Source organism: Rana temporaria, chromosome 5, assembly GCF_905171775.1.
Source record: "Rana temporaria chromosome 5, aRanTem1.1, whole genome shotgun sequence".
NCBI lineage: Eukaryota > Metazoa > Chordata > Amphibia > Anura > Ranidae > Rana > Rana temporaria.
In genome coordinates this window covers 11992305-12064393 of record NC_053493.1, presented here as the reverse complement: position 1 = coordinate 12064393, position 72089 = coordinate 11992305, and positions in this window count along the sequence as shown.

Sequence of the window (72089 nt, the reverse complement as noted above, 5' to 3'; positions counted from 1 at the left end):
ACTGGAAGTTCGTGGAAGGATTGCTAGCAACAAAACCAAGCGGGTCATCATAGCAGAATCAATGGAGATAGACCAGGAGGACGGGATTGCAGCAACGCCAGCAGTACAAGAGATGGAGACACCAGTGATTCAGGAGGAGGAATCGCCAGCCAACAAGCTAATGAGAGAGAAGCTAGCGTGGTTCGGCCCGAACCCAACGGCAGATGTGGTGCTGAGAGTGATGGACCTGTTAGCGAAGGAGGCTAAACAAATAAGGGAGGCAGAACTACAGTTAAAACTGGCAGCAGTCCAACAAGCAGCCGCACATCCTCCGAACAGTGAGTACAGCACAGCAGACACAAGGAAGATCCCGTTTAGCGCTTTTAAAGCTTTTGATGAAAAGGACTGTGAAATTGATAACTACCTGGCGGATTTTGAGCGACAATGTAACCTGCACCGAATAGCTAGAAGAGAGTGGGTTGCAATATTGTCAGGCAAACTGTCAGGCAAAGCTTCTGATGCTTTCCGGACCGTGCCAGATCAGGATATCCATAGCTACGCCAGGGTTAAAGAAGTGCTCCTGGCTCGTTATGCAGTAACCCCAGAGTCCCACCGACAGAAGTTCAGGGACTCACGCAAAACCACGAAAGACTCTTACGCGGAATGGGCATGCCAGTTGTTCCTGTCGGCCTCTAACTGGGTTAACAGCAGCCAGGCCACCACCGCAGAGGACATTTTGCAACTAATGCTCCTGGAGCAATTTTACAATCACATCCAGACGGACGTCAAGGATTGGGTGAAAGATCGCAGGCCCATGACTCTACCAGAGGCCGCGAAGTTGGCGGATGAATATGCGGATACTCGCAAGACAAACCAGGTCACACCACGGGTACAACCTCCACAACCAACGGCGCCCTCACACCCACCAGCCGCTAGATACCAACCGCCTAACAGACCGATGACATCTAGCCCTCGCTACCCACGCCAGGAGGACAACGAACAACGCTGCTTCCGGTGCAAACAGTTGGGTCACTTCAAGCAGAATTGCCCCATGAAGGACAACACCAGGTCAAATTGGTCTCAACCTGGGTACCGCCCACCAGCAGCAGCCCATTGTGTAGACTCGGCTTGGGATCCCCAGGAGCTGGGTCAGGAAGAACCATTGGGCACCCCTTACGAAGCCCTCATGGTACAATCTGTTATTACGGACAACAGGGAACACCATTGTCAGCTGGTCATGGGCGACAGCCATGAGCCGGAGGGGCCTTGGAGGGAGCTGGGCAGAAAGAGGCACCGCCAGCTACCCTCCAAGAAGAAGAGGTCCTGGAAGTCATATAACCAGCGGACCTGGGAGGAGAAGAAGCGACTGGAGGAGATGGAATCGCAGCGGGCGCCCCAGATGCGGGCCGAGATGTTCGCCAAGGGCCCACCGGTGGCCCCTTACACCACCACCCAGTTCCTGATGATGAAGGACCACGTGGAAAGCCTGCAGGACATGAGCAAGCAGGATCTGATCCGTGAGTACATAGAGCTGGAGGAGTGCATAAGCCGCATGGAGGAGAACAACCACCTGAGGTCACAGCAGGCTGACCCCCCCAGGCTCCATGAACTGGAGATGGAGCTGGAGAAGCTCAAAGAGGAGAACTGGCGGCTGCGGAGGGAGCAGAGGGTGGCTGACCCTATGGGGCCCTGATAGCCCCCCCCCAACTCTGAGCACCGGTGCTACAGCATTTCAACAAATATAACTTTTTCTTTTTATGAATCTCCTGTGACTGTCACTTCAGAGCCATAACCTGCCCCCTCCCATAGCGGGACACCTAGACGGCGGCGAACAGACCCATTCGCCGTCTTCACACTGACTTCTGGTGACTCTGCAGATCACACAAAGACTTGGGGACTGAACGGCGTGTGATCTGACGACCCGGTGGCATACCTGAGTCTGAAGCAGTTGCCAAGGGAGGTCAGTCATGCCAAACGGAGGTAACCTCGGACTAAAAGCTCTAAACCCGTCAACCCTACTGGACCAGGGAAGGTCCAACCGGGTTTTCTGGAGCAGGGAGAAAAAGGGGGGCCATTGTGATACATTTGCCTATATGTCTCAGTTTAATTCTCCCTGCTTGTTTAAGGCTGTTTAATGGTATTTACCCTTCTGCAGCCAGTCCTGTTTCAAATGTTAATTGTTCTAGCCCTGTGTTTACTGGTTACTGTGATTAGATAAGTGGCTCATGTTAATTATTCTGATTGCTTCATTGTGGTAATTATCTCTCTATATGAGGGGTCGAGTTGTCTAGTTAATGTATTCAGTACTCAGCGTCATTGATGTCATTGTCTAAAGAAAATGTGTTTTCAGACTCGGCTCCGTCGTGTCTGCCTATAATCTGTATGGAAGCCCCAGTGTGAGGGGGGCGGAGATTTGTCATTGTAACAGTTTTGGAAATTACATATAAGCTGTGTGTTATAACATTAAACTCTGTCTTGTTCTAGCAGTAAGCCTGGACTAATGTGTGGCTTAATGGGCGATCTCAGGAATATCCCTCCTAGTGGAATATTGGGGTGATGTTCTTATGGAAGAAGGGAATCTTTGACGGGGATATCATACCGATACCGTCACAAGATGTATATAATTTTTTTTTTACACAATAACCGCTTTCTTTTGGTGGTATCTGATCACCACTGGGTTTTAATTTTTTTTTTTGTAACAGATTGTAGTCCGGGAAGTGGTTCTGTTATTCTGACTGGGCATCATATGAAGTCCAGCAAGATAAAATGCCGGCGCACGCCTGCTGGGGCGCGCAGCGCCGCAATCGCGAGTGCGGCGTGTCAGTCTGACACGCCACATCTGACAGAGGCTTCTTACCATGTGATCAACTGTAACCAATCACAGCTGATCATCACGTGAACCAGGAAGTGCCGGTAAACGGTATTCCTCGTTTCGTGCTGACAGGAGGAGCCGATCGGCAGCTCTCCCTGTCAGAGGGAGGGGGGGTCTGTGCTGATAATCAGCAGACTGATTATCAGCACAGCCCCCTCAGGTGTGCCCATCAGCAGCTAAAAAGTGCCCATAAGCGGTGAGGCAGTGCCCCATAAGAAAAAGTCTGTTAGTGCCCATGAAAGTGCCAATCAGTGACCATATCAGTGCTAATGAGTGCCCACCACAGTGCCAGTCAGTGCCCATCACAGTGTAAATCAGTTCCCAGCAGTCAAACCTTTCAGTAACTCATCATCATTGCTGCCCATCAGTGCCACCTGTCAGTGCCAATCAGTACCACCTATCGGTGCCATCTGAAGTGGCCATCACAGCCACCTGTCAGCACCCATCGCAGCTGCCAGTCAGTGCCCATCAGTGCCACCTACCAGTGCCGCCCATCTGTGCTGCATATCAGTGCCGCCTATCAGTGCTCATCAATCAGAGTTGTACATAGAGAAGAAGAGGAGACCAATCAGAGTTATAGATAGAGAAGAAGAGGAGACCAATCAGAGTTATAGATAGAGAAGAAGAGGAGACCAATCAGAGTTATAGATAGAGAAGAAGAGGAGACCAATCAGAGTTATACATAGAGAAGAATAGGAGACCAATCAGAGTTATAGATAGAGAAGAAGAGGAGACCAATCCGAGTTGTCCATAGAGAAGAAGAGGAGACCAATCAGAGTTGTCCATAGAGAAGAAGAGGAGACCAATCAGAGTTATAGATAGAGAAGAAGAGGAGACCAATCAGAGTTATACATAGAGAAGAAGAGGAGACCAATCAGAGTTATAGATAGAGAAGAAGAGGAGACCAATCAGAGTTATAGATAGAGAAGAATAGGAGACCAATCAGAGTTGTCCATAGAGAAGAAGAGGAGACCAATCAGAGTTATAGATAGAGAAGAAGAGGAGACCAATCAGAGTTGTCCATAGAGAAGAAGAGGAGACCAATCAGAGTTATAGATAGAGAAGAAGAGGAGACCAATCAGAGTTGTCCATAGAGAAGAAGAGGAGACCAATCAGAGTTGTCCATAGAGAAGAAGAGGAGACCAATCAGAGTTGTCCATAGAGAAGAAGAGGAGACCAATCAGAGTTGTCCATAGAGAAGAAGAGGAGACCAATCAGAGTTGTCCATAGAGAAGAATAGGAGACCAATCAGAGTTGTCCATAGAGAAGAAGAGGAGACCAATCAGAGTTGTCCATAGAGAAGAAGAGGAGACCAATCAGAGTTGTACATAGAGAAGAATAGGAGACCAATCAGAGTCATAGATAGAGAAGAAGAGGAGACCAATCAGAGTCATAGATAGAGAAGAAGAGGAGACCAATCAGAGTTGTCCATAGAGAAGAAGAGAAGACCAATCAGAGTTATAGATAGAGGAGAAGAGGAGACCAATCAGAGTTGTCCATAGAGAAGAAGAGGAGACCACTCAGAGTTGTCCATACAGAAAAAGAGGAAATCAATCAGAGTTATAGATAGAGGAGAAGAGGAGACCAATCAGAGTTGTCCATAGAGAAGAAGAGGAGACCAATCAGAGTTGTCCATAGAGAAGAAGAGGAGACCAATCAGAGTTGTCCATAGAGAAGAAGAGGAGACCAATCAGAGTTGTCCATAGAGAAGAAGAGGAGACCAATCAGAGTTGTCCATAGAGAAGAATAGGAGACCAATCAGAGTTGTCCATAGAGAAGAATAGGAGACCAATCAGAGTTGTCCATAGAGAAGAAGAGGAGACCAATCAGAGTTGTCCATAGAGAAGAAGAAGAGACCAATCAGAGTTGTCCATAGAGAAGAAGAGGAGACCAATCAGAGTTGTCCATAGAGAAGAAGAAGAGACCAATCAGAGTTGTACATAGAGAAGAAGAGGAGACCAATCAGAGTTTGTCCATAGAGAAGAAGAGGAGACCAATCAGAGTTGTACATAGAGAAGAAGAGGAGACCAATCAGAGTTGTACATAGAGAAGAGGTTGTCCCTGGTTTGTCCATGCTATCAAGTTAGGCATCCCATAATTTCTATTCCAATCCAAATCATTACGCCTGAATAAAACACAAAAAAACAACAAGCTCACAGACTGTTCCTTGTGTCTGGAGAAAGTGTGGGAAGTGCTTGTTGCCTGGCTGTACGGGAGTGGGGAACCCGGCGGCCCCTCCGGGGGTAGCGTTCCACTATTGTTGGTATTTCCTCTCTCTGGGTGAGTTTGGCGCAGCTCCTCGCCCTCCAGATATCGGGATAGGAGAAGCGCCGGTGGTTGGGAGGAAAGTCTGACGCGGCCTCTCAATGTGGCGTGAAATGACTGATGTATTGACTGTTTCTGAAGCTCCTTCTACCAAATCGTAAATCTCAAGAAACACGCAGGATCCTTCATCGCACCCATCGGGGCCACCGCCACCGTCATCCCACACCGAGATTTCTTTTCCAAGGTTTCTTCTCTTTTTATTTTCCATGAATTCATTGGAATCCGGCGTGCAGGTGTTTCCAGCGGTCTCATCTGGCCGTCTCTTCCTCGGAGCGGCGGACACACACTGGGCAGCCCTGTGGAGGGATGGAGGGGGACGCTGAGCAGACCTCTAGGTGGTCCTGGGGGGGGGGGGGGGGGGGGACTGTTTACTTCACTTTAATATCTCTTGTATGGGACAGTTTTTCAGCAGACCGTGTGAGCGAGCGTGGCTACTCCTCACGAGCGACGACGACGGGTCTGAGCGACGCCGCGCAAAATTACTGAGCCATCTTCACACATTACTGAACAATAAAATCCCTCACCCCCCTCCATAGGTTACACGGCGCAATTGCTTACTTGCCCCGGCGTTACGAATGCTCCTGATTCAGGAACATCGTAACGCCGACTGCAGCCTAAAATCTGCGTGGCATAAGGCTCTTATGCCACGCAGATTTTAGGCTGCATTCTTGCGTTGACCGCCAGGGGGCGCTCCCATTGTGATCAGCGTATAGTATGCAAATTGCATACTAACACCGATTCACAATGTTGCGCGGGCCCTGCGTACGCAATTTACGTCGTTTCCGTACGGCGTGTTTAGCGTAAGGCTGCCCCTTCTAATAGCAGGGGCAGCCAATGCTAAAGTATACCCCTCGTTCCCGCGTCGCGACGTTCGAATTTTACGTAATTCGCGTAAGTGATTCGTGAATGGCGCTGGACGCCATTCACGTTCACTTTGAAGCAAATGACGTCCTTGCGACGTCATTTGGCGCAATGCACGGCGGGAAAGTTTCCCGACGGAGCATGCGCTCTACGCTCGGCGCGGGAGCGCGCCTAATTTAAATGATTCCCGCCCCCTACGGGATCATTTACATTAGGCGCCCTTACGCAGGGCAAGTTTACACAGCGCACACGCAATTTACGGAGCTACTGCTCCGTGAATCGCGGGTAGCGCAGTAAATTTGCGGGGGCGCAGGGCAAAAACGCTGCCCTGCGCCTCCGCAAATAAGGGGCAAATCTACCTGAATCCGGGCCCTTGCACAAATACACCCCCCTCCAATTATGCCTACTGACACAAATCCCTCCTCCCCCCTCAAAAGAAATCCCACCCCAGCACACATCCTCTACCCTTCAAACCCCCCCCCCCCAATCCCGCCTCCCAGCACAAATCCTCTACCCTTCAAATCAATCCCTCAAATCTCCTCTCCGAGTACACATCCTCATCCTCTCCTCCCAGCACAAACCCTCCCCCATCCCCCCTCCTAGCACAACCCCCCCTCCATAAATGTTTCCTTCTAGCACAAATACCCCCCCCCAATCATGACTACTAACACAAATCTCCCCCCCCCCAAAACAAAATCCCACCCCAGCACACATTCTCTACCCTTCAAATCCCTCTCATATCCTCTCCGATACACATCCTCATTCCCCCCTCCCAGCACAAAGCCCCCCCCCCAATCCATCCCCCTAGCTCAAATAGTCTCCTTGCACAAATACACCCCCCTCCAATTATGCCTACTGACACAAATCCCTCCTTCTCCCCCCAAAAAAACCCACCCAGCACAAATCCTCTACCCTTCAAATCCCTCATCCCCCCTCCAAGCACAACCCCCCCAAGATCCCCCCTCCTAGCACAAATAATTTCATTGAACAAACACCCCCCCCAATCATGTCCACTGACACAACGCCCCCCCCTCCAAAAAAAATCCCACCCCAGCACAAATCCTCTACCCTTTAAATCCCTCACCCCCCTCCCAGCACAACCCCCCCCCCCCAAGATCCCCCCTCCTAGCACAAATTATTTCATTGAACAAATACCCCCCCAAATCATGTCCACTGACACAACGCCCCCCCCCCCAAAAAAAAATCCCACCCCAGCACAAATCCTCTACCCTTCAAATCCCTCATCCCCCCTCTCAGCACAACCCCCCCCCCAAGATCCCTCCTCCTATCACAAATAATTTCATTGAACAAATACCCCCCCCCAATCATGTCTACTAACATAACGGCCCGCCCCCCCAAATAAAAAATCCCACCCCAGCACAAATCCTCTTCCTTTCAAATCCCTCATCCCCCCTTCCCAGCACCAATCCCCCTCCTAACACAAATAATCTCCTTGCATATAATCCTCCCCCTCAATCATGCCTACTAACACAAATTCCTCACCCCCCCCAAAAAAATCCTACCCCAGCACAAATCCTCTACCCTCCAAATCCCTTGAATTTTCTCTCCGAGTACACATCCTCATCCCCTCCTCCCAGCACAAATCCCCCCCTTCCCCCCTCCTAGCACAACCCCCCATACATTTTTTCCTTCTAGCACCCCCTCAATCATGACTACTAACACAAATCCATCCCCCCCCCAAGAAAAATCCCACCCCAGCAAAAATCCTCTAATCTTAAAATCCTTCAAATTTCCTGTCAGAGTACACATCCTCTTCCCCTCCTCCCAACACAAACCCCCCCCCCCCATCCCCCCTCCTAGCACAAATACCCCACCCCTATTATCCCTTCTAGCACAAATCCCCCCCCCCCCTATAATCATGCCTACTAACACAAATCCCTCCTCCCTCCAAAAAAATCCCACCCCAGCACAAATCCTCTACCCTTCAAATCCCTCTCCGAGTACACATCATCATCCCCTCCTCCCAGTATAAATCTACTTCCCCTTCTGAAATCCTGCAGCATAAATGTACCCCTCCCCAAAAGTATGTTTTTTTTTACACACACCCTAGAGAATAAAATGGCGGTCGTTGTAATACTATATGTCACACCGTATTTGCGCGGCCGTCTTACAAACGCATTTTATTGGGAAAAAATACATACAAGGTTAGCCCCAATCCCCCTCCTAGCACAAATAATCTCATTGCACAAATACACCCCCCTACAATTATGCCTACTGACACAAATCCCTCCTTCTCCCCTCAAAAAATCCTACCCCAGCACAAATCCTCTATCCTTCATCCCCCCCTCCCTGCTCAAATCCTTCCAATTGACATTGGCCCGGATTCACATACATCGGCGCATATATATGCCGCCGTAGCGTATCTCTTTTACACTACGCCGATGCAACGCAGAGAGGCAAGCATGAAATTCACAAAGCAAATGCTCCCAACCTTGCGCCGGCGTAACGTAAATTTGTAGGCGTAAGCCGGCGTAGGTGGAAGTGGGTGTGACCCCATGCAAATGATGGTCCGAGCGCGGAGCAGTGTTTTACGCCCGGCGTATCATGAACGGAGCATGCGCAGTGACGCGGACGTATGACCGCACCCCTGTGCGCATGCTCACAACTACGCCGGCGCAACTTCCTGGGATACCCCGGCCCACCGGCTTACGCCCAGCGCATAAATACGCCCAGCCATACGCCCGACCGGCGCAAAAGTACATCCTGCTTGTTTCCCCCCCCCTGAAGCAAGGTACTTTTGCTGAGCGATGGCTGCTGCAAATGTTGGCAAGGAGAGGAGGAAGAGGAATTTTTCGAAGGAGGAGAGGGATGTCCTGATTTCGGCAATAGCGAAATTTGATAAGTACCTCCCTGGTGCCCACAGTGCCAGGACCAGCAGGGCACGTAAGAGGGAGATCCTGGAGGAGATCACCCTGGAGGTCAATGCCATCGGTAATGAGACCAGGACCCCCGACAACGTCAACAAAAAAATCAATGACATGAGACGTCGGGTCCGGGACAAGCTGGCCCTTATGAGGAGGCACGCCAGGGGCACGGGAGGAGGACCAGCCTCTGCTCTGCGGTTGACGGATGAGGAGGAGGTCATCGCCCAATGTCTGGAGCCGGAGCAGGTGGAGGGCATGGAGGGCTTTGACTCTGGTGACCAGGCCTTGAGGACAGGTAAGTGTGTTTTATCCCCTATCCGGTGTGTAGCATGTGAGGGGGTGGAAGGGAACATGTGACAAGTGTGTGGGTCCACCAACATGTGAATGCTTTGTGTCATCCACAGATGTGCTGGACGGAGCGGGGCCATCGTCAGCTGCTGGACGACCCATGCCATCCCCGGAGGAGTTTGCCCACACCTCTCCTCTAGAGGAAGTTGAGGAGGAGCATGGGGACCTTCAGGAAGGTGTCTACCTAGAGGAGGATACCACCATCCCTGGACCCTCCCAAACCTCCTCCCCATCAGGGGAAGCCCCTCACCCCCCCATCAGGGGAAGCCCCTCACCCTCCCCCCCCATCAGGGGAAGCCCCTCACCCTCCTCCCCCATCAGGAAAAGCCCCTCAAGGGCCTCCCCGTACAGACGGCCCCAAGCCTCTCCTGCCCCCAGGAAGGCTACGCGGAAGACAAGGGGTGTTCCTGAATCCCTCGTGGAAAATCTTGCGAGGGAACAGGGCCGTCAGACCCGCCATATGGGTGCTATAGCCGGGGACCTGCGCCGTGTGGCAGACAGCCTGGCCTCCTCGGCCCAGATAACTGACAGCCTGCAGGATGTGAGTGGTAACTGCGCTGCTCTGGTCACCTGCGTTGGGGAGCTGCAGGCCACAACAGCAGGCCTCGTGGCAGAGGTAAAGAGCCTGGCAGTGGCTGTACAGGCCAATACTGCTGCCATCGAGGCGGAGGTGAGGCAGACGAGGCGCCACCAGCGGCACACCACCACCCTGCCAGCTGCGGATGCAGGCGCAGACTAACGCGGTCCTCACCCGCATTGCCCTGGCGTTGGAGGGCAGGCAGCCAGCACCTGCCAGGAGTGGCAGACCTGGGGATGATCCTCCTCCTGATGCCCCACCCCCCCCCCACCCGAGGCTCCCCCCAGCAACTGGCCCCCGACAGGGCAAATGAGTGCCTTTTTTTTTTTTTGCTCAGGTTATGAGCTTTTTTATTTTGGAGTGTCATGCACAGAAGGATGTGCCGGCCTCCAGTAAGGGCATGCCATGTCGGCCAATGGCATGAACCCCTTTTTTTTTTGTGACTACACACGGTCAGTAGTGCAGGCTACAGTGTGACTGGTGTGTGAATGTGTGGGTGACATACCTGCCAGCAAGGTGTGTCACCCTGGGTCGTCGGGGAGAGGTTATCCCCACGACCGTGTGAATGTAGTATGAATGCACAGTAACACCATCGGGGCCTTGGCGTGGCGTGGCCTTGGCATGGTGGACTTGGGCTAATCCAATGTGAGGTGGATGTGGTGTGTGTGAGCACAGGACCCCAGATGGCAAGCCCCCTTTATTTAAAAAAATGTGAAAAAAAAAAATTGGATATTTTTTAATTTTAATTTTTAATCTTTTTAGTTCCTTTTTTTCTATATATTTTTCTGTAGTTCGTCTTTCTCAATACGCGGCAGCACCCCCCAGGCCCATGCCTGAAGCTGTGTAAGGGGCCCCATAATTCCTGATGGCGGCCCTGCCTGGCATGTTGGCATACAGATGTCTTCCGTAACGGAGCTGCTGCAGCTGGTCTCCTGCTGACCTGTGCACGTCTGGTGCAGAGTTACACCTGCTTTATGAGGAATAACTTTAGGCTGGACGTACAACTTACGCGCACATCGCGTAGCCTGCATATTTGAATAGGAAATCAATGGGAGCGCCAGATGCGTCCAGCGTAAATATGCGCCCATGATACGCCGGCGTAGGAAAGTTACGTTGGTCGTAGGAAGCCTATTTTCAGGCGTATCTAGTTCTGTAGGTACGGCGCACAGATACGACGGCGCATATTTAGACTTACGCGGCGTATATCGAGATACGTCGGCATAAGTGCTTTGTGAATCCGGGCCATGGTTCATTATAATGCCTATTCCCCCATGCCAGACCCTGTTCATAGGTGCCAATGTTGGAACTTCCAATTCCAGCTGAGCCAGAAGATTGTAACAAGAACAATGACTTAATAATAGGGGGCCAGATTCTCGTAGATCTGCATATCTACGAGCGTATGCCATTTAGACTACGCCGCTGTAACTTACTGGAGCAAGTGCCGTATTCTCCAAGCACTTGCTCCGTAATTTGCGGCGGCGTAGTCTAAATGGCCCGGCGTATCCCCGCGTAAATCAAAGGGGGCGGCTTGTATTTAAATTAAGCGCGCCCCCGTGCCGAACGAACTGCGCATGTGCCGGCCTTAAATGTAGGAAACTGCACATGCTCCGTAGTACGCCGCAAATACATTGGTTGCGACGTGAACGTAATTTACGCACAGCCCTATTCGCGACGAGTTACGTAAACGAATGAAAAACCCAACGCTGTCCCAGCGGCCATACTTAACATGGCATACGGCGGACCGACGTAAGGTTACCCCTCATATAGCAGGGGTAACCTTACGCTTATGTAAACAACGTAAACGACGACGAGGCGGCGCAAAATCGTTCTGGAATCAGCGTATCAGGCTCATTTGCATAGACAAATGAGAACTCGTCGTAAACGCCATCTAGCGGCCAGCGGGGAATTACATCTAAGATCCGACGGTTTAAGTGACTTACACCTGTCAGATCTACGCCGTATCTATGCGAAAATGATTCTAGGAATCACTCGCATAGATACCCGGGCTCAGAAACAGAGATACGACGGTGTATCTGGGGATACACCGTCGTATCGCTTTTGAAAATCTGGCCCAGGGCCTGTATAGGACCCCCCCCAAGAAAGACCAATCTAGAGATAGGAAAGAAGGAAGGATGGAAGGAAGGAAGATCAATCTAGAGAAAGGAAGGAAAGAAGGAAAATAATAAAAGAATTCTAAAGAAAAAATGAAAGAAACAATATAGAGGAAGGAGGGAAGGAAGGAAGGATAGAAGTAAGGGAGTAAGAAGTAAGAAAAAAATATTTAATGGAAGGAAGGAAGAAAGGAAGAAGGAATGATTAGGAAGGCAGGAAGTGGTGTCAGTGGAAGGAACAGTGCCCAGTAATTGGTGTCAGGTTGAGGAATAAGACCCCAAGGTCCGGTTAAAGGCAAAAAGAGGTCCACAGTTTGGAGACCATTGATCTAGAGCAGGGATGTCAAACTGGCGGCCCTCCAGCTGTTCCGAAACTACAAGTCCCATCATGCCTCTGCCTGTGAGAGTCACGCTTGTAACTGTTAGCCTTGCAATGCTTCATGGGACTTGTAGTTTTGCAACAGCTGGAGGGCCGCCAGTTTGACACCCCTGATCTAGAGGAAGGAATAAAGAAGAAAGGAAGGAAGAGAAGAAGAATGGAAGAAGGAATGAAGGATTAGGAAGGAATGAAGTGGTGTCAGTGGAATGGAATGAACAGTGCCTAATAATTGGTGTCAGTTTGAGGAATAAGACCACAAGGTCCGGTTAGAGGCAAAAAGAGGTCCGCAGTTTGGAGACCACTGATCTAGAGGAAGAAAGAAAGGATGAAAAAAAGAAAGAAAGAAAGAAAGAAAAAGAAAGAAAGAAAGAAAGAAAGAAAGAAAGAAAGAAAGAAAGAAAGAAAGAAAGAAAGAAAGAAAGAAAGAAAAAAAAGAAGAATGGAAGAAGGAATCAGAGATTAGGAAGGCAGGAAGTGGTGTCAGTGGAAGGAGCAGTGCCCAATAATTGGTGTCAGTTTGAGGAATAAGATGCCAAGGGCCGGTTAAAGGCAAAATGAGGTCTGCAGTTTGGAGACCACTGATCTAGAGGAAGGAAGGAAGAAAGAAAGAAAGAAAGAAAGAAAGAAAGAAAGAAAGAAAGGAAGGAAGGAAGGAAGGAAGGAAGGAAGGAAGGAAGGAAGGAAGGAAGGAAGGAAGGAAGGAAGGAAGGAAGGAAGGAAGGAAGAAAAGTAGAATGGAAGAAGGAATGAGAGATTAGGAAGGAAGGAAGTGGTGTCAGTGGAAGGAACAGTGCCCAATAATTGGTGTCGATTTGAGGAATAAGACTCCAAGGTCCGGTTAGAGGCAAAAAGAGGTCTGTTATTTGAAAAACACTGATCTAGAAGAAGGAAGGAAGGAAGGAGGGGAGAAAAAAGAGAAAAGATATATCTAGATGAAGGAGGGAAGAAAAAAGAGAAAAGATATATCTAGATGAAGGAGGGAAGGAAGAATGATCTAGAGGAAGGAAGAAAGAAAAAGAAGGATCAGAAGGAAGGAAGTTGGGAAGAAAGATCTAGATATATGAAGGGAGAAAGGAAGGAAGAGAGATGGAATAGATTTCTATGGATGTTTCTAGATACAGTCAGTAACTCCTCCCCTCTCGGAAAGGTTTGGCCCTGGATGTGAATTATGGGACTCTTTGATCCCCCTGAGTGATCCACCTGCAGGCTCCGGCCTCCACAGAGGATGTCCCGGCATCTGGTCTCCTTGTCATGGGTCATCATTTCACCTGCAGGCTCCCTGCTGGGTGGGCGCTTAATTTACCTTACACATGGTGCGCTAAACACAGCAGGCCGTAAATCCATCAGCAGAACAGTGTGTGATCCTCCATACTCCGCTCATAAAAGGCAAAAGTCCACATTTTCGTTACTGCCGTCTGGCCAAAGAACAACACCATCCTGAGGAATCCCTAATAACAACCATACGGAGTGCAACGTGTTATATATTGCACTGTACAACGTTTTAGTAGGTTTTCTTAAACATCCTTTAGCATCAGTTCACACAATGTATCGCACAGGAACGCACTGTTTATACCTGTGCGATTCACATGCAATGTGATTTGAGCTAACAATCCTTCTATTATTGGTGGTAAGTGTTACTTTAACCCCCCCAACAACAATCCCTCCATCATTGTGGTGAGTGTTACTTTAACCCCCCCAACAACAATCCCTCCATCATTGGTGGTGAGTGTTACTTCAACCCCCCCAACAACAATCCTTCAATCATTGGTGGTGAGTGTTACTTTAACCCCCCCCAACAACAATCCCTCCATTATTGGTGGTGAGTGTTACTTTAACCCCCCCAACAACAATCTCTCCATCATTGGTGGTCAGTGGTGCCTTTACACATCCCCCCCCCCCCCTCCAACAACCAGGGGCATTGCTAGGTCTACAAAAGATCTGGGGCTAGAGCCCATAGCAGCAAAGTAAAGAAAGTAATACGCTTGGGCGGGCATACACAAGTATATAATATACATACATATATAGTATACATGTGTGTGTATATATATACTGTATATAGTACATTATATATTATCATTACATCAGGGTCCCCAGAAAGCCCCCCCCCTTACATCAGGGTCCCCAGGGCCTCCCTCATTACATCAGGGTCCCCAGAGCCTTCCTCATTACATCAGGGTCCCCAGAGCGCCCCCTTACAATAGAGTCCCCAGAGAGCCCCCCTTACATCAGGTTCCCCAGAGAGCCCACCCTTGCATAATGGTCGCTAGAGAGCCCCCCTTACATCAGGGTCCCAAAAGAGCCTTCCCCTTTAAGGAGGTTCCCCAGAAAGCCCCCCTTACATCTGAGTCCCCCGGGGGCCTCCCCCTTACATAAGGGTCCCCAGAGAGTCCCCCCTTACATCAGGGTCCTCAGAGAGCCTCCCCCTTAAATTAGGGTCCCCAGTGAGGCCACCCCCTACATCAGGGTCCTCAGAGCCCCCCTCATTACTTCAGGGTCCCCAGAAAGCCTTCCCCTTACATCAGGGTCCCCAGAGATTATCCCACTTAAATCAGGGTCTCCATAGAGCCTCCCTATTACATCAGGGTCCTCAGAGAGCCTCCCCCTTACATCGGGGTCCCCAGAGATCCTCCCCCTTACATCAGGGTCCCCAGAGATCCTCCCCTAACATCAGGGTCCCCAGAGAGCCTCCCTCTTACATCAGGGTCCCCAGAGAGCCTCCCTCTTACATCAGGGTCCCCAGAAAGTCTCCCCCTTACAGAAGGGTCCCCAGAGAGCCTCCCCCTTACATCAGGGTCCCCAGAGAACCTCCCCCTTACATCAGGGTCCCCAGAGAACCTCCCCCTTACATCAGGGTCCCCAGAGAGCCCCCCTTACAATAGAGTCCCCAGAGAGAAGGGCGGGCAGTGAGAGATGATGTCATCTCTCTGCTGCCTGCAGCTGCACAGTGAGGGCGGATCAGCAGTGATGCAGGGTGGGCGGTGAGAAATGATGTCATATCTCTGTTTTGTCGCCCGCCGGCCGGCTCTCCCGTGCTGCTCACCAGCTCTCACAAGCTGCCCGTCCGCTTTCCCATGCTGCCTCCAGCTGGCTCTCCAGCTCTGTCATGCTGCCCGTCCACTCTCCGACTCTCCCGTTCTGCCCGCCAGCTCTGTCATGCGGCACGGCGCACTCGGTGGTTCAGGACCCCTGCAGAGACTCGGGGTAATGGGTCCCAGATTTGGGGCTATAGTCCCAGAAGCCATCCCCTAGCTATACCACTGCCAACAACAATCTCTCCATCATTGGTGGTCAATGGTTCAGTACTGTAACCCCCACCAAACAACAAGTCCTCCATCATTGGTGGTCGATAGTACTTTAAACCCCCCAACAGCAATACCTCCATCATACCTCCAACACCTCCATCATTGGACAGTAAAGGGGTTATAAACCCTTGTGTTTTTTAACCTTAATGCATCCTATTTATTAGGGTGAAAAAACTTCTGGCAGTCACCGGCCCCCCCAGCTCCCCTGTTTTACTTACCTGGGCCTCGTATTTCCCTTGGCGGAGACGCGCTATCTCTCTCTGCACGGGGGCTCTTGATTGGATAGATTGATAGCAGCGCAGCCATTGGCTCCTGCTGCTGTCAATCAAGTCCAATGACTTGGTCCGAGTCCGGCATTGGTGTCTATGGACCCAAATGCTGGACTCGGGAGTGCGCCCACAAGGTAACCTCACGGGAGAGGGCTTCTCCTAGGGGGTTATCTGATGCAGGGAGGAGCCGTGAGAGCCGTTGACGGACCCCAGAAGAGGACGTTTGGGTCCAAAACGAGCTGCACAGTGAAGGTATTACATGTTTATTATTTTAAATTAAAAAAACAGACGGTTTACAAAAGTTATAAATAGCAAGAGGTGCAATCAGCGCAAAAATACAATAAATGTGTAAATAAATAAATAAATCCCCCTTCCCCAAGTAAATGCAAGCTGTGTGGCCCCCTAATCTCATATTGCCCGGGGCAATAACAAACATTTTTTACTTACCTCCACTGTGCAGTTCGTTTTACACAGAGTGGCCCCGATCCTCGTCTTCTGGGGTCCCTCGTGGCAGTCTCTGGTCCTCCCCGCAAGAACTCACCACAGTCATGCGAGCAGGGGCGGACTGACAACTCATGGGGCCCCAGCGGCGTGGCGTAAATCTGTTGGCGTAAGCGCGCGAAATTCAAATTCTGAAGAGGTGGGCGTGTTTTATGCAAATAAAACATGACCCCACGTAAATGACGTCTTTAACGAACGGCGCATGCGCCGTTCGTGAAAGAATCCCAGTGCGCATTCTTGAAATTCCGCCGCAAATCGTCAATGCTTTCGACGTGGACGTAATTTATGCAAAGCTCTATTCGCGAACGACTTACGTAAACGACGCAAAATTCGACGCTGGCCCGATGTCCATACTTAACATTGGTTGCTCCTCATATAGCAGGAGCAACGTTACGCCGGAAAAAGCCTTACGCAAGCGACGTAAAACAGTTCGCCGGGCGCACGTACGTTTCTGAATCGGCGTATTCAGGTCATTTTCATATTCTACGCTGAAATCGACGGAAGTGCCACCTAGCGGCCAGCGTGAGAATGCATCCTAAGATACGACGGCGTAAGAGAATTACGCCAGTCGGATCTTAGGCTAATGTCGGCGTATCTAGCTTTCTAAATACAGAAAATAGATACGCCGGCACAGCTTTGAATTTCTATGGATACGCCGGCGTGAATCTTTGCTGAATTTAGCCCAGTATACATACACACACTAAAAAGGTACTAGAGAGGCGGGGGCAGCTATAATCTTGGGATTTTTTTTAAAAACACAGATTTTTACATACTGTCCCCGGTTTTACTGAGACTGGCAACCCTGATGGGGACCCCTAGTGGCATGGGGCCCTCGTGCAGTGCCCGAGTGACCAAATGGTCAGTCCGCCCCTGCATGCGAGAGAGCTCGCATGGTGATGAGTCCTTGCGGTCGCGCTCTCGTGATACAGCGAGCAGCCATAGCCGCTCACTGTATCACTCGGCCCCGCCCCTCGGCGCGCCGCGTCACTGGATGTGATTGGCAACAGCGCCAGCCAATGGCTGCGCTGCTCTCAATCCATCCGCTCTAGCCAATCAGCGGCCAGGCTGAGCGGCAAAGAGGATCTCGGGACCGAGCGCGGGACTTTCGAGGGGTCAGGTAAGTAAAACAGGGGCTCGGGGGGGGGGGGGGGCGACATCTTCAGATGTTTTTTCACCTTAATGCATAGATTACATTAACCACTTAAGGACCGGACCAATATGCTGCTAAATGACCCATGGGGTTTTTACAATTCGGCACTGCGTCACTTTAACTGACAATTGCGCGGTCGTGCGACGTGGCTCCCAAACAAAATTGACGTCCTTTTTTCCCCACAAATAGAGCTTTCTTTTGGTGGTATTTGATCACCTCTGCAGTTTTTATTTTTTGCGCTATAAACAAAAATAGAGCGACAATTTTGAAAAAAAGGCAATATTTTTTACTTTTTGCTATAATAAATATCCCCCAAAAACATATATAAAATATTTTTTTCCTCAGTTTAGGCCGATACGTATTCTTCTACATATTTTTGGTAAAAAAAATCACAATAAGCGTTTATCAATTGGTTTGCGCAAAATTTGTAGCGTTTACAAAATAGGGGATAGTTTTATTATTATTTATTTTTTTACTACTAATGGCGGCGATCAGCGATTTTTTTCGTGACTGCGACATTATGGCGGACACATCGGACAATTTTGACACATTTTTGGGACCATTGTCATTTTCACAGCAAAAAATGCATTTAAATTGCATTCTTTATTGTGAAAATGACAGTTGCAGTTTGGGAATTAACCATAGGGGGCGCTGTAGGAGTTAGTGTTCACTTTGTGTGTGTTTACAACTGTAGGGGGGTGTGGCTGTAGGACTGACGTCATCGATCGAGTCTCCCTATAAAAAGGATCACATGATCGATGCGCCGCCACAGTGAAGCACGGGGAAGCCGTGTTTACATACGGCTCTCCCCGTTCTTCAGCTCCAGGGAGCGATCGCGAGGGGGCGGCTATAAACGAATAGCCGCGCCCTCGTCCCGGATCGCTCCTGAAGCCACGGGAACCGCCGCATGTACGGGGGGGGGGGGTCCCGATCGGACCCACGTCTAGGCAGGGACGTACAGGTACGCCAATGTGCCTGTCCGTGCCATTCTGCCGACATAAATGTACATGCGGCGGTCCGGAAGTGGTTAAGGTGAAAAAACGTTTTCCTTTACAACTCCTTTAAGGAAATTCACAAAATCCAAAAAAATACGTATTATAAAGAATTAGTGCAGCGCATACAAAAGTTCATGTGCGTGTAGAGGCAGGCGTCCCAAAACTTTTAGTAATATAATGGGTGTGTGCATATATATATATATACCGTATATGTATACATACATACACTCCTCCTTAGAACACAGTAGAATAGCTTGTATGTAAAAGTGATAAGATTACGACACACATGAAGACACCTTGAACCGCGACGGCTGTTAATGTGCTACTGAGCGTGTCGACACGTGCCGATGGCCCAATAACACTTTCCATCTGCTTCCCACATTAGAAGAAGTGCCATATGTGACTGAAGACTAATTACTCCTCTTCTTATGTATTTAACATTTCACCTTCACCTCTGGAGTGACTCCGTGCTAGACTGAGAATTCTCCGTCACCCAGAACAATCGGTAAACAAGCATACAAAAGCAACGATAATAATGCCATACTTATTCTCTTTCAAAAATATACTTTTGTGGACATTTTTACTAATTTACAGAGTTGTAGGAACAAGTTTCAGCTAAATAACAAAAAAAAGGTGGTAAAGGTGGTGGGCATCAAGAGCATCAAGAGCTAATTTTCCCATATTAGCTTTGCCGGTCTTTTGGTAGACCCGTGTGACTCCTTCTGGTCCAGCCGGGTTAGAGTTAAAGGGCCAGATTCAGGTAGGAGATACGACGGCGTATCTCCAGATACGCCGTCGTATCTCTGGGGCAGATTCATGTAGATCAGCGGATCTTTAGATCCGCTAGATCTACGTGTTTTACGATCCGCCGGTGCAATTTATCGAGGCCAGTGCAGTATTCACAAAGCACTTACCTCGCAAATTGCACCATCGGATCGTAACTCCCCCCGGCGAATTCCGCGGCTAGGGGGAGTGTACAATTCAAATCAGGTGCGTTCCCGCGCCGATTTAACTGCGCATGCGCCGCCGGCGAAATATCCCAGTGCGCATGCTCCAAATGACGTCGCTAGGACGTCATTGTTAGCGGCGGGTACGTCAATTGCGGCCATCGGTATTCCCGATCGACTTACGCAAATGACGTAAAAATTTGAATCTCGGCGCGGGAACGACGGCCATACTTAACATTAGCTACCCCTCATATAGCAGGGGTAGCTATCCGCCGGAAAAAGCCGAATGCAAACGACGTTAAAAAAAAGCGACGGGCGGGCGTACGGACTTGAATCGGCGGTTCTCCTCATTTGCATATGCGACGCGTAAAAAAAAGCGACGACACCTAGCGGCCGGCGGGAGATTGCAGCCTAAGATTCGACTGGTGTAAGTCACTTACACCAGTCAGATCTAAGGGAGATCTATGCGGAACTGATTCTTATGAATCAGTCGCATAGATCCGACCGTGGGATCTCACAGATCCGACCGTCGGCTCTCACAGATACGACGGCGGATCAGGAGATCCGCCGTCGTATCTCTTGATGAATCTGGCCCTCTGAGTCTGAGGCGTCGTATCTTGGCGCCTGATTCAAAGAATCAGAAACGCCAGAATTTGTTTAAGATATTACCAGCTTAAGTCTCCTACGCCGTCGTATCTTAACTGCATATTTACGCTGGCCGCTAGGGGCGTGTACGCTGATTTACGCCTAGAATATGTAAATCGGCTAGACACACCTATTCACGAACGTACGCCCGGCCGTCGCAAGTACAGGTACGCCGTTTACGTAAGGCTTTTTCCGGCGTAAAGTTACCCCTGCTATATGAGGCGCAGCCAATGTTAAGTATGGACGTCGGGCCACCGTCAAATTTTCCGTCGTTTGCGTAAGTCGTTCGCGAATAGGGCTGGGCATAATTTACGTTCACGTCAAAAGCATTGGATTTTTTAATTAATTTGGAGCATGCGCACTGGGATACTTTCACGAACGGCGCATGCATCATTTACGTGGGGTCACAATAAATTTACATAAAACACGCTCACATCTTCCACATTTTAATTAGGCGGGCTTACGCCGGCCTATATACGTTACGCCGCCGCAACTTACGGAGCAAGGGCTAGATTCAGATAGCCCGCCGTAACTTTGTGGACGTCGGGCCATCTGAGATACGCTACGCCGCCGTAACTTAGGATCAAGTTCCGTATTCATAAAGAACTTGCGCCCTAAGTTACGGCGGCGTAGCGTATGTGGTCCGGCGAAAGCCCGCCTAATTGAAATGTGGATGATGTGGGCGTGTTTTATTGAAATTACTTGCGACCCCACGTATTTGACGTTATTTATGAACGGCGCATGCGCCGTCCGTGAAAGAATCCCAGTGCGCATGCTCGAAATTACGCCGCAAATCATCAATGCTTTAGACGTGAACGTAACTTACGTACAGCCCTATTCACGAACGACTTACGCAAACGACATAATCGACGGAAAATTCGGCGCTGGCCTGACGTCCATACTTAACATAGGATACGCCTCATATAGCAGGGGTAACTTTATGCCGGAAAAAGCCTAACGTAAACGACGTAAAAAAATGCGCCGGGCGGACGTACGTTTCTGAATCGGTGTATCTACCTAATTTGGATATTCCTCGCGTAAATCGACGGAAGCGCCACCTAGCGGCCAGCGTAAATATGCAACTAAGATGCGACGGTCATTATCTTACAGTCGGATCTTAGCCAAATTTCGGCGTATCTTGCTTTCTGAATACAGAAAGAAGATACGCCGGCGCAGCTTAGAATTTACGCGGCGTATCAATAGATACGCCAAAGTAAATTCTTTCTGAATCTAGCCCCAAGTGCTTTGTGAATACTGCACTTGCCTGTCAAAGTTGCGGAGGCGTAGCGTAAATAGGATACGCTACGCCCGCACAAAAATACGCGCTCCCTACCTGAATCTACCACAAAGTTTTCGGGGATTTTATTGCCGGGCTTCTTGGATCCGACCCACTGGTCCTGTGTCATTAAAAAAAAGGGACAGGGGTCCGGATCCCGGGGGTCTTTGGGGGTTTATTTGTTTCTGATGCCATTGCCGGAGTTCCTGCTGGTGAACTTCTGACTTTAGGAACCTCCCTCAACATAGGGAGATTGCTGAGACCTACAGTCTGCCCTGTAGATACCAACAGGGCCATCTTAAAAGCATCATGGGCCCCTGGGCAAAGTAATGCTCTGGGGCCCCTACAATGATGACAGTGGGCCATATTCTGAGTAAGGATACTCCATCGTATCTCTCTTTTTTGGCCAGTGTATCTATGCGACTGATTCTTAGAATCATTTTCGCATAGATACACTTAAGATCCGCCATGTGTAAGTCATTTACACTGTCGGATCTTAAATGTAATTACTCCGCCCGCCGCTAGATGGCGTTTACGTTCAGGTCTCATTTGTTTATGCAAATGAGCCTGATACGCCGATTCCCGAACGAATTTGCGTCGCGTAACCGTCGCTAACGTCGTTTGCGTAAGCGTAAACTTACCCCTGCTATATGAGGGGTAAGTTTACGCAAGTCCCACGTAGGCCATGTTAAGTATTGCGTCGGGTCCGCGTCGTGTTTTTCCGTCGGCTACGTCGTTTCCCTAAGTCGTTCTTGAATACGACTTTACGTCAATGACGCACACGTCGGCGTCATTGACGTTTTAGGCCGAGAACTGGAGCATGCGCACTGGGCTATTTTAAGCCCGGCGCATGCGCAGTTCGTTAGAATCGGGGGCGCGCTTAATTTAAATAGAAGCCGCCCCCTTGGAGATACGCGTGGCTACGCCGGGCCATTTACGCTCCGCCGCCCCAAACTACGGAGCAAGTGTTTGGGGAATACAGCACTTGCTCCTGTAGGTTGGGGCGGCGGAGTGTAAATGGCTTACGCGCCGCCCGCGGGAAATCTAGGAGAATATGGCCCAGTACAGGTAAACAGACATCAAGTAGGTAGGAGGCAGACTGCCTCCCCTGTGTATCTATCACTCTCAGTGCCATCATGGGGCCCCCAATTTTGGGGCAGCGTGGGCTTAAAGGACCAGCTGCTTTGGGGAAAATACAGGGGCCCTCTCATTAAGACAGTCCTGGATACCAACCCTGAAAAATGGCACCTTGGACTTTGCCAAAGATGCACTCTTGCCTGTGCAGGTATGCTGGGGCAGTACCTATTAGGGATTTGTTTGGGGGAAGACTGCTGCCTTTGTTTGACTGTCATGCCTAAGTTATTTAAAGCTTTTAAAAACTTTGGGCCAGATCCTCAGCCAGCGGTGCAAATTTAGTTTGTCCTAACTTATGTGATTTAAGTTACGTTGCCCTAAGTTGGTGTCGTAAGTGCCGTATCCACAGCGTATTTGCGTCTAAATGTGCGCCAGCGTAACTTAAATTCAGAGGCGTAAGGCGGGGTTTTTGCAAGTGGGAAGGAAGTGGGCGTGCTTCATTGTAATGAGCCGTGACCCCATGCAAATGAGGCGCCGGCCCTACTGCGCATGCGCGCACGAATCGGGACCTCACTGGGCATGTGCAGAACTTATCTCGGCGCAATCAGTGAGATAGGTAAAAGGCCAAGTGTACTTAGTTTGAGGATCGCCCTGTGTCTAAAAAGCACCACACACACACACTTCCCTTGCTAAAGTATATCCCATTGTTCCCCTTCCATGAGCAATTTGCTTCTGCTCTGTTTGTTTGTGTGTTGGTAAGTTGTGTTTGTGAGAAAAGTGTTTGAGGAGTTGGAGAGTCTAGTTGTTGTTTGTGTTTGAGAAGTGTATTTATTTAATTTGTTTGTTATTGTTTTTGCTGATTGTTTTTTGGTGTTTGTTTTTTGGTGTTTGTTTTTTGGTGTTTGTTTTTTGGTGTTTGTTTTTTGTTTGTTTGTTGGTGCGTGTTTCTTTTTGAATTACTATTAGCTGTGTCCTTGTGTGTTTAGATTTTCTTGATTTTTTTGTGGTATAGATTTTTGTCAGGTTTTTGGGTGTGTATTGTCGATTGTTTGTCGGGTGTGTTTGTTGTTGCTGGGTGGTGTATGAGATGCCCCCTAAACGCAGGAAGCTTAATTTCACCCTGGGAGAGAAGCAAATTCTTGCTCGGGGCATTGTGAAATATGGGCGATTTCTGCATGGCCCTGAGAGCCAGAACACCACCCCGGCCAGGAGGAGGCAGCTTCTTAAAAAGATAACGGACCAGATCAATGCGGCGGGGGGGGGGGAGACTAGGACCCCCGCTGGCATACAGAAAAAAATAAACGATCTGAGAAGCGTCGTCCGGACTAAGATGGCAAGGATCGACGCCCATACCAGGGGCACTGGAGGAGGGGGACCCTGCCCAGTCAGACTGACGGAGGAGGAATGGGCAGTGGCCCAGTGTTTCCACCCACAGCAGGTGGTGGGCCTGCCTGGCTATACGTCAGATGTTCCTAGGAGGACAGGTATGTTTTTTGGTTTATTCTCTGTTGATTAGCATGTGTGGGTGGGGGAAGGGAAGATGTGCCAAGTGTGTGGTTCCTCAAACATGTGATTGTTTTGTGTCCTCCACAGATGGCCAGGAGGTTCCACGCCAGGAGGTTGGAGGCCAGGAGGTTCCACGCCAGGAGGTTGGAGGCCAGGAGGTTGCAGGCCCATCGGGCCAGGCTGCAGCACCACCCCCAAGACAGGCAGATGATGAGTCCCAAGAAGGGCAGGATTCCCCAGGGGAGGGGATTGGCCAAACCTACACTCATGAGGAGGTTGAGGGGGAGGAGGTTGAGGTTGAGTGGGAGGAGGATGATGAGGGGGAGGAGGAGGAAAATATGCAGATTGGCCGGGAAGTCCTCCTGGCCACTGATATGATGACCTTTGAGTCTTCCCCTGAGACTACCCCTGAGGCTGGCACCAGTCAGGCCACCATCAGGGGTAGCCCCTCCCACTTCTCCCCCAACAGGCCTCCAGTCACCAGGGTCACTCTCTCCCCTCCTCCAGGCCCGCAAGACTCAGCGGCAGCCAGGGGGACAACCCAGGAGACCGTGGCTGTGGGCGAGCGTCTGTCGGCCAGTGTGGTGAAGGACAATGCCCGGCAGACCCGCATTCTTGGAAAAATTCTGGAAAAACTGACGCAGATGGAGCACAGCCATGGTGAAATGATGGAGGCACTCGGTGATGTGGCCACCAACTCAACGGCGGTCATAACATGTTTGAATGACATACAGACCGCCACAACGCGCGTGGCCCATGAGCTGAGTGCCCTGACCCAGGCTGTGCAGGACAATACAAGGTCTGGCCAGGCCAATGCGGCTGCCCTCACTGCCTGTCTCACTCGCATTGCAGGGGCCATGGAGGGCAGGCCAGCAGGGGCGGCTCCTCCTTCCCCAGCTCAACCCCCCCAGGAGGCTCCTCCTTCCCCAGCTCAACCCCCCCAGGAGGCTCCTCCTTCCCCAGCTCAACCCCCCCAGGAGGCTCCTCCTTCCCCAGCTCAACACCCCCCCAATGGACATCCTCCGCGACGGCGTGGCCGTGGCCGTGGCCGTGGCCGTGCCCCTGCTCGTGCCCGTGCCCCTGCCCGTGCCCCTGCCCAGCCAAGGCGTAGCAATCGCCGCCGCTAAAAAATTTGCTGGGATACTTGTTTTTTTTTGTTTATGCATTTTTTTTTTTTTTTAATTTTGTCTTCTGTACTTATGATTTGGTTTATGTGTGTGAATGATGTGTGAATGTGGGGGGGTGGCATTCCTAAGAAATTAAGGTTGTCACCCTCAGTTTTGGTGGAGAAGGGATCCCCAGGACCAGGGAGAAGGGCAATCCCAGGTTCCTGAATGGTGTATGAATGCACAGTGACATAATTGGAGCCGTGGCGTGGCGTTACTGCTCCCAAGTCCCAAGGGGGGGGGGGGGGGGACTTGGATCTAATCCAATTCGATGTGCATGTGATGTGTCTGTGCAAGGAACCACAGTGGTGTGCATTCATGCATTATCATTGTGACTTTATTGATGTGCATTTACAGTGAAAAAATACATACTTATTGTGACATTAATCATGTGCATTTACAGTGAAAAAAAACATACTTATTGTGACATTAATCATGTACATTTACTGGGAAAAAATGCCTTCTGCAAGGCGTCTCCTAGCTGTTGTGCCCTCAGCAGACCGGGTAGAGTTGGTTGGGATAGTATTGCCTGGGTCAGGGGTCAGGTCATTACATAAGTCAATATGCAGTCCCCTTCTGAGGGCAAAGTTATGGAGTATGCAACATGCCCCAATTATTTGACACACAAAGTCAGGGGAATACAGCAGGGTACCCCCAGACTTATCCAGGCATCTGAAGCGGGACTTCAGAAGCCCAAAGGTCCGTTCAACCACTCCCCGGGTTCGTATGTGCGCCTGGTTGTAGCGTTGCTCTCCTGGGGTTTGGGGGTTCCTGAATGGGGTCATTAGATGAGGTCCCAAGGCATATCCTGAGTCACCTGTAAGGGAAAATACAGGAGGATATTAGTCATGCATGTGCCCCTTGTGATGTCAGCATCATGGGGGGGACATACCTGACACACATGTCACTCACCAATCAGCCAGCTGTCTCCATACATGTTCTGGTCAAAATCTCTTGAGATCTGTGTCTGCCGGTAAATGTAACTATCATGGCAGGATCCAGGAAATTTAGCACAGACATGCCAGATGAGGCCATGGGCATCAACGATGACTTGCACATTAATGGAATGCCAGCCTTTACGATTCCGGAACATGTGCTCAGTATCATGGGGTGGTTGTAGTGCCACATGGGTACAATCAATGGCCCCGATGGTGCGTGGAAATCTGGCAAGGTTGTAAAAGTCGGTCATTGACTTTAAACGCTGATCCTCCTGGGTGGGTTTCTTAAACTGATTTCCCATGCGCAGCAGGATTGCAGGGACCACTTGGTGCACACACCTGCTGATGGAGGATTGTGCCATCCCAGCCACGCCTCCACTTGTGCGTTGGAATGAGCCAGTGGCCAGAAAATGCAAAGTGGCCAGTACTTTGGTGAGTGGCTGCAGTGCATGGGAGCGTTGGGTTGGGCTGGTAAGATCATCCTGAAGTATTGATGTTAATTCCAGGATGGCCTCACGGGTAAATCTGTAGGTGCGGTAAACTTCACAAGCAGGCATGCCAAACAAATCTTGCCGTGGGCGGTAGACCCTCTCCTGTGCCCTCATCCTCCTCCTCTGTGCCCTCCTCCTTCTTTGTGTCTCTATATCAACTAATGCAGCTAGTATCATTGCTGGTCCTGGCATTTTGGCAGAGAGATTTCAGTCCTGAACGTTTGTGTGCTGAGCTCTTCCTGAATGGTGTTGCTTCAGCAGACATTCAGACGGCATGTGTAAAATTAGGGCTGCTTTTATAATGTGTAAAATCCCACCAAAAAACTAACAGGTGCGCACAGGGCGTAATCTACGGCGCACACACTTAATTCTGTGGATCGCCCTATCTCCCTCATTTGCATCTTTGCCTATCAAATAAAGCGGCGTGCCTAGCGTAATTTGCGCACGAGAATGCGCCGGCGTAATATTTTTAGGTAGGACGGAAAAGCCCGAATTTCAGGCGCTTCTCGTTTTGAGGATCGGGCGCAAAGATACACGCCGTGTAAATTTAGAAAAATCGAGTTAAGTCGGCGTATCTCTTTTGTGGATCTGGCCCTTTTATCTTTGCCTGGCCTGAAGTTACTAAAGAGGTGCAATGCAAGTAACCGGTACTCATAGTCTACCGCTTGGGTCAGTTAAAGCGGGGGTTCCGGTCACAATTTATTTTTAGTTTTTTTTTTGGCAATTCAAATTTCATAACATTAAGCATCACATTAATCCAACTAAAATATCGCCAATCGATCGCTAAAGTATTTTACAACTTGCCTGGTTTGCAGCAGCGAACGATCTGGCCGTCGCCATTCTATGTGCGGACATCTGAAGCCCAGTAACATTTTTTAAAGGTGTTTAAGGTATTTTAATTTATTTTTAATGTGGTGTAGTATTGTTTTGTATTAGTTTTAATCTAATCAAACATTTGTTGTCGGGAATTCCGATCGTGTGTGTGTACGCGGCATACCACCAAGAACCACGTCACTTTTACCCTTTCTTTTTGATTTCAATGCATTTTGCCAAATTTGCAAAAAATTTTACCCAAATTTTCAAATTTTTACCCAAATTTGCAAATTTTTACCCAAATTTTCAAATTTTTACCTTAATTTCAGGAAAATTAAAACTCTGGTCCGGATTCAGATACGAGATACGACGGTGTATCTCCAGATACGCCGTCGTATCTCTGAATGCGGGCCGTGGTATCTATGTGCCTGATTCATAGAATCAGTTACGCATAGATTTCCCTAAGATCCGACCGGCGTAAGTGTCTTACACCGTCGTATCTTAGGCTGCATATTTACGCTGGCCGCTAGGTGGCGCTTCCGTATAGCTACATGAGGAATATGCTAATTAGGTATTTACGCCGATTCAGAAACGTACGTCCCGCCGGCGCATTTTTTTACATCGTTTACGTTAGGCTTTTTTCAGGCGTATAGTTACCCCTGCTATATGAGGCGTAGCTAATGTTAAGTATGGCCGTCGTTCCCGCGTCGAGTTTTGAAAATTTTACGTCGTTTGCGTAAGTCGTTCGCGAATAGGGCTGGACGTCATTTATGTTCACGTCAAATCCAATACGTCCTTGCCGTGTACTTTGGAGCAATGCACACTGGGATATTTCACGGACGGCGCACAAAAAACGTCAAATACGCAGGGTCATCTTAAATTTCAATAAAACACGCCCACAACATCCCCATTAGAATTAGGCGGGCTTACGCCGCCACACATACGTTACGCCGCCGTAACTAAGGGCGCAAGTTCTTTCTGCATACGGAACTTGTGCCCAAAGTTACAGCGGCGTAACGTATCTGAGATACGTTACGCCCGCAGATAGATAGACGAATCTATCTGAATCCGGGCCTCTGAGTTTTGCTCATCCTTGGTGGATCCTATGAGGAGTGACTACACTGATGAAGACCTGGATTGTTCGTAATCTCCGTGCCGGGAACTCAGCCTTCAGTAGTCGCTATGTCTTGTTACATTGTAGTTAAAAAAACAAAAACAAACAAACAAATTAATGATTTTTGTTTAATTCAGAGAGGAAACAATCTCTTTGGGCCAGATTCACAGAGGAAATACGCCGGAGTATCTACTGATACTCCGGCGTATTTTCAAATTTGCCGCGTCGTATCTTTATTTGTAATTCACAAAAAAGATACGACGGCTTTTGGCTAAGGCTGCATTCACACCTAGGCGTATATATGCCTGAAGCGCGACGCCGCAGCCGCCCCTAATACGCTGGAGGGGTGATTTTACATGGTCGGCTATGGAGATGGTTCACATCTCCACGCCGAACGGCGAGACGCCTGAAGCTCAAAAGAAGTCCCGGACCCTTTTTTTCGGGCGGCTTCGGCGTTCGGGCATAGCCGACCATGTAAAAAATCACCCCTCCAGCAAAAAACGACGTTGCGTTTTGTCGCCGCAAATCGCGGGACAAAACGCCTATTTGATGTCGCCGCAATATGCGGCAGATCACCTACGCTGAGGTGTGAATGGAGCCTTAGATCCGACAGGCTTACGGCTCCGTACGCCTTCGGATCCTAGGTGTAATTTTCCGGCGGCCGCTGGGTGGAGTTTGCGTCGTTTTCCGCGTCGGGTATGCTAATTAGCTGTTTACGACGATCCACGAAGGTACGCGTGTTCGTCGCATTCTCTTACGTCGTCGCTAGTCGGTTTTTCCCGTCGCAAACTTAGGCCTGCTTTTTCATGGCTTACATTTAGAACAGCCGTCGTTCCCGCGTCGAATTTCTATTTTTTTTTTTTTTGCGTAAGACATCCGGGAATACGAAACGACGTAACGCACGTCGCCGTTCAAAAAAACGTAATTTCGTGCAAAGCACGGCGGGAAATTTCAAAACGGAGCATGCGCAGTACGTTCGGCGCGGGAACGCGCCTAATTTAAATGGTCCCCGCCCCATTTGAATTAGGCGGGCTTGCGCCGGACGGCTTTACGCTACGCCGCCGCAAGTTTACACGCAAGTGCTTTGTGAATCAGGCACTTACGATGAAAACTTGCGGCGGAGTAACGTAGGACATACGTTACGCCGCCGCAAAGATATGTGAATCTGGCCCCTGGATTGTTAGTAATCTCCGTGCCGGGAGCTCAGCCTTCAGTAGTCGCTATGTCTTGTTACATTGTAATTAAAAAACAAACAAACAAATTAATGATTTTTGTTTAATTCAGAGAGGAAACAATCTCTTTATTCCTTGCGCTGCCCATTCGAGACTTCACTCCCGTTGTGTCGATTTTCCACATGTCCTCCGCAGGCCGCTTTTGGAAAGCCTTCAGCAGCGAACACGGTGGCAGTGTAGGTAATAAAACCGACGTCAGCGTACACTGTGCAAACAGCTTATGTCAGTGTTTAGTAAATCGGCCCTTTTTCCCTCTCAGACGGTGGAAAGAAGCCGTCCTTTAAGCACTCGCTGGAAAGTGTGACAGCGCCCGCGGAGGGGCACGGCTGGCTCTGTCGCAGCACGCCGGCTTGCCTGTTTACCTCTGTTTGATTGTCGTTAGGGAACTGCCGAGGACACAAGTCCATTGGGTCCCCCTCCCCCCCTCCAAGCGTTCGGAGCTGCTATTAAGGAACCAAAATGTTGTTAATTATTATTATTATTATTTTATTGCCAGTTTTTATAGGCACCTGAGCTAATGCCGTTTTTTTTCTGTCACTTTAAGTAAACCTTTCAGTAACTTTACAAGTGTGTGCGCATACATTTCTAAAATGCCACGATATAAATACATTGGGCCAGATTCTGAAAGGACTTACGACGGCGCAGCGCCATATACGCCGTCGTAAGTAGTGTTGAGCAGAATACGCCATATTCGATTTCGCGACATATCACGAATATATAGCCGAATATTTGAGAAATATTCGCTAAATTCGAATATTCGTGATATTTTATCGAAATGAAATGTTTGCGAAATTTCGCTATTGCGAATGCGAAAATAATTGCGAAATTTCGACAACTGCGGTAGGAGCCCTCTGATTGGCTCAGAATATTCGTGATATTTTATCGAAATTTCGCAAAATGCGAATGCGAAAATAATTGCGAAATTTCAACAACTGCGGTAGGAGCCCTCTGATTGGCTCAGAATATTCGTGATATTTTATCGAAATTTCGCAAAATGCGAATGCGATATTTATTGCGGAATTTCGACAACTGCGGTAGGAGCCCTCTGATTGGCTCAGAATATTCGTGATATTTTATCGAAATTTCGCAAAATGCGAATGCGATATTTATTGCGGAATTTCGACAACTGCGGTAGGAGCCCTCTGATTGGCTCAGAATATTCGTGATATTTTATCGAAATTTCGCAAAATGCGAATGCGATATTTAATGCGGAATTTCGACAACTGCGGTAGGAGAACTCTGATTGGCTCAGAATATTCATGATATTTTATCGAAATTTCGCAAAATGCGAATGCGATATTTATTGCGGAATTTCGACAACTGCGGTAGGAGCCCTCTGATTGGCTCAGAATATTCGTGATAATTTATCGAAATTTCGCAAAATGCGAATGCGATATTTATTGCGGAATTTCGACAACTGCGGTAGGAGCCCTCTGATTGGCTCAGAATATTCGTGATATTTTATCGAAATTTCGCAAAATGCGAATGCGATATTTATTGCGGAATTTCGACAACTGCGGTAGGAGCCCTCTGATTGGCTCAGAATATTCGTGATATTTTATCGAAATTTTCGCAAAATGCGAATGCGATATTTATTGCGGAATTTCGACAACTGCGGTAGGAGCCCTCTGATTGGCTCAGAATATTCGTGATATTTTATCGAAATTTCGCAAAATGCGAATGCGATATTTATTGCGGAATTTCGACAACTGCGGTAGGAGCCCTCTGATTGGCTCAGAATATTCGTGATATTTTATCGAAATTTCGCAAAATGCGAATGCGATATTTATTGCGGAATTTCGACAACTGCGGTAGGAGCCCTCTGATTGGCTCAGAATATTCGTGATATTTTATCGAAATTTCGCAAAATGCGAATGCGATATTTAATGCGGAATTTCGACAACTGCGGTAGGAGAACTCTGATTGGCTCAGAATATTCGTGATATTTTATCGAAATTTCGCAAAATGCGAATGCGATATTTATTGCGGAATTTCGACAACTGCGGTAGGAGCCCTCTGATTGGCTCAGAATATTCGTGATATTTTATCGAAATTTCGCAAAATGCGAATGCGATATTTAATGCGGAATTTCGACAACTGCGGTAGGAGCCCTCTGATTGGCTCAGAATATTCATGATATTTTATCGAAATTTCGCAAAATGCGAATGCGATATTTATTGCGGAATTTCGACAACTGCGGTAGGAGCCCTCTGATTGGCTCAGAATATTCGTGATAATTTATCGAAATTTCGCAAAATGCGAATGCGATATTTATTGCGGAATTTCGACAACTGCGGTAGGAGCCCTCTGATTGGCTCAGAATATTCGTGATATTTTATCGAAATTTCGCAAAATGCGAATGCGATATTTATTGCGGAATTTCGACAACTGCGGTAGGAGCCCTCTGATTGGTTCAGAATATTCGTGATATTTTATCGAAATTTCGCAAAATGCCAATGCGATATTTATTGCGGAATTTCGACAACTGCGGTAGGAGAACTCTGATTGGCTCTGATGCAAAAGAAGGGCGGAGAAAATAATCGCGCGATATTCCGATTGCCGAATAATCGCATTGCGATTTTTCGGCAAGATAAAATGAACGCTTCAGCTACTCGGCCCAAGGTCTCTAATCATACCAGCAAGGCTTTTAGACGTCGATGGAGATCTCTAGGATGTGATCTGTTCCAAAAATAAAATTGAAAAAATTTGAATATTCGGAATAGCGAATATTCACCGCGAAATTCGAAATATATCGCGAATACTCGAATATGCCATATTCGAGCCGAATATTCGCAATACGAATATTCGTGAGCAACACTAGTCGTAAGTCCAAATCTGACCCGTCGTATCTATGCGCCTCAATAATGTGTTTCTTGGCCTTTATGATGCTGTTTGTTCGCTAAATTTCTCTAACAAACCTCTGAGGGCTTCACAGAACAGCTGTATTTATACTGAGACTAAATTACACACAGGCGGACTCTATTTACCAATTAGGTGACTTCTGAAGGCAATTGGTTGCGCTAGATTTTAGTGCATGAAATTGTCCAAAATGTCTTGGTATGCTGACACCTTAAGAGATCCTTTCACTGGAACTAAGGGGCCAACCCAACCCCTGAAAAACAACCCCCACACCATAATCCCCCCTCCACCAAATGATTTGGAGGGGTGGCACAATACTTTTGGCAATATATGGCCAGATTCACGTACAGCGGCTTAAAAATGTGCGGGCGTAGCGTATGTAATTTACGTTACGCCGCCGCAAGTTAGAGAGGCAAGTGCTGTATTCACAAAGCACTTGCGTCCTAAGTTACGCCGGTGTAGCGTAAATGTGCCGGCGTGAGCGCGCCAAATTCAAATTGTGAAGAGGTGGGCGTGTTTTATGTAAATAAAGCATGACCCCACGTAAATGACGTTTTGAACGAACGGCGCATGCGCCGGCCGCGGTCGTATCCCAGTGCGCATGCTCCAAATCACGTCGCAAATAGTCAATGCTTTCGACGTGAACGTAACCTACGCCCAGCCCTATTCTGAATCGACTTACGCAAACGACGTGAAATTCGACGGCCATACTTAACATTGGCTGCGCAATCTTTTTGGTGGTTTATCTTTACGCCTGAAAACGACTTACGTAAACGGCGTATCTTTGCTGCGACAGGCGAGCGTACGTTCGCGAATAGGCGTATCTCGCTGATTTACATATTCTAGGCGTAAATCAGCGTACACGCCCCTAGCGGCCAGCGTAAATAGACAGCTAAGATACAACGGCGTAGCAATATTGAAGCGTATCTCAGTTTGAGCAAGCGCTTAAATGTAGAATGGCGCAGATTCAGAGTTACGACGGCGTATCTACTGATACGCCGGCGTAACTATACCTGAATCTGGCTATTAGTGTTGATGAGTGAGTTTGGGGTGGAGGAACTTGACTGGCCTGCACAGAGTCCTGACCTCAACCCAATGGGATGAATTAGAGCGGAGACTGCGAGCCAGGCCTTCTCGCCTGACCTCACAAATGCTCTTCTGGAAGAATGGTCAAACATTCCCATAGATACACTCCTAAACCTTGTGGACAGCCTTCCGAGAAGAGTTGAAGCTGTATTAGCTGCAAAGGGTGGGGCCAACTCAATATTGAGCCCTACGGACTAAGACTGGGTTGTCATTAAAGTTCATGTGCGTGTAAAGGCAGGCGTCCCAATACTTTTGACAATATAGTGTATGACTAGCAATTAAAGTAAACTCAGCATTGCCTGTCGCTTTTCAGCGTTCCCATCGGTGGATCCAGCTGTGATATTCTTATCTGTAGTAAATAAGGATCCTCGTACGTAACTATTTACACTTCCTTCGTGAAAGACCGGTCTTTCCCAGTGACGTACGAGGGTGCGTCAGAGGGGGGCGGGGTCACGTGACGGGTGGCCGCTTCCCCTATATAAGAAATGTCACAGCTCCAGCGCGTCATTCCGCTGGGCTGTGTCCAGCGGAGAGTGGAGCTCCCCTGCTGCGCTCTGGACGGATGGATCTTCTCATCGCTGATCATCCGTCGCTGGATAGAAGACAATGTTGGAGCGGGGGGCCGGGCCGAGAAAGGATTCACATCGCTGGATTTTTTTATTTATTTTTTTATTAATAAAGGATTTTTTTCTACGGTGTCTGTGTGTTTTTTTTTAACTATTTACACTTCCTTCGTGAAATGGTAGAGGTACAGTGTACCCCATTACCAATTCACATAGGGGGGGGCCAGGATCTGGGGGTCCCCTTTGTTAAAGGGGTCTTCCAGATTCTGATAAGCCCCCCGCAACCACCGGGCAAGGGTTGTGGGGATGAGGCCCTTGTCCCCATCAACATGGGGACATCCTCCCCATGTTGAGGGCATGTGACCTGGTGCCGTTCAAGAGAGGGGGGGCCGCACTCTGTCCCCCCTCTTTTCTGCGGCCGGCCAGGTTAACGTGCTCGGATAAGGGGTCTGGTGTGGATTTTTGGGGGAACTCCACGTCATTTTTTTTAATTTGGGGTGGAGTTCCCCTTAAAATCCACACCAGACCTGAAGGGTCTGGTATGGATATTTGGGGGGAACCCCACGTCATTTTTTTTTTAAATTGACGGCGGGGTTCCCCTTAATATCCATATCAGACCTGAAGGGCCTGTTAATGGAATTTGGGGGGACCCCCAGGCTTTTTTTTTGTTTTTTTATGAATGAATCATCTCTGAATTGCCAGAGCCGACAATTCATTAGAGCCGCAAAGCCGGTTTTAAATGGCTTTTTTTCTTTCAGAAATTACACTTTGTGCAGGGACAGTTCTAAGTACGGGAAACATACGCTTTTTCACATGCTGACTTTACACCCCCCCTAGGTACGAAATTTAAAGTAATATTACACTTTTATTGTTTCACTTTTAGCATTATTAAATTCACTGCTCCCGAAAAAACGGCCGTTTTTAAAACTTTTTTTGGCATTGATACATGTCCCCTGGGACAGGACCCGGGTCCCCAAACACTTTTTAGGACAATAAATTGCATATTAGCCTTTAAAATTAGCACTTTAGATTTCTCCCATAGACCTTAACAGGGTGTTCCGCGGCTTTTCGAATTTGCCGCGAACACCCCTAATTGTTCGTTGTTCGCCGAACAGGCAATGTTCGAGTCGAACATGAGTTTGACTCGAACTCGAAGCTCATCCCTATTAGTAAAGTACAGTCATCACTTTCCATGCCGAGCCTGAGATCTCCATCCGTGTCACACGACGCACATTCCTACCATTCCTTTACACGTAGAGGCAGCTTTTTTTTTTTACACAGTAATTTTCAGGTTTGCTTTGCAGAACAAATTTCGGTCCTCTGATGTAGACGTGTGCCGCCGCCGCCGCACACTAATAACCGCCAATGTACAGCGGCTGGAAGATAGGCAAAAACAGGGCAGTTCCTCATTTGTCTACAGTTATCCAAGGCCAAGAGGTTCAATTCACAAAGCACGGGGATAAGGCTCATGCCACTGTCCTTTTGAAATCTCATTGGATACAACTGAAAATAACTGTCACTCTTTTCTAATATGAAGTTTATATATTGTTAGGCTTCGGGTAGGAATGTTGGTGTTTTTAGGCATTGGGGGGGAAAGTCCCTAATAGGAAAGCCCAGCGCTACCTGCAAGCTTGTACATAATGGGATGAGGGTCATATCACTGTCATTTTTATATCTTATTGGACAAAACTAAAAATAACTGTCATTTAAAAAAAAAAAAAAGGATTAATATACAGTGTTTTATTTTTGTGAATTAAGCCTCGGGTAGGAATTTTGGTACTTGTAGGCATTGGGGTCTCTAATAGAAAAGCCTAGCACTACCTGCAAGCTTGCAGCCAGCTTGTACATAATGGGATGAGGGTCACGTGACTGTCCTTTTTATATCTCATTGAACACAACTGAAAATAACTGTCACTTAAAAAAAAAAGATTAATATACAGTGTTTTATCTTTGTAAATTAAGCTTCAGGGAGGAATTTTGGTACTTGGAGGCATTGGGGTCTCTAATAGAAAAGCCCAGCACTACCTGCAAACTTGCTGCCAGCCTATATATAACGGGCTAAGGCCAGGGGTCAAGTCCTGGGGAAAAAAGTGTGGGAACTCCCACTCAAGATCCACTCCCCCCACCAAAAAAAAAAAAGATACGATCCACTGTGCCACTGTAAGCAAGTTCTTTCTAAATCCCGCGATAACTCGCGGCAGACCTCCGCAATGTCTCCTGGGAACAATGACAAAAGCTCCCAGGAGACATTGCGGCATTGAGGAAGTGACGGAATACCCGCACACTACCCGATGAATCCATATACAGGAAGCGGCCAGTAACATAAAGGATTACTAAGGTTCGCCTGTCCCTGACAGTGACTGGAGCTGGGCATCGCCGCTCAGTGAAGGATCGGCACGGGTGGCTCGGCTGCTCTAGACCTGCAAAGGGAACTGCGTTCCTGCTGTGAAAAAAGTGCAGGAACTCCGTTCCCACGCGTTCCCGCAGGACTTGAGCCCTGGCTAAGGCTCATGTAACTGTCCTTTTCAAATCTAATTGGAAAAACTGAAAATAACTGTCACTATTTTTTTTAAATTAGGGGCTTATATATTGTTAACTAGCTTCAGGTAAGAATTTTTGTGTTTTTTAGGCATTGATGGAGAGTCTCTAATAGGAAATTCCAGCACTACCTGCAAGCTTGCAGACAGCTTGTACATAATGGGATGAGGGTCTAATGACTGTGATTTTTATATCTCATTGAACACAACTGAAAATACCTGTCACTTTATAAAAAAAAGGATTAGGCTTCATTTCCATGGACGTTTTTACAGCCACTTTTTTTAGCCTTTTTTACAGCTTAAAAACGCCTGTCCATTGTCCAATGCGGTAGCATTTTTGTGCGTTTTTAGAGTGTTTTTGAGCGTTTTTTAAGGTCTGACGTTTTTACAGCTCTAAAGCTGGAGCTTCAGAACGCACTGGTCCTGGTTTTTTTTTGCAGCTTAAAAACGGCTCAGCCATCTATAGCTCAAAAACTTCATGGTGGGCATGAGGCCATAGACTAACATGGAGAGCTGTTTTTAGGCTGCAAGAAACGCTCAGAAAAGTGACTGTAAAAACGTCCATGGAAATGAAGCCTAAATATACAGTGTTTTATCTTTTTAAATTGAGCCTCAAGTAGGAATTTTGGTATTTGTAGGCATTGGGGGTCTCTAATAGGAAAGCCCAGCACTACCTGCAAGCTTGCAGCCAGCTTGTACATAATGGGATGAGGGTCACGTGACTGTCCTTTTTATATCTCATTGAACACAACTGAAAATAACTGTCACTTTAAAAAAAAAAAAGGATTGATATACAGTGTTTTATCTTTGTAAATTAAGCTTCAGGGAGGAGCTTTGGTACTTGGAGGCATCAGGATCTCTAATAGGAAAGCCCAGCACTACCTGTAAGCTTGCTGCCAGCCTGTACATAACGGGTTAAGGCTCATGTAACTATCCTTTTCAAATCTAATTGGATACAACTAAAAATAACTGTTACTCTTTTTTTTAATTAGGGGTTTATATATTGTTAAGCTTCAGGTAAGAATGTTGGTGTTTTTAGGCATCGAGGGAGGCATTGATCTAATAGGAGAGCCCAGCACTACCAGTGAGCTTGTGCATATTGGGATGAGGGTCATGTGACTGTCCTTTTTAAATCTCATTGGACTCAACTGAAAATAACTGTCATTTAAAAAAAAAAGGATTAATATATAGTGTCTTATCTTTGTAAATTAAGCCTCAGGTAGGAATTTTGGTATTTGGAGGCATCAGGGTTTCTAATTGGAGAGCCCAGCACTAGCTGCAAGCTTGCTGCCAGCTTCTACATAATGGAATGAGGGTCACATAACTGTCTTTTTAAATCTCATTGGACACAACTAAAAATAACTGTCACTTAAAAAAAAAAAAGAAGAATTAATATACAGTGTTTTATCTTTGTGAATTAAGCCTTTGGGTAGGAATTTTGGTACTTGTAGGCTTTGGGGTCTCTAATAGGAAAGCCCAGCACTACCTGCAAGCTTGCTGCCAGCCTATACATAACGGGCTAAGGCTTATGTAACTGTCCTATTCAAATCTAATTGGCTACAACTGAAAATAACTGTCACTCTTTTCTAATACAAAGCTTATATATTGTTAGGCTTTCGGGTAGGAATGTTGGTGTTTTTAGGCATTGGGGGGGGGGGGGGGGTCTCTAATAGGAAAGCCCAGCACTGCCTGCAAGCTGACAGCCTCTACCTAATAGGATAAGACTCACACGACTGTCCTTTTGAAATCTAATTGGATACAACTGATAATAACTGTCACCTTTTTTTAAATAAGGAACTATATATTGTTTTATCTTTGTGAGTTAAGCTTCAGCTAGGAATTTGGGTATTTTTAGGCATTGGGGAGAAGTCTCTAATAGGAGAGCCCAGCACTACCGACCAGCCCGTACGTAACAGGATAAGGCTCATGTGACTGTCCTTTTGAAATCTAATTGGGCTCAACTGTAAATAACTGTCACTTTTTATTAAAATATGGAATATTTTATGATGTTTTATATCTTTGTAAATAAGCCTTAGGTAGGAATTTTGATATTTGTAGGCATTGGGGGAGCCCAGCACTGCCTGCGAGCTTGCTTCCAGCCTCTACATAACTTCACAAGGCTCATCTGACTGTTCCTTTAAAATCTAGTTGGACACAAACGAAAATAACTGACACTTTTTTAAACTATAGTGTTTTATTTTTTTATATGGTGTTTTAGCTTTGTGAAATAAGCCTCAGGTATATTTTTTTGTACCTGTAGGCATTGTGTGAAAGCTTCTAATAGGAGAGCCCATCACTGCCTGCAAGCTGGCAGCCTGTACCTAAAAGCATAAGGCTCATGGGACTGTCCTTTCAAAATCAAATTGGACGCAACTGAAAATAAATGTCACTTTTTTTCATAACAAGGTGCTTATATATTGTTTTATCTTCATGAGTTAAGCCTCAGGTAGGAATTTTGGTATTTTTAGGCATTAGGGGGAGAGTCTCTCTAATAGGAGAGCTCAGCGCCACCTGCAAGCTTGCTGCCAGGATCTACATAACGTGATAAAACTCACATGACTGTCCTTTTGAAACTGAATTGGACGCAACTGAAAATAACTGTCACTTATTCTTAATAATAAGGGATTTATACATTGTTTCATCTTTGTGAGTTAAGCCTCAGGTAGTGGACATTAACCACTTAAGGACCGGACCAATATGCTGCTAAATGACCCAAGGGGTTTTTACAATTCGGCACTGCGTCGCTTTAACAGACAATTGCGCGGTCATGCGACGTGGCTCCCAAACAAAATTGACGTCTTTTTTTCCCCACAAATAGAGCTTTCTTTTGGTGGTATATGATCACCTCTGGGGTTTTTAGTTTTTGCTCTATAAACAAAAATAAAGCGACAATTTTGAAAAAAATGCAATATTTTTTACTTTTTGCTGTAATAAATATCTGTGTGCGTGTTTTATGTAAATGTTGTGTGACCCGAAGTGATTGACGTTTTTCACGAACGGCGCATGCGCCGTCCGTGGAAATCTCCCATTGTGTATTGCTCCTAATATGCCGCAAGGACGTATTGGTTTTGACGTGAACGTAAATTTCGTCCAGCCCCATTCACGGACGAGTTACGCAAACGACGTAAAATTTTCAAATTTAGTCGCGGGAAGGACGGCCATACTTAACATTGGTACGCCGCACTTACGCCACCATACAGCAGGGGTAACTATACGCCGGGAAAAGCCTAACATAAACGGCGTAAATGTACTGCGTCAGCCGGGCGTACGTTTGTGAATTCGCGTATCTAGCTAATTTGCATACTTGACGCGGAATTCGACGGAAGCGCCACCTAGCGGACAGCGTAAATATGCATTTACGATACGACGGTGTAACACAGTTACGCCAGTCGGATCTACGGGAAATCTATGCGTAACTGATTCTAAGAATCAGGCGCATAGATACGACCGTGTAACTCAGAGATACGACGGCGTATCTGGAGATACGCCGTCATATCTCGTTTAAGAATCTGGCCCTCAGTTCCCGAGCCTTTCCGAGGTTTGCCGAAGTCAGCCGAGCTGTCCTTGAGCCTTTCTGGCTGTTTTCCGAGGCTCTCCCGCGCCCCCCCCCCCCCTACCTCTGGCCACATGCAGTATTGCATGCCATTGAAGTCAATGTGGAACAAATTATTTTCATTTCCATTGACTTCAATGGGCAAACTCGGTTTGATATGGGAGTATTTTGGATTACGAGCGTTCTTTGGAACAGATTATCTGAGGTTCCACTGTATGGGCTGGATTCATAAAGAGTTACGCCGGCGTATCAGTAGATACGCTGACGTAACTCGGAATCTAAGCCCGTCGTAAGTTTAAGTGTACGCTCAAACTGAGATACACTTAAACCGATCTAAGATACGACAGCCTGCGCCGTCGTATCAATTTTTCCCGCTGGCCGCTAGGTGGCGCTTCCGTTGATTTCGGCGTAGAATATGTAAACGACTAGATACGCCGATTCACGAACGTACGCTTGCCCGTCGCAGTAAAGATACACCGTTTCCGTAAGAGATACGCCGCGTAAAGATAAAGCTGCCCCCTAGGTGGCGTAGCCAATGTTAAGTATGGCCGTCGTTCCCGTGTCGTAATTTGAAAATTTTACGTCGTTTGCGTAACTCGTCCGTGAATGGGGCTGGACGTAATTTACGTTCACGTCGAAACCAATGACGTCCTTGCGGCGTACTTTGGAGCAATGCACACTGGGAAATTCCACGTTCGGGAAAACCGTCAATCACGTCGGGTCACCAATAATTAACATAAAACACGCCCCCTCATCCTCATTTGAATTAGGCGCGCTTACGCCAGCCCCATTTACGCTACGCCGCCGTAACTTAGGAGGCAAGTGCGTTGTGAATACAGCACTTGCCTCTCTGACTTACGGCGGCGTATCGTAAATACGATACGCTGCGCCGCCGTAAAAATGCGCAGATCTACCTGAATCCGACCCTATATGTATTGTGGTGGGCAAGTGGTTAAGGTAAGTCTTGGGGAGCCTGTGCAAAGGGGGGCGCACTTTAGCGTTCTGATGGAAGCCCCAGGATTTGTATCCATGATAATGATTTCCACCTTTCCTTCCCGTAAGCAAAAGATCCTCCACACTTGACATCCACAGACTTTAGAACTCGAATAAATTGACACTCGGTGTGAAAATGCTGGGTGTGTCCGCTAGCATCATTAGGGCCGTGGCACATTGCGCCGGGGCTTTTCTCTCGGGGAGGTCAGCAGAAATATGCGAAAAATGTAACTTTCCAATCATGTTCCAGGGAAGGGAACAACAAGAAAAGTGTCAAGAAGCGGGATAATTGTCCAGGAAATCCTGAACAGGGTTTCAGTTCACAGGACGGTTCACCGCGCCGAACAGCTGTACCAACATTATCCGCGAAACCCCTGGATCCTGCCGGAGCGTCACTCACCGTCTAAACATCTCTAAACATTTGGAAAATAATTCAAGATTCTGAATAATATTTTCACGAGTGAGGACGGGGAAGGTCGTGTTTTCTTGCACTGTCTTCCACCGCGGTCAGTATGTTGATGTGACCGCCGTCCCTGTTATTTCTCACATTATTCCTCCACAGTAGCTGAAATCTATTCATACATTAGAGAGTTACCAGAGATATTCAGGTCCCAGTCTGATACCAATAATACAAAGAATCTTTCTTTTCCATTCTTCTCTTTAGTTCATTTAATCTCTTCTTCTCGCCCTCTCTTTGGCTGTCCTCCTTTCTTCTTATCTCTCCTCTCCTCTTCTCTCCAATCCCCTCCCCTCTTCTAAACTCTCTCTTCTTTCCTCTCCTCTCCGCTCCTCTCCTAATCTCTCCTCCTTTCCCTCTCCTCTCCTCCCCTAATCTCTCCTCCTTTCTCTCTCCCTCCCCTCCTCTCCCCTCCCCTCTCCTCTCCTTCTAATCTCTCCTCCTCTCCCCTCCCCTCCCCTCTCCTAAACTCTCCTCTTTTCCCTCTCCCTCACCCTCTCCCTCACCCTCTCCCTCTTCTCTCCTCCCCTCTCCTAATCTCTCCTCCTTTCCCTCTCCCTCACCCTCTCCCTCTCCTCTCCTCCCCACCCCTCTCCAATCCTCTTCCCTATACACTCTCTTTCTAATCTCTCCTCCTTTCCCTCTCCCTCTCCTCCTCTCCCCTCCCCACTCCTCTCCCCCCTTCTAATCTCTCCTCCTCTCCCCTCCCCTCTCTTTTCCTCTCCTCTCCTAATCTCTCCTCCTTTCCCTCACCCTCTCCCTCTCCTCCTCTCCTAATCTCTTCTCTTTTCCCTCTCCCTCTCCTCCTCTCCCCTCCCCTCTCCTCTCCTTCTTATCTCTCCTCCTCTCCCCTCCTCTCCCACCCCTCCCCTCTCCTAATCTCTCCTCTTTTCCCTCTCCCTTACCCTCTCCCTCTTTTCTCCTTCCCTAATCTCTCCTCCTTTCCCTCTCCCTCTCCTCCTCTCCTTCTAATCTCTCCTCCTCTCCCCTCCCCTCCCTCCCCTCTCCTCTCCGCTACTCTACTAATCTCTCCTCCTTTCCCTCTTCCTCTCCTCCTCTCCCCTCCCCTCTCCTCTCTCCTCCTCTCCTTCTCTCCCCTCTCCTCTCCGCTACTCTACTAATCTCTCCTCCTTTCCCTCTCCCTCTCCTCCTCTCCCCTCCCCTCTCCTCTCCTAATCTCTCCTCCTTTCCCTCTCCCTCACCCTTTCCTCTCCTTCCCACCCCTCTCCTCTTCTAATCTCTCCTCTTTACCCTCTCCCTCACCCTCTTCCCACCTCCCCTCTCCTCTCCTAATCTCTCCACCCCTCTCCACTGCTCTCCTAATCTCTCCTCCTCTCCCTCTCCCTCACCCTAACCCTCTCCTCCCCTCTCCTCTCCATCTTTCCCTGACCCTCTCCTCTCCTCCCCTCCCCTCTCCACTGCCCTCCTAATCTCTCCTTTTTTCCCTCTCTCTCACCCTCTACCTCCCCTCCCCTTCCATTCGCCTCCCCAACCCTCTCTGCTTCTCTCCTAATCTCTCCTAATTTCCCTCCCCTCCTCTCCTCTCCTGAATTCTCCTCCCTCCTCCATCATCTCCCTCACCCTTTCCTCCCCTCCCCTCTCCTCTCCGCCCTTCTCCTAATCTCTCCTTCTTTCCCTCTCCCGCACCTTTCCTCCCCTCCCCTTTCCTCTCCAATCCTCTCCTAATCTCTCCTCCTTTCCCTCTCCCTTCCCCTCCCCTCTCCTAATCTCTCCTCCTTTCCCTCTTCTCCACTCCCCTCCCCTCTCCTCTCTCTTCCGCTTCTCTCCTAATCTCTCCTCCTTTCCCTCTCCCTCTCCTCTCCTCCCCTCCCTTCTCCTCTCCTTCTAATCTCTCCTCCTTTCCCTCTCCCTCCACCTCTCCCACTCACTCTCCTCTTCTCCCTTCTCCCCTTCTCTCTCTTCTCCTCTTCGCTCTCTACTCTCCTAATCTGTCCCGCTTCTCCCTCTCCTCTCCTCTCTCTCTATCTAATCTCTCCTCCTTTACCACCCCTCTTCTTCTAATCTCTCATCTTTTCCCTCTCCCCTTCCTTCTCTTCTCTCTTTCTAATATCTCCCCTTTTCCCTCTTCTCTTCTTATGTAGCCTCTCCCTCTCCTATCTCATTTCCTCTTTGTTTATTTATTTTCTAATCTCTCCTCCTTTCCCTCTCCCTCACCCTTTCCTCTCCTTCCCACCCCTCTCCTCTTCTAATCTCTCCTCTTTACCCTCTCCCTCACCCTCTTCCCTCCTCCCCTCTCCTCTCCTAATCTCTCCACCCCTCTCCACTGCTCTCCTAATCTCTCCTCCTCTCCCTCTCCCTCACCCTAACCCTCTCCTCCCCTCTCCTCTCCTTCTTTCCCTGACCCTCTCCTCTCCTCCCCTCCCCTCTCCACTGCCCTCCTAATCTCTCCTTTTTTCCCTCTCTCTCACCCTCTACCTCCCCTCCCCTTCCATTCGCCTCCCGGACCCTCTCTGCTTCTCTCCTAATCTCTCCTAATTTCCCTCCCCTCCTCTCCTCTCCTGAATTCTCCTCCCTCCTCCATCATCTCCCTCACCCTTTCCTCCCCTCCCCTCTCCTCTCCGCCCTTCTCCTAATCTCTCCTTCTTTCCCTCTCCCGCACCTTTCCTCCCCTCCCCTTTCCTCTCCAATCCTCTCCTAATCTCTCCTCCTTTCCCTCTCCCTTCCCCTCCCCTCTCCTAATCTCTCCTCCTTTCCCTCTTCTCCACTCCCCTCCCCTCTCCTCTCTCTTCCGCTTCTCTCCTAATCTCTCCTCCTTTCCCTCTCCCTCTCCTCTCCTCCCCTCCCTTCTCCTCTCCTTCTAATCTCTCCTCCTTTCCCTCTCCCTCCACCTCTCCCACTCACTCTCCTCTTCTCCCTTCTCCCCTTCTCTCTCTTCTCCTCTTCGCTCTCTACTCTCCTAATCTGTCCCGCTTCTCCCTCTCCTCTCCTCTCTCTCTATCTAATCTCTCCTCCTTTACCACCCCTCTTCTTCTAATCTCTTATCTTTTCCCTCTCCCCTTCCTTCTCTTCTCTCTTTCTAATAGCTCCCCTTTTCCCTCTTCTCTTCTTATGTAGCCTCTCCCTCTCCTATCTCATTTCCTCTTTGTTTATTTATTTTCTAATCTCTCCTCCTTTCCCTCTCCCTGTCCCTCTCCTCCCCTCCCCTCCCCTCTCTACTCCTCTCCTAATCTCTCCTTCTTTCCCTCTCCCTCACCCTCTCCCTCTCCTTTACCACTCCTCTTCTTCTAATCGGGCACAGTGAGGCTGCAAATGGGCACAGTGAGGCTCCAGATGGGCACAGTTAGGCTGCAGATGGGCACAGTCAGTCTGCAAATGGGCACAGTGAGGCATGCACATGGGCACAGTGAGGCATGCAGATGGGCACAGTGAGGCAGGGAGATGGGCACAGTGAAGCTGCAAATGGGCACAGTGAGGCTGCAGATGGGCATTGTTGACTCTCTTTTCCACTTACAGTAGCTGCTGCATTTCTCACCCTAGGCTTATACTCGAGTCAATACGTTTTCCCAGTTTTTTGTGGTAAAATTAGGTGCCTCTGCTTATATTCGGGTCGGCTAATACTCGAGTATATATATACGGTATTTAGTAAAGACAAACAAATATCCTTCCCCAGGGGTCACCCTGGAGGTTCCCTCACCTGCAATGTGTCAAAACAAATCCAAAACAACCTAGATCACAGATCAAGAAACCTCAAAAAATTCAAGGAGACGTCAGCATACCACAGAGGGGAACAAAAAAGTAGACCTGTGCACTGCCGAAAAAGTTTTTTCTTTTAGCTTTTTTGGGTCATTCGTTATGATTGCAATTCGTAATGCTTTGCGCCCCGAGCCCACCCTTTTTTTAAGCCAATTAGAGCCCCAGGGTCTAATCATGTGCTTAAAAAAAAAAAAAAACATTGAAATCCATGTGTCCGGTGCCCTGCATGGAAATTAGGGTCCGGGATCATAGATTAGGAGGATGGCGCCCCTGCGCACCTTATGGAGGGGCCGCCCACTGCTTGGCAACACTGTCTCCTCTCCGTTCTATTTCCTATTCTCTTCTCTCTTCTCTCCTCTCTTCTCTCCCTATCCCTTCCCTCCTCTCTCCTCCCGATCATGGACTACAATCACTGGCACAGAGTAGAATATCAGCGAGCGCTGGGAGTATCCTGTGAGGACATGCCGGGCTGTGTTGGGTAGTGTTGAGCAGAATATGCCATATTCGATTTCGCGATATATCTCGAATATATATTCGAATATTCGAGATATATTCGCTAAATTCGAATATTCGTGATATTTTATCGAAATTAATTGAATGCGATTTTTCGCTATTGCGAATGCGAAAATAATTGCGATTTTTTAATAACTGCGGTAGGAGCGCTCTGATTGGCTTAGAATATTCGTGATATTTTATCGAAATATCGCAACATGCGAATGCGATATTTATTGCGCAATTTCGAGATATGCTGGAGGAGCGCTCTGATTGGCTCAGAATATTCGTGATATTTTATCGAAATATCGCAACATGCGAATGCGATATTTATTGCGCAATTTCGAGATATGCTGGAGGAGCGCTCTGATTGGCTCAGAATATTCGTGATATTTTATCGAAATATCGCAACATGCGAATGCGATATTTATTGCGCAATTTCGAGATATGCTGGAGGAGCGCTCTGATTGGCTCAGAATATTCGTGATATTTTATCGAAATATCGCAACATGCGATTGCGATATTTATTGCGCAATTTCGAGATATGCTGGAGGAGCGCTCTGATTGGCTCAGAATATTCCTGATATTTTATCGAAATATCGCAACATGCGAATGCGATATTTATTGCGCAATTTCGAGATATGCTGGAGGAGCGCTCTGATTGGCTCAGAATATTCCTGATATTTTATCGAAATATCGCAACATGCGAATGCGAAATTTATTGCAGATATTTCGAAAACTGCTGTAGCAGCACTCTGAAATCGAATATGTATGATATTTTAACCAAAATACATATTGCGATTGCGATTTTTCGATCGCGCATGCGCAATTGCGCGAACAACACGCGACCATTTCCTGGAGCCTTGCCAGTTTCCCAATATTACAGCAACATGGTGGGAAGCAATTTCTCAAAGTCTGAGGAAAAGTTGCTGATTTGTGTAAGTATTTTGACCACTGTTATTTCATCATCTTCAACTGCATTTAAGTCTAGTTTAAAAGTTAGTATATATGATCAGATATTAGTATTTAACCAAAAATGTGTCTCCTGCTTTTACAAAACTACAAGTCCCAGCATGCCTGGACAGCTGCAGACACCCTGGTTGGCAAATGTGTATTTAGGCACTTTTCCTTGTTATTTAGCATAATGAATTTAAAATTTTTTTGGACATAGGACGTATGCGAACGTCCTGACTTCAGTGTCCTCAAGGCCCAAGGACGTTCGAATACATATTGCCCTTTAGATGTTGCAGAACTACAACTTCCAGCATGCCTGGGAATGCTGGCACTTCTAGTATTGTAAGTTCTGCAGGCCCACATTTTTCAGGCCTTTATGCACGGGTCTCTAAACTGTGGCACCCTAGATGCAGCAAAAGTAAAATTCTTAGCATGCACTGACAGACCGTGGCTGATGGGAGTAGTAGTTTTGCAACAGCTGGAGGTGGACTGGTCTTGAAACCCAGAGTTAGGTAACAAACCCGTAGTGTTTTGCAACCATTCTGCCTCCAGCTGGTTATTTTCTGTTGAAAAGCCTGTGGCGTGCAAAACACAACCCAAAAACTCCACCCGGTGCAAGGAAAAATTTGCACACACCTAAAGAGTGACATCACAAAAAACTGCGACGGTTGCATACGTCAGTGGTCCTCCGAAAAGGTCCCGTCTCTGACCCCCCGGGGCGTTAGGCTCCTAGGCTCCTGACAGGGAAAAGAGTTACTGTGGTCCATACAGCCGAAGCCATATGGACCCATCTCGGTCCAAGCAGCGCAATCAACACGCGAACAACACGCGACCATTTCCTGGAGCCTTGCCAGTTTCCAACTTATGATCGCAGCGCAATCACACAGCAACATGGTTGGAAGCAATTTCACTAAGTCTGAGGAAAAGTTGCTGATTTGTGTAAGTATTTTGACCACTGTTATTTCATCATCTTCAACTGCATTTAAGTCTAGTTTAAAAGTTAGTATATATGATCAGATATTAGTATTTAACCAAAAATGTGTCTCCTGCTTTTACAAAACTACAAGTCCCAGCCCAGCCCAGCATTTTAGTCTAGTTTAAAAGTTAGTATATATGATCATATATTAGTATTTCACAAAAAATGTGTCTCCTGCTTTTACAAAACTACAAGTCCCAGCATGCCTGGACAGCTGCAGACACCCTGGTTGGCAAATGTGTATTTAGGCACTTTTCCTTGTTATTTAGCATAATGAATTTAAAAATTTTTTGGACATAGGACGTATGCGAACGTCCTGACTTCAGTGTCCTCAAGGCCCAAGGACGTTCGAATACATATTGCCCTTTAGATGTTGCAGAACTACAACTTCCAGCATGCCTGGGAATGCTGGCACTTCTAGTATTGTAAGTTCTGCAGGCCCCCATTTTTCAGGCCTTTATGCACGGGTCTCTAAACTGTGGCACCCTAAATGCAGCAAAAGTAAAATTCTTAGCATGCACTGACAGACCGTGGCTGATGGGAGTAGTAGTTTTGCAACAGCTGGAGGTGGACTGGTCTTGAAACCCAGAGTTAAGTAACAAACACGTAGTGTTTTGCAACCATTCTGCCTCCAGCTGTATTTTTCCTGTTGAAAAGCCTGTGGCGTGCAAAACACAACCCAAAAACTCCACCCGGATGCAGTGAAAAATGTGCACACACCTAAAGAGTGACATCACAAAAAACTGCGACTGGTACATACGTCAGTGGTCCTCCGAAAAAGGTCCCGTCTCTGACCCCCCGGGGCGTTAGGCTCCTGACAGGGAAAAGAGTTAGCAACGCATATCTCCCCTATACGTGTATCCTGTGTTGTTAATAATATATTCATAATTATGCAAATGATAATGGCTGCTATATTTATGCAAAAAAGGTGGCGACCGAAATGGCAGGATATAAAATCTTTCATGTTACCCCTGTCATTGATTAATAAGGCGAGAATGCTTCCAATTGTTGAATAGCATACATTTACGTCATATATCCATAAGGCTGTCAACAGAAGTATTACAATATACTTTGTTCTTCATCTTGCAGAAGTTCCTGGAAACAGGATATGATGACCTGCGGCGGCAGCCACAGAAAAGGGCTGTGGTCAGCGCCCTAATCGCTGACTTTGGCGGCCAACATGACCACAAGGCCATTGTTAAGAAGTGGTCTGATCTAAAGAGGCGCCAAATGGGTAATGTCAGACGTCTTCGGGCTAAATATCATCCAGGTAAGTTATTGTTGACAGTTATGTTTTTTTTAAAAAAAGTGTATTTTGTGCGTGAACTCGAAAGAGAGAGGAGCCGGCCTGCAGGAGTTGGGAGGCCTCCCCCAGAGGCAATCTGCCACCTTTCTCCATGCCCCGGTTGGCAATGGCGGGTGTGAGGGGGTCCTCCCAACCCAACCTCGCATAGCACACCCACCAGTGGCGGGGCTGAGACCACCAAACTCAATTCACAGGTAGCCGAGAGCGGGATCCGAACCCCTAGCTGCAGAGGTGAATCAGTTGTCAGTGCAGTGGCAATCGCGTGGAGCCACCGCAGCTCCTTTGGTGACAGTTATGTAAGGTCATATGTAATTCATGTAAGGTCAGATGTTGTTAACCAAGATGCCATGTTGTGCTAACATATATCACCACCGGCCAAGGTATTCATAGTACTGTTGAAAAAAGACATGGGGCAGCAGACAGGAACACAGAAGTTATGTGGGAACATAATTTTCCCATTGCTTTGCATGGGACTTTAAAGAAAAACCCCGACCATGGCAAGTGGGGGTGGGTAAGGTTTAAACCACCTATCCTATGTTTGTGGCTGACATATAAGTAACCTGTGTGCCAAGTTTCATATAAATATCTTTAGCCGTTTGTACGTGATGCTGGAACATACATACATACATACATACATACATACATTTATGCACACACACACGTTGAGTTTTATATATATAGATTACCACTAAATTCCTGTGTTAGGAGTGGGGTTGTTATAGTAATCCCGTGTGCTCCATCAGGCCCTTTTTTTAACATGAGATGGTCTGAACAAAACAAAGTAGACAAAAACAGCTCATTTTAACATGGTTGCATCCCAGCTCACGCTCAGTCCCCTGTAGTGCCCACAAGACCCTTTAATATAACATTGTCCCATTGGTTAACTGTCTATATAAATCAATTTGTATTCATATACAATACAGCAGAGTACACAGAATTTGCATACGTCATTAGAAAACATTTTTATAATATATGAACATTGTGTTATTATAGAAGCTCCAATGCCAGTTATCCGCGCCAAGCGCAGAAGGCGCCAGGCCGATGAGGAGGAGGAGGAGGATGCGGCAGAGGAGGATGCGGCAGAGGAGGAGATGGATGAAGAGGAGCAGCCAGGGCCCTCCCACTCCCCAACCCCAGCTCCTGCTGAGGAGCAAGCTGAGGAGATTCCCCCCCCCACCACCCCAACTTCTCAAGCGGAAGAGCAGGAGGAAGAGAGCGGTCCTGTGAGCCTCGCTCAGGAAGGTAAATATGTGCACAATGATTAATAACATTTCAACAACAAAATGTAGATATAAAAATGGACAACATATAAAGCGCACCTGTCAGATTGTAGAACCATAATATGGTATTGATGCTAGAAGTATACAGGTAGTGCATAATTATTAGGCAAGTTGTATTTTTTGAGGATTCATTTTATTATTGAACAACAACCATGTTCTCAATGAACCCCAAAAACTCATTAATATCAAAGCTGAATTTTTTTGGAAGTAGTTTTTAGTTTGTTTTTAGTGTTAGTTATTTTCGGGGGATATCTGTGTGTGCAGGTGACTACTATTACTGTGCAGAATTATTAGGCAACTTAACCAAAAAATAAATAGATACCCTTTTCAATGATTTATTTTTAACAGTGAAACCAATATAACATCTCAACATTCACAAATACACATTTCTGACATTTAAAAACAAAACAAAAACAAATCAGTGACCAATATAGCCACCTTTATTTGCAAGGACACTCGAAAGCCTGACATCCATGGATTCTGTCAGTGTTTTGATCTGTTCACCATCAACATTGCGTGCAGCAGCAACCACAGCCTCCCAGACACTGTTCAGAGAGGTGTACTGTTTTCCCTCCTTGTAAATCCCACATTTGATGATGGACCACAGGTTCTCAATGGGGTTCAGATCAGGTGAACAAGGAGGCCATGTCATTACTTTTTTTTATTTAATACCCTTTCTTGCCAGCCACGCTGTGGAGTACTTTGACACGTGTGATGGAGCATTGTCCTGCATGAAAATCATGTTTTTCTTGAAGGATGGTGACTTTTTCCTGTACCACTGCTTGAAGAAGGTCTCTTCCATAATCTGGCAGTAGGACTGGGAGTTCAGCTTGACTCCATCCTCAATCCGAAAAGGCCCCACAAGCTCATCTTTGATGATACCACCCCAAACCAGTACTCCACCACCACCTTGCTGGCGTCTGAGTCGGACTGGAGCTCCCTGCACTTTACCAATCCAGCCACGGGCTCTTCCATCTGGCCCATCAAGACTCACTCTCATTTCAGCAGTCCATAAAACCTTAGAAAAATCTTTCTTGAGATATTTATTGGCACAGTCTTGACGTTGCAGCTTGTGTGTCTTGTTCAGTGGTCGTCGTCTTTCAGCCTTTCTTACCTTGGCCATGTCTCTGGGTATTGCACACCTTGTGCTTTTGGGCACCCCAGTGATGTTGCAGCTCTGAAATATGGCCAATCTTGTGGCAAGTGGCATCTTGGCAGCTGCACGCTTAACTTTTCTCAGTTCATGGGCAGTTATTTTGCACCTTTGTTTTTCCACACGCTTCTTTTGTTTGATGATCACGCTTCAGAAGCTTTGCAACTTTAAGAGTGCTGCATCCCTCTGCTAGATATCTCTCTATTTTGGACTTTTCAGAGTCTGTCAAATCCTTCTTTTGGCCCATTTTGACAAAGAAAAGGAAATTGACTAATAATTATGCACACCTGATATAGAGTGTTGATGTCATTAGACCACACACCTTCTCATTACAGAGTTGTACATTACCTAATATGCCTAATCTGTAGTAGGCTTTCGAGCCTATACAACTTGGAGTAAGACAACATGCATAAAGAGGATGATGTGGTCCAAATACTCATTTGCCTAATAATTCTGCACTCCCGGGATGTGTTAGACACATAACAAGTGTATACACATGATAATGATTGATTAATAAGCAAAAAAAAAATTTTATTTATTTGGTAACGTTATTTTAAATCCAATTTTTTTTTTTATTATATCCTAACAGTATCAGGAAAGATGAGGAGGCAGACCGCGCTGATAAAGACAACCCACCAGAGGATCCAGGCAAATCAGCGCCAGATCCGCTATCTTATTCAGCAAAATGTGCTGCTGGAGCAGCAGCAATTAAAAAATATTGAGAAGCTGGAGCGCCTTCAGAAGCTCAATCAGAGTTATATCTGAAATTATGTTTTTATTAATAAATATTATTTTTTGGAAATGTTTCATTTCTTTTTGAGATAGATTTGTAGGTTTTTCAACACATCTAACTTAACATCAAACAAATCAACATCAACACATTTAACTTCATAATAAGCAAAAACATTTTATACTATTATTTTATTTAACAGTAACCTAGGACAAACTAAAGCACACGACACAGACACGACGAACACAAAATAAACAGTTGAAAAATGAACATAACAAAAGCAACAATATATATATATATACAAAGAGAGAGAGAGGGAGAGCAAGAAAGAGAGAGAATGCAGATGAGCTCTTGCAGACAGCCCAATGGTTGCAGTATAAATGCCGCAAAACAGTGTTTAACATAAGGTTCATTGTTATAGTTACACTTGCTGTTTAGATCCGGTCTGGTAGCTTGTAGCGGAGGCTGTTGGTGGATCCGCTGTGCCAGAGAGGTCATGAAGCTTTACTCAGCATGGAGGCAGCAGCAGGAGTATTAAAATATAATATAACTAGACAATGCATTTCCTGAGGAAAATGCGAGTGGGAATGCTGAATAGCTTAATTGGTGAGCCCCTTGCCAAAGACATTCACCATAACCACTACACTATCTTTAGGACACACAGCTTCTTTCTCTATCTGCAAAGTATAGCGTATGCTGACTTCCTGGTCGCCCCTCCCCCCTCAATAGGTTTCCCCTCCTCCCCAGGTCAGTGAGGAGGAATATTGCACTGAGGTCAGGAAAGTGATTTATAGAAAGAAATAACATTACAAACGCTTTTAATTCACAGATCTAATACATGATTTAAGCCTCCAAACAAAGCTTAATAAATCCTCAAACGTACATGCAATTGATACAACGACTACACCGTTTGAAATACACGGCCCTTGTAAACGCATCGATATGAAATTTATGTAGATAAACTTAAAAATGTGGCCATGTCTGCGATTTAGAAAAGAGCGTCTTTGTGAGTTCTGCAGCAACATTTTTTAGATAATTTAACATGAGAGTCTATGAGACATAATTTCTGGCTGTTGCTCCAATAACTAAAACTAAAATACGTATCGCAGACTTGATCACATTGCCATAAACCAGACAAGCATAGCTACGTTTTGATCTAAAAATTGTGTATGAAAAGTAGATCTTGTGGGCGTGAGACCAATTTGTTTCCCCTTTTTGTAAAGATATTTTTAATTACAAAGATCTAGAATGTTAAGGTCACATGACAGACTCTAAATCCCCTCCATAGGATTACATTATAACCTATCGCATTTTTGTGAAAAATTCGCAAAACGTAAATTGCGTTTTCACCAAAAAATTGTAAACGCTAACTATCTGAAAAGTCATAGCCGGATAGCTAAATATTTTGTGACCGCTTTACAGTTTTTTCAGTGTCTGTAAGTGAAAGTATGAAGTAGCTGAAACTTTTGGCAGGGCATGTGAATTCAAAGGGGAAAAGGATGTTCTCATTGACTTCAATGTTAAAAAAAGTGTCTTAAAAGCTAAAAATTTATAAAAGTGTAAAAAGTAGGAAAAAACTTGAACAAGTCCCATCATTTGCTGAAAGAGACGAACATTTTTACAGTTGAATGGTCTCAATAGCTGAAAGTATGCCGAAGTTACGCTGAACCAAAAAACGTAAGGAATAATAAGATTACTAAATTTACGGATATCAATACTGGAAATGTTTATTAAAGCATTCACACTAATTAAGATTAATACATTTACGGGTATCCATACTAGGAATGCTTATTAAAGCATTCCCACTAAGTATCACACAGGCACGATTTACAAGCAGTAGTGGTAATAGTAATACATAGCATAAAAACACTTGGGGAATACTTTACAGCATTAGTAGTGGTCATAATAGTCAATAGTGTACCAAAAAATTGGGACACAGGTGTCTTGACTGAGCTGTAATAGTAGTAGTAGACATTGACAATACAGTGTCAAATCACTCGGGCAAGAGGTGCCATGATGAACAGCAGTCTTAATAAGAGTATATAGGGTGTGAAATAACTGCTGACATAGGTGTCTTGACTGGGCAGCAGAAGCAGCAGTAGTAGTATTAACAGTAGTAGTTGATACAGAGTCATATCACATGGGCAGGAGGTGCCATGATGTACAGCAGTCTTAATAAGAGTATATAGGGTGTGAAATAACTGCTGACATAGGTGTCTTGACTGGGCAGCAGAAGCAGCAGTAGTAGTATTAACAGTAGTAGTTGATACAGAGTCATATCACATGGGCAGGAGGTGCCATGATGTACAGCAGTCTTAATAAGAGTATATAGGGTGTGAAATAACTGCTGACATAGGTGTCTTGACTGGGCAGCAGAAGCAGCAGTAGTAGTATTAACAGTAGTAGTTGATACAGAGTCATATCACATGGGCAGGAGGTGCCATGATGTACAGCAGTCTTAATAAGAGTATATAGGGTGTGAAATAACTGCTGACATAGGTGTCTTGACTGGGCAGCAGAAGCAGCAGTAGTAGTATTAACAGTAGTAGTTGATACAGAGTCATATCACATGGGCAGGAGGTGCCATGATGTACAGCAGTCTTAATAAGAGTATATAGGGTGTGAAATAACTGCTGACATAGGTGTCTTGACTGGGCAGCAGAAGCAGCAGTAGCAGTATTAACAGTAGTAGTTGATACAGAGTCATATCACATGGGCAGGAGGTGCCATGATGAACAGCAGTAGGAATAGGAGTATATAGAGTGTCAAATAACTGCTGACATAGGTGTCTTGACTGGGCAGCAGCAGCAGCAGAAGCAGCAGCAGTAGTATTAACAGTAGTAGTTGATACAGAGTCATATCACATGGGCAGGAGGTGCCATGATGAACAGCAGTAGGAATAGGAGTATATAGAGTGTCAAATAACTGCTGACATAGGTGTCTTGACTGGGCAGCAGCAGCAGAAGCAGCAGTAGTATTAACAGTAGTAGTTGATACAGAGTCATATCACATGGGCAGGAGGTGCCATGATGAACAGCAGTAGGAATAGGAGTATATAGAGTGTCAAATAACTGCTGACATAGGTGTCTTGACTGGGCAGCAGCAGCAGAAGCAGCAGTAGTATTAACAGTAGTAGTTGATACAGAGTCATATCACATGGGCAGGAGGTGCCATCATGAACAGCAGTAGGAATAGGAGTATATAGAGTGTCAAATAACTGCTGACATAGGTGTATTGACTGGGCAGCAGCAGCAGAAGCAGCAGTAGTATTAACAGTAGTAGTTGATACAGAGTCATATCACATGGGCAGGAGGTGCCATGATGAACAGCAGTAGGAATAGGAGTATATAGAGTGTCAAATAACTGCTGACATAGGTGTCTTGACTGGGCAGCAGCAGCAGCAGAAGCAGCAGCAGTAGTATTAACAGTAGTAGTTGATACAGAGTCATATCACATGGGCAGGAGGTGCCATGATGAACAGCAGTAGGAATAGGAGTATATAGAGTGTCAAATAACTGCTGACATAGGTGTATTGACTGGGCAGCAGCAGCAGAAGCAGCAGTAGTATTAACAGTAGTAGTTGATACAGAGTCATATCACATGGGCAGGAGGTGCCATCATGAACAGCAGTAGGAATAGGAGTATATAGAGTGTCAAATAACTGCTGACATAGGTGTATTGACTGGGCAGCAGCAGCAGAAGCAGCAGTAGTATTAACAGTAGTAGTTGATACAGAGTCATATCACATGGGCAGGAGGTGCCATGATGAACAGCAGTAGGAATAGGAGTATATAGAGTGTCAAATAACTGCTGACATAGGTGTCTTGACTGGGCAGCAGCAGCAGAAGCAGCAGTAGTATTAACAGTAGTAGTTGATACAGAGTCATATCACATGGGCAGGAGGTGCCATCATGAACAGCAGTAGGAATAGGAGTATATAGAGTGTCAAATAACTGCTGACATAGGTGTATTGACTGGGCAGCAGCAGCAGAAGCAGCAGTAGTATTAACAGTAGTAGTTGATACAGAGTCATATCACATGGGCAGGAGGTGCCATGATGAACAGCAGTAGGAATAGGAGTATATAGAGTGTCAAATAACTGCTGACATAGGTGTCTTGACTGGGCAGCAGCAGCAGCAGAAGCAGCAGCAGTAGTATTAACAGTAGTAGTTGATACAGAGTCATATCACATGGGCAGGAGGTGCCATGATGAACAGCAGTAGGAATAGGAGTATATAGAGTGTCAAATAACTGCTGACATAGGTGTATTGACTGGGCAGCAGCAGCAGAAGCAGCAGTAGTATTAACAGTAGTAGTTGATACAGAGTCATATCACATGGGCAGGAGGTGCCATCATGAACAGCAGTAGGAATAGGAGTATATAGAGTGTCAAATAACTGCTGACATAGGTGTATTGACTGGGCAGCAGCAGCAGAAGCAGCAGTAGTATTAACAGTAGTAGTTGATACAGAGTCATATCACATGGGCAGGAGGTGCCATGATGAACAGCAGTAGGAATAGGAGTATATAGAGTGTCAAATAACTGCTGACATAGGTGTCTTGACTGGGCAGCAGCAGCAGAAGCAGCAGTAGTATTAACAGTAGTAGTTGATACAGAGTCATATCACATGGGCAGGAGGTGCCATCATGAACAGCAGTAGGAATAGGAGTATATAGAGTGTCAAATAACTGCTGACATAGGTGTATTGACTGGGCAGCAGCAGCAGAAGCAGCAGTAGTATTAACAGTAGTAGTTGATACAGAGTCATATCACATGGGCAGGAGGTGCCATGATGAACAGCAGTAGGAATAGGAGTATATAGAGTGTCAAATAACTGCTGACATAGGTGTCTTGACTGGGCAGCAGCAGCAGCAGAAGCAGCAGCAGTAGTATTAACAGTAGTAGTTGATACAGAGTCATATCACATGGGCAGGAGGTGCCATGATGAACAGCAGTAGGAATAGGAGTATATAGAGTGTCAAATAACTGCTGACATAGGTGTCTTGACTGGGCAGCAGCAGCAGAAGCAGCAGTAGTATTAACAGTAGTAGTTGATACAGAGTCATATCACATGGGTAGGAGGTGCCATCATGAACAGCAGTAGGAATAGGAGTATATAGAGTGTCAAATAACTGCTGACATAGGTGTCTTGACTGGGCAGCAGCAGCAGAAGCAGCAGTAGTATTAACAGTAGTAGTTGATACAGAGTCATATCACATGGGCAGGAGGTGCCATCATGAACAGCAGTAGGAATAGGAGTATATAGAGTGTCAAATAACTGCTGACATAGGTGTCTTGACTGGGCAGCAGCAGCAGCAGAAGCAGCAGCAGTAGTATTAACAGTAGTAGTTGATACAGAGTCATATCACATGGGCAGGAGGTGCCATGATGAACAGCAGTAGGAATAGGAGTATATAGAGTGTCAAATAACTGCTGACATAGGTGTCTTGACTGGGCAGCAGCAGCAGAAGCAGCAGTAGTATTAACAGTAGTAGTTGATACAGAGTCATATCACATGGGCAGGAGGTGCCATCATGAACAGCAGTAGGAATAGGAGTATATAGAGTGTCAAATAACTGCTGACATAGGTGTCTTGACTGGGCAGCAGCAGCAGAAGCAGCAGTAGTATTAACAGTAGTAGTTGATACAGAGTCATATCACATGGGCAGGAGGTGCCATCATGAACAGCAGTAGGAATAGGAGTATATAGAGTGTCAAATAACTGCTGACATAGGTGTATTGACTGGGCAGCAGCAGCAGAAGCAGCAGTAGTATTAACAGTAGTAGTTGATACAGAGTCATATCACATGGGCAGGAGGTGCCATGATGAACAGCAGTAGGAATAGGAGTATATAGAGTGTCAAATAACTGCTGACATAGGTGTCTTGACTGGGCAGCAGCAGCAGCAGAAGCAGCAGCAGTAGTATTAACAGTAGTAGTTGATACAGAGTCATATCACATGGGCAGGAGGTGCCATGATGAACAGCAGTAGGAATAGGAGTATATAGAGTGTCAAATAACTGCTGACATAGGTGTCTTGACTGGGCAGCAGCAGCAGAAGCAGCAGTAGTATTAACAGTAGTAGTTGATACAGAGTCATATCACATGGGTAGGAGGTGCCATCATGAACAGCAGTAGGAATAGGAGTATATAGAGTGTCAAATAACTGCTGACATAGGTGTCTTGACTGGGCAGCAGCAGCAGAAGCAGCAGTAGTATTAACAGTAGTAGTTGATACAGAGTCATATCACATGGGCAGGAGGTGCCATCATGAACAGCAGTAGGAATAGGAGTATATAGAGTGTCAAATAACTGCTGACATAGGTGTCTTGACTGGGCAGCAGCAGCAGCAGAAGCAGCAGCAGTAGTATTAACAGTAGTAGTTGATACAGAGTCATATCACATGGGCAGGAGGTGCCATGATGAACAGCAGTAGGAATAGGAGTATATAGAGTGTCAAATAACTGCTGACATAGGTGTCTTGACTGGGCAGCAGCAGCAGAAGCAGCAGTAGTATTAACAGTAGTAGTTGATACAGAGTCATATCACATGGGCAGGAGGTGCCATCATGAACAGCAGTAGGAATAGGAGTATATAGAGTGTCAAATAACTGCTGACATAGGTGTCTTGACTGGGCAGCAGCAGCAGAAGCAGCAGTAGTATTAACAGTAGTAGTTGATACAGAGTCATATCACATGGGCAGGAGGTGCCATCATGAACAGCAGTAGGAATAGGAGTATATAGAGTGTCAAATAACTGCTGACATAGGTGTATTGACTGGGCAGCAGCAGCAGAAGCAGCAGTAGTATTAACAGTAGTAGTTGATACAGAGTCATATCACATGGGCAGGAGGTGCCATGATGAACAGCAGTAGGAATAGGAGTATATAGAGTGTCAAATAACTGCTGACATAGGTGTCTTGACTGGGCAGCAGCAGCAGCAGAAGCAGCAGTAGTAGTATTAACAGTAGTAGTTGATACAGAGTCATATCACATGGGCAGGAGTTGCCATGATGTACAGCAGTCTTAATAAGAGTATATAGGGTGTGAAATAACTGCTGACATAATTGTCTTGACTGATCCAAAGGAGTCATGGGAGAAAATCATGTGGTCAGATGAGACTATAATATAATTTTTTGATCATAATTTCACTAACCGTGTTCGGAGGAAGAATAATGATGAGTACCATGCCAAGAACGCCATCCCTAATGTGAAGCATGGGGGTGGTAGCATCATGCTTTGGTGGTGTTTTTCTGCACATGGGACAGGGTGACTGCACTGTATTAAGGAGAGGATGACCGGGGCCATGTATTGCAAGATTTTGGGCAACAACCTCCTTCCCTGAGTTAGAGCTTTGAAGATGGGTCGAGGCTGGGTCTTCCAACATGAGAATGACCCAAAGCACACAGCCAGGATAACCAAGGATTGGCTCTGTAAGGAGCATATCAAGGTTCTGGCGTGGCCTAGCCAGTCTCCAGACCTAAACCCAATAGAGAATCTTTGGAGGGAGCTCAAACTCCGTGTTTCTCAGCGATAGCCCAGAAACATGACTGATGTAGAGAAGATCTGTGTGGAGGAGTGGGCCAAAATCCCTCCTCCAGTGTGTGCAAAGCTGGTGTAAAACTACAAGAAATTTTTGACCGCTGTAATTGCAAAGAAAGCCTACTGTACCAAATATTAACATTGATTTTCTCTGATGTTGAAATAGTTATATTCAGCACTGTAAATACATCAGGTCCGGGGCTTCATCAGGGAATGCATGGCAAGGGACCCTTCAGCGCCCTGAACCGACGACGGGTGCCAGAAAGTCACCGCCGATCCAGGACTCATTCATCTTTATGAATGTGAGTCTGTCCACGGACTCTGTGGACAGACGGGTCCTCTTGTCCGTGACCACCCCACCTGCCGCGCTGAATGTCCGCTCAGATAGTACGCTGGAGGGGGGGCAAGACAATAACTCCAGCGCATACTGAGCGAGCTCGCGGCAGGTGTCCAATCTGGCAACCCAGTACTCCATGGGGTCGTCGGTGCTCATACTGTCAGAAGCACCGACGGACGCCATGTAGTCTGCCACCATGTGGGCCAGCCGCTGGTGGTGACTGCTGCTGCTGCTGCTGGTGGTGGTACTGGGTCGCTCGGTTTGGAAGAACATCCTCATCTCTTCCATTAGGTCCCCTGCTCGGCTGCAGCTGGGTGCAGCCACCTGCTGGGTGAGATGAGGGGGGACAACTGGAGGCCGGGGAGTTGCCTGCTCCAACCGTCTGACAATGGCTGCCTGCAGTTCCTCCATCCGGTGCTGCCTCCGGCTGGCTGGGATGAACTGCTCCAGTTTCCCCTTGCACCTGGGATCCAAAAGGGTGGCCATCCAGAAATCATCCCTCGTCTTGATGGTCTTAACCCGGGGGTCCCTCCTGAGGCATCTGAGCATGTGGGCAGCCATGGGGAAGAGCACAGCCCGCTGTGACTCCTCAATGCTGGCCAGGTGAATGAGGTGCGACTCTTCTTCCCTGAGGCGCTGCTGGTCAAACTCAGACATGCCCAACCCCCGGACTATCGGTGCCCCCAACACCGGCTCTCCCTCCTGACCAGGCCCTGACTCCGGGACGACACCAGCAACCACCTCCTCCTCCTCTTCATCATCATCCTCCTCCTCCTCCTCCTCCTCCTGGTCCTGGCCCTGGTCTCGGTGGAGCATTGCTGACTCCTCCTGCTCCACCAAGGCACTCTCCCCAGCCTCGAGCAGGCGATCTAGTGTCCTCTCCAGCATGAACAGTATTGGCAGCACGCTATTGAGGCCAATTTGCTCACTGCTGACCATCTTGGTCGCCTGCTCGAAGGAGGACAACACTTGGCAGACCTGGTTTATCTGCCCCCACTGCGCACAGGCGATGAAAGGGAGTTGTGGTGAAGCCCTCTGAGTGCCTAGTTCCATCAGGTACTCCCTCACCGCCCTTTGCTGCTCCCACAACCTCTTCAGCATGTGGAGGGTGGAGTTCCACCGCGTCACACTGTCCACAATCAGCCTGTGAAGGGGCAGATTGTACTTCCGCTGCAATTTGGACAGGGACGCGGTAGCGGTTGGGGAGCGCCTGAAGTGGCTGGCAATCCTACGCGCCTTTGCCACAATGTCACTCAACCCTGGATAAGTGCGCAGGAACTTCTGCACCACCAGGTTGAGGACATGTGCCAGACAGGGCACGTGCGTCAGACTGCCAGCATGGAGGGCGGCGAGTAGGTTGCTGCCGTTATCGCAGACAACCATACCTGGCTGGAGCCTTCGGGGTGTCAGCCACTTCTGGACCTGAGCTTGAAGTGCTTTCAGCACTTCTTCTGCAGTGTGTCTCCGGTCCCCTAAACTAACAAGCTGGAGCACGGCCTGACAGCGCACGTGCCCCACACTTGAGTAGCTACGGGGGCGCTTGCTGGGAGGCTCAGCAGCTGCGGAGACAGTGGCTTGAGGGAGACCAGCAGTTCTCCCCTGGACACCCCGGGGCGGCACCACAAGATCGGTTGCCGACGATCCCTCACCGACGCCTCGGAGGGAAACCCAATGGGCCGTGAAGCTGATGTAGCGTCCCTGCCCATGCCTGCTGGTCCAGCCATCCATTGTCAGATGAACCCTGTCGCTGACAGCGTGATCCAGCGACAGGGTTACATTCTGAACAATGTGCTGGTGTAGGGCAGGGACACCAGTCCTGGCAAAGAAATGGCGGCTGGGGACACGCCATTGGGGTTGGGCCTGCTCCAACATCTGCCTGAAGGGGTTGCTGTCAACTATGTTGAAGGGCAGCAGATGTTGGGCAATAACCCTTGCCAGGAGCCCATTGAGGGAACGCACACGTCGGTCTCCAGGGGGGAAGGGAGTGGTGCGGTCAAAGGCGTCTGAAATCGACGCCTGGCGCCGGACGGCAGTGCGGGACACAGACGTGGAGGGTGCTGTGGAAGTAGAGGTCTGGCTGCCGGTACCAGTACCTCTACTAGAGGGAGCGGGGGGGCATGACCTGCTGGAAACAGATGAAGATGTGGCAGGGGCTGCTGTACCCTGCTCACTTGTGGTGGTGGCGCTGCTACCACCACCACGCTTCATCTCCTCATACAACGCCCAGTGGTTTATCCTGAGGTGCTGGTTCAGGGCTGTGGTACCCACCCGAGCCAAACACTTCCCTCTCTTCACCCTCACTTTACAAATCCGGCAGATGGCCACGGTAGGGTTGTCTGCCACCAGGGTAAAGAAATTCCAGACAGGTGACTTCAGCACCGCCCTCCTGTCAGATGGGGTGACGCTTACTTGCACCTGCTGGGATTCGGTGCGCACAGGTGGAGCTGCCTGCTGCTGCTGCTGCTGCTGCTGCTCCTCCTCCTGACACCTCCTGCTGCCATCACCAGTGGAGACCCTGACGATGGTCTCCCTGGTGGTGACCTGGCGCACCGTTTCACCAGGGTGCCTACCTTCCCCGTCGTCACTGACGTAGTGAGCCGACGCGTCAGATGGCAACCATGATGGGTCACCCTCTTCGCCCCCAGAGATGTCAGACCAAGGGCTGAGATGTGTTGGTCTGAGGGAACCACGTGACATGGAGCCTCTAGCCTGGCTCCGCTGTCCCCTCACCCACGCCTGGGTCTGACTAGGTGCTGCTGTTTCCTGCACCAAAACAGCAGCACCAGTTTGAAGGGATGTCTCTGGGATACTGCCAGCAGGTATCCCATCCTCCTCATCCATCCCTTCAAAAAGGTCCTGACCATCAGGACAGAGCTGGAGGTCTGCCTGATGCATGGCCTCCCCCAAGAGATCCCTATCACTGTCGCTGTCGAACAGTAAGATGCTGGACTCTTGGGGGCTGGGGGGGGGTAGTACAGGCAACGGTGTAATGGTGGTACTACTGTGAGTCGGGACCGACGACTCAGTGGCACTGCTGTGCCCCATGTAGTCCACCACTACTTGAGCCTGAGATGGCAATATCGGGCGGCTGCCCGATGGGAAGAACTCCCGGATCAGGCGTACTCCCCTTGCACCCGATCCTCTACCACTAGTAGGGGCACGAGAGGTACCCCGTGCTGGCAGCGATCCAGCACTGGGAGTAACTCCCCTACCCCTACTGCCACGGCCACGGATGCCGCTCATAATTGCTGATATGTGTGTGGGGGGGTTAAACTTTATTGGGGGGGAAAATGTGAACAAAATGTGTTTTTGTGTTTTTTTTACAAGACAGGCACGCAGACAAAGACGTACACAGACAGCTACTAAACTATAAGAAAAGTAGTACACCAGACAAGGACTACAAAATTAAAGAAAAAAAAAAAAAGCACTAAACAAACACTAACTTTTTTTTTTTTTTTTTTTTTTAAACACAAAACACAGACACTAAACACACACTAAGCTAAGCTAGATGAAATAAATGTACACTAACAGTGTGTACACTTACTACACAAAATTTAACTAAACTGAACACAAAACTTAGCTTTTATAAAAGCTCTTTAGGGAAAACTAAACAAAATTTGAACTGAGATGCCTATCAAATATCACTGAACAGTGAACCTGCAAGATCTGACAGTAACACAAGATGAACAAAACTTAGCTTTTAGAAAAGCTCTTTTATAAAGCTCAGATCAATATGTGTTCTGAAATCTCTTGCAAATATAACTGAACAGGGAGGATTGCAGGATCAAACAGTAACACAAATGAAAAAAACAGCACAAAACAGCACAAAACGTAGCTTTGAAAAAAGCTCTTGGGTCTATTGCTTTGAAAAAAGCAGTTGATATACTGGAAAAGATCCACTGGAATCACTAAATAGCAATGCTGGTGATGATCTAAATCAATCAAGAACAAAGACACAGGAAACCAGGAAACCAGGAACACAGAAACAGCCTCCACACTCTATAGCAAGCTTCTGAATCTGCAATGAAATGGTGCTGGGAGTGAGCTTATATAATGTCCATGCAGGCAGGTTCCTATTGGTTGCTAACCTGTGACGAGTGTGGAAGGAGAACTCTGATTGGCTCTGATGCAAAAGGGCGGAGCAAATAATCGCGCAATATTCCTATTGCCGAATATTCGCATTGCGAATATTCGGCAATATAAAATGATCGCTTCAGCTACTCGGCCCAATGGCTCTAATCATACCAGCAATGCTTTCAGACGTCTATGGAGATCACTAGGATGTGATCTGTTTTAAAAATGAAACTGTAAAAATCGCTCTGATGCGGAAGATCGGGGCGAGGAAAATAATCGCGCGATATTGCGTTTGCCGAATAATCGCATTGCGATCTTTCTGGAAAATTCAATGAACGCTTCAGCTACTCGGCCCAGGGTCTCTAATTATACCAGCAATGCTTTTAGACGTCGATGGAGATATCTAGGATGTGATCTGATTCAAAAAAAAAATTGTAAAAAATCGAATATTCGGAATTGCGAATATTCACCGCGAATTTCGAAATATAGCGCGATTTCTCGAATATGCTATATTCGAGTCGAATATTCGCAATGCGAATATTCGTGAGCAACACTAGTGTTGGGATGGGATGTGGAGCTGCCTGTCACTGATAACGAATGGTAGGATAACAGAGCTCTAATTAGCACTTAGAAGAGTCAGCCTGAAATGCAGACAAATGAATAGCCGTCACTTTCATCAGTCATCTCCCAGGATGATTCCATACATTTCACATCAGGCACATCATACAACCTGCATACACAAAGGAGACCGTCTCTCAAAGAGTTATCGCTATGTTAGTCTGGTTGTTTTTGGCGGCCTGCGGTGTTTTCAGCTCAGCAGATTTTGATGCACAAATGTTCGTCGCAACTTGTTGCACATGTTACTTGCTCACCGCTTGCCAAAAAATGACCTACCTTCACCTTCGTAAAAGAAGAACTCCCTTGGAGTGTAACATTGGACAAATAAAAAAATGACCTACCGTATTTATCGCGGTATAACGCGCTCTGGCGTATACCGCGAACCCCCAAAGTGGCCCCCAATCCTGTGGGAAAAAAAGATTTTTTGTTTTTTTTGTACTTACAGTTTTGGTGTCTTGCGCGGCGTCCATCTGCGGCCTCGTCGGGTCCGGCGTCCTTCTGCGGCTTCGGGCGTCCATCTTCGGCGGGTCCGGTGTCCATCTTCGGCGGGTCCGGTGTCCATCTTCGGCGGGTCCGGCGTCCTTCTGCGGCGTCCTCCCGCTCGTTTCCCGCCACGACTTTGAATACTGCGCCCGCATATAGCGAGCGCAGTACACTCGTGAATCTTCGGGCAGGCTCGGGCGCCTCTCGCACTGACGTCCTGTACGCTCAGGACGTCAGGACGTCAGTACGAGAGGCGCAGAGACTGCCCGAAGATTCACAAGTGTACAGTGCTCGCTATATGCGGGCGCAGTATTCAAACTCGTGGCGGGTATCGGCGTATATCGTGCACCCACGATTTTGCCCTGATTTTCAGGGCAAAATAGTGCGCGGTATACGCCGATAAATACGGTATATGATGCAGTCTGCCAGCAGGGCTGGACTGGGACAAAAATTTGGCCCTGGACTTCATCCAGACTGGCCCACTTTGACAGGTCTCTCCCATGGTGGCCGGACAACTCCCGCCCCCCAGCCACCCAAGCCCCCTCTCCTCCTTCACTAGCAGAGGCGTTGCTAGGGGGGTGCGGTCCGCACCGGGTGACACCCGCTAGAGGGGTGACACCATCCCGTTTTTTTTTGCCTGCCCTGTGCAATCCCAGCATGCCCTGTACCACCCCAGCCTGCTCTGTGCCACCCCAGCCTGCCCTGTACCACCCCAGCCTGCTCTGTGCCACCCCAGCCTGCCCTGTACCACCCCAGCCTGCCCTGTACCACCCCAAACAGCCCTCTACCACCCCAGCCTGCCCTGTACCCCCCCAAACAGCCCTGTACCACCCCAGCCTGCCCTGTGCCACCACAGCCTGCCCTGTACCATCCCAGCCTGCCCTGTACCACCCCAAACTTTCCCATGCCACCCCAACTTGCCCTGTGCCACCCTAACTTGGCCTGTACCACCCCAATCTGCCCTATGCCACCATAACTTGCCCTATACCACCCCAACCTGCCCAATGCCACCCTAACTTGCCCTGTACCACCCCAACCTTTCCCATGCCATCCCAACTTGCCCTATGCCACCCTAACTTGCACTATACCACCCCAACCTGCCCTGTACCACCCTAACTTGCCCTATACCACCCCAACCTGCCATATGCAACCCTAACTTGCCCTATACCACCCCAAACTACCCTATATCACCCCAACATGACCTATACCACCTTAACCTGTCCTATACCACCCCACTACACCAACCTGCCACTATACCACTCTATACTACCCTAACCTGCCACTATACTGCCCTATACTATCATTTACAGGGGCTGGTTTGGGGTGCGCCCCGTGCGCTGCCTGCTTGGTGCTGGGCAGCCTAGACAGAGGGGGGGTGACACCATGTTTTACCGCACCGGGTGACACCAACCCTAGTGACGCCACTGTTCACTAGCCACTAGCCGTTCTACTTTATTAGAGTAGAACAGTTGGTACTGGTACTCTTATAGGCAGTACCAGCGGGGAAGCTAGACATTATTTCACCCGGGACAAAGAATCAGTTCGGTGCCCCCCCTCCCCCCTTCCCATGGGACAAGATTAGGCATAGCTGTTTAGTCAACTGTCTGTCCCCTCCCCTGTGCTCCTTCTGGTCCCCCCATGCTCCTCTGTCGTCGTCCCTGCTCCTCTGGTCCTCCCCCTGCTTCTCTGTTCCCCCCCAGGTGAGCACTGTGGGGAGGGAGAGGAGGTGAACGCTGCAGGAAGGGATAGACAGAGCAGTGGAGGGGGGGGCGGTGGTCTGCTGTCACTGAAGCCGGCCCACTGAGCCATCGGCCCACCGGGAAACTCCCGGTAGTCCCAATGGCCAGTCCATCCCTGTCTGCCAGTAGCATTTTGAATTTAGTAGGGTATGAGGTTTAATTGCTCACCAGAACACTTGTCTTCCCTACACTTCACTTCCCTGCTGATCCATTTGCCTGCCTGAGCAATGAGAGACACCTCGTAGAACGTGCCGACTGATCACCTCTTCATGACATCATAATGCTGTGCATAATTCTGTAATGTGAGGCGCCCACTGCCGGAGAGCCAATAGGATGTGTCCACATCTGCAGTCTAAGAGATAGAAGACTTGGGGAGTCTGCAATGTGGTTACCTGAAGAAGGACCTTCCTCCTCTGCAGTGAAGGAGACAGAAGACCCGGGACTCTGATGTGTGTGCCCAAAGATGGACCTTCCTCCTCTGCAGTGTAAAAGATAGAAGACTTGGGTCTCAATGATGTTGGTACCCAAAGAAGAACCCTCTTCCTCTACACTGAAGGAGATAGAAGTCTTGGCACTCTGTGATGTTGGCACCTGATGAAGGACCATCTTCCTCTGTGGCATAAGAGAGATACAAGTTTGGGATGCTGCGATCTGGGCACCCAAAAAGGGCCCTCTTCCTCCACAGTAAGGGAGATAGTAGACTTCGAACTCTGTGATGTGGGAACACAAATAAGGATCTTCCTCCTTTTTAGTGAAAGAGATATTAGACTTGGACCTCTGTGACATGGACCCCAATGAAGGATCTTTCTTCTCCATGGTGAATGAGATAGAAGACTTGGGAGTCTGCGATGTGGGCACCTAAAGAAGGGCCTTCCATCTCTGCAATCAAAGGAATAGAAAACTTGGGATTTTAGGATGTGGGCACCCAAAGAAGGACCTTACTGCTCTGCAGTGTAAGGCAGGGATGGACTGGCCATTGGGACTACAGGGAGTTTCCCGGTGGGCCGATGGCTCAGTGGGCTGGCTTCAGTGACAGCGGACTGCTGCCCCCCTCCGCTCCTCTGTCTCTCCCTCCCCGCAGCGCTCACCTCGGGGGAACAAAGAAGCAGGGGGAGGACCAGAGGAGCAGAGGGGAAGACAGAGGAGCATGGGGGGAGGGGACAGACAGCTGACTTAACAGCTATGGCCTGGGAGTTTCTCACTTCTACCTAATCTTGTCCCATGGGGGGGCACCGAACTGATTCTTTGCCCCGAGTGAAATAATGTCTAGCTTCCCAACTGGTACTGCCTATAAGAGTACCAGTACCAGCCATTCTACTCTAATAAAGTAGAACAGCTAGTGGCTAGTGAAGGGGAAGAGGGGGTGCGGGAGTTGTCCGGCTGCCATGGCAGAGACCTGTCAAAGTGGGCCAGTCTGGATGAAGTCCAGGGCCAAATTTCTGTCCCAGTCCAGCCCTGGTGTAAGGGATAGAAGATGTGGGGCTCTGTGATGTGGGCACCCAGAAGAAGGACCTTCCACTTCTGCAGTGAGGAAGAAAGAAGTCTTGGGACTCTGGGAAATGGGAACTCAAAGAAAAACTTTCTTCTATAGTGAAGGAGATAGAAGATTTGGGACCTTTCTTCTATGTGGTGTAAGACATAGAAGGTGTGAAACTCTGTAATGTGGGCACACCAAAGAAGGACCTTCCACCTTTGTAGTGGAAGAGATAAGACTTGGGCCTCTGTGACATGGACCCCCGATGAAAGACCTTTGTCTTCCACAGTAAATGAGATAGAAGACTTGGGACTCTGTGATGTGGGCACCCAAAGAAGGACCTTACACCTCTGCAGTGAGGAAGAAAGAAGAAATAGGAATCCAAAAAAAATCCTTCTTCTATAGTTAAGTAGATAGAAGATTTGGGACCAGTGGCGGCTGGTGCTCAAAATTCTTGGGGGGTGCAAACGAAAAAAAAAAAAGAATAAAATTGCAGCCTCACTGTGCCCATCAAATGCAGCCACTGTGCCATCAATTGTCACCACGGTGCCATGCCATCAAACGCAGCCACTGTGCCATGCCATTAAACGCAGCCACTGTGCATTCAATTATCACCACTGTGCCATGCCATCAAATGCAGTCACTATGCCATCAATTCGCACCACTGTGCCATGCCATCAAACGCAGTCACTGTGCCATGCCATCAAACGCAGTCACTGTGCCATCAATTGTCACCACTGTGCCATGCCATCAAACACAGCCACTGTGCCCCTCAATTGTCGCCACTGTGCCAATTGTCGCCACTGTGCCAATTGTCGCCACTGTGCCAATTGTCACCACTGTGCCCTTTAATTGTCACCACTGTGCCCATTGTTGCCACTGTGCATGTCACTGTGGCCTTTAATTGTCGCCACTGTGCCCATTGTCACCACTGTGCCCATTGTCACCACTGTGCCCTTTGTCACCACTGTGCCCATTGATGCCACTGTGCCCTTTGTCACCACTGTGCCCATTGAGGCCACGGTGCCCTTTGTCACCACTGTGCCCATTGATGCCACTGTGCCCTTTGTCGCCTCTGTGGCCATTGTCGCCGCTGTGCCCTGTAAAATGCACTTACCTTACTCCTTCCACATCTCTCGATGTCCTCTTCTCCCGCCTTGGTGACGCTTCAGCCAATCAAGTTACCGATAACTAGAATTGGGGAACCTGATTGGCTGAGAGGGCGGTCAGTCTTATCCAAGGGACGCACCCCCCGTGTGTTCCGAGCCGATGGCTCTGATAGACACTTCCGCACAGCCAACCAGCTGCCGTTATTCAGGTGGCCGGCGCTCAATTACCAGCCATCTGAATAGACCAGCGGCAACTGGCAACAATAACATACATTCAGGCAATGCATGAATGTATGTTATTAGACTCAGTGGCGGGGGAGAGCCAGAGGGGGCGGCGCTCCAGGGCCCTCTATGGATGAACCGCCACTGTTTGGGACCTTCCTTCTCTGTAGTGTAAGGGATAGAAGACGTGGGACTTTGTGATGTGGGCACCCAGAAGAAGGACCTTCCACCTCTGCAGAGAGGAAGAAAGAAGACTTGGGACTCTGGGAAATGGGAACCCAAAGAAAAACCTTCTCCTATAGTGAAGGAGATAGAAGATTTAGGACATTTCTTCTCTTTAGTGTAAGACATGGAAGGTGTGAAACTCTGTGATGTGGGCACCTGCAAAAGGACCATCCACCTTTGCAGTGAAAGGGATAAAAGACTTGGACCTCTGTGACATGGACCCCCGATGAAAGACCTTTGTCTTCCACAGTAAATGAGATAGAAGACTTGGGACTCTGATGTGGGCACCCAAATAAGGACCTTACCACTCTGTAGTGTAAGAGATAGAAGACTTGGGACTTTGTGATGTGGGCACCCAGAAGTAGGACCTTCCACCTCTGCAGTGAGGAAGAAAGAAGACTTGGAACTCTGTGACATGGACCCCCGATGAAAGACCTTCGTCCTCCACAGTAAAAGAGATAGAAGACTTGGAACTTTGTGATGTGGGCACCCAAAGAAGGACATTCCTCCTCTGCAGTGTAAAAGATAGAAGACTGGGGTCTCTATGATGTTGGACCTGAAGAAGAACCCTCTTCCTCTACACTGAAGGTAATAGAAGACTTGGGACTCGGACTTTGTGATGTTGGCACCTGAAGAAGGACCTTCTTCCTCTGTAGTGAAAGAGATAGAAGACTTGTGATTTTTTGTGTCATTTGAGCTTATATTTAGGTAAGTAATAATGATTAGTTTGGGGGGGGGGGGGGGGGGTGGTAGGTGGGACAATGGTTCAGCTTTAAATGAGAAAAAAGTTCAATGTACAGGCAGGGCCATTTGAAGGAATTTGGGGGCCCCAAGCAAAATGGAGGGCCCCCAAGCACCCCCCCCCCGTGCGCGCACGCAAAGCCTACGCTAGAGCTTCACTCATTTTTTACACCCATGTTCTTACTCCTCCCTCCCTCCATAGTCCCTATGTTTTTCTATTCTCACCTTCCCTTCTTCCCTGTAGGCAGCCGCTGTAGCGTGGCTGAGCTTCTCTTCCTCCTGTCAGTCCGGTGTTCTATCATTATGGGTCCCCAGTCCCCTATCAGATAGTGGCCCGGCCGGGCCGGGTACCGCGCGGTACAGGAGATTCAGTTTCCTGTGTTCCTGGCCGGCCTGAAAGGAAGTGAGCACTCAGGCACAGATTCTTGTATCTCGGCGTAAATCTCCGCGGGCGTAACGTATCTCGTTTACGTTACGGCGCCGCAAGTTTTACGGGCACGTGCTTTATTCACAAAGAACTTGCCTGTAAAGTTGCGGTGGCGTAGCGTAAATCCTCCGGCGCAAGCCTGCCTAATTCAAATGATCTGGGTAGGGGGCGTGGATCATTTAAATTAGGCGCGTTCCCGCACCGTTCGTACTGCGCATGCGCTGTCCCTAAAATTTCCTGACGTGCATTGCGCTAAATGACGTCGCAAGGACGTCATTGGTTTCGACGTGAACGTAAATGGTGTCCAGCGCCATTCACGGACGTTTCACGCAAACAACGTAAATTTTTTAATTTTGACGCGGGAACGACGGCCATACTTAAAGCGGTCCTCCACCCTAAAGTGGAGTCCCGCTGATCGGAACCCTCCCCCCCTCCGGTGTCACATTTGACACCTTTCAGGGGGGAGGGGGGTGCAGACACCTGTCTAAAGACAGGTATTTGCACCCACTTCCGGCCACACGCTACGGGCGAAAGACGGGCATTCCGTCACATCCCGTCTGTCGCCCGTTGTGTGCTGGGAACACTCGGCTCCCAGCACACAGCGTGTGAGCCAATCGGCGGGCGCAGCGCGACTCGCGCATGCGCCGTAGGGAACCGGGCAGTGAAGCCGCAGCGCTTCACTTCCTGGT